Source organism: Ornithodoros turicata, chromosome 7, assembly GCF_037126465.1.
Source record: "Ornithodoros turicata isolate Travis chromosome 7, ASM3712646v1, whole genome shotgun sequence".
In the NCBI taxonomy this organism is placed as follows: Eukaryota; Metazoa; Arthropoda; class Arachnida; order Ixodida; family Argasidae; genus Ornithodoros; species Ornithodoros turicata.
In genome coordinates, this window is record NC_088207.1 from 7,044,194 (window position 1) to 7,116,282 (window position 72,089).

Sequence of the window (72,089 nt, forward strand, 5' to 3'; positions counted from 1 at the left end):
AGGCCTAGACACTGAGAGTGCCAGAGATCTTAGGGGGTTCCTCGCGGGAGGAGCTTCGCGGAGACTCCGCGCAATCCGTCAGACCTTCGCAGTGCTTGAGAACGGAGTCAGAGATGCGCAAAAGTGACGCCATCTTTGAATGAAAGGAAGCAGCCGAGGCAACAATGCAAAGTGTAGCCGTCGTGTAGCACATCTTTTTTTTTTACACCTTGAGTCACAAAAATGTACGGGGATGTCGTGAACCTTTTGAGGCTGTAGGAGGTGCATGGACTGACCACTTGTTGGTTTATCAATTTGCTATATCCGCTCTATGAATCCGGCAAGATTCCAGAGCGATGCAGGGAGGTGGCGGGCGGCAGTCGAGTAGGAAGGTATAGGCGCTTTTACCGTCTGCGAACCAGTTACCGCATCACATTTTTTCGGTTCAGTTCCAGTTCGTTCAAGGGGAGAGAAAAAGTGTTTACGGTTCGGTTCGGGTTCGGTTCGGCAAAAAAATAACGATTTTTTTGCGGTTTTCGGTTACGGTTCAGTTCCGGTTTCGACCCCTGGTATAAAGACGTTGAGCAAAGGACACGCAAAGTAACCATGAATTGGCTATTGTTTGGCAGCAGCAGTAGAACTTGTACGAGGCAGTACGTTTACAAATGCGTGACTTTAGTTATCCTCATCCACTATGATCCTTTCAAATAATGAATGTTTGAGTATGATATTCTAATAAGAAAATGTCAAAATCACTTCTAATGGATGCTACGGAGGTGCCTTAAGCGTAATGCACACGTCTTTGTGGATTTAAGAGTTTATTTTCATTATTCGCACAATTTAAACGCAGTGGCTTTAACCTCGAGAATTCAGTCGGAGTCTACAAATCATGTGATGAATTCTTACCTTGGTATTCGTTAAATATGAACCGTAGTGTTATCCTGTGTACAGCCATCTTGTTCCAATGTGTGTTGCTGGTGTATGTTTGCCTTATAACTTCTGATATGCAGGGTGGCGTTTTTTTTTTATTCGTTACAGCATTTTTATTAAAAAAAGCTATGAGAGCAGTATAGATATAGTTTGGGCGAAGCGAACTACTCCGCAGCACTACTCCACTACTATCAGCGAGTGACGCATTTTCGGCCGCCACATTTTGTAGAAATACTTGGTGGATATGTTTATTCAAAAATGAAAGGGTGGAAAGGTAAGTCAGGTATAGGCCGACTTGATATTCGTTAAAAAAGTGAAGAGAAACGGGAAACAAACGGACACACACGCATATATTGTGGGGAGGGGGGGGGGTATGTTTATGAAGAAAACAGAAAATCCAAATAAGTAATCGTCCTCGTAAAACATCGTTTTCGAATTTATTCTTCCCGCGATCAGCATTGGAATGGAATAAGGTACCATCCAACATTGCGACACACACACACACACAAATAGAGATACGATGATGAGATGGGGCTGATGCCGGCCAGCAGGCTGGGCGCTGCCCCAGTGCCACTTGTACGTGATGAGAGATGATGATGATTATGATAAGGGGTCCGGTAATCAAAGCAGGGTGGAGAGGCCTGTTGATGACAAGAAGTCCCAGAGGTGACGCAGACCTTGGCGTGTATGAGCTGGACTGGACCATGGGCCCAGCACCTTGCCTACGGTAAAGGGGCGATGATCGATCGCATGCAGTTCGTGCTGCAATATCGCACGCTCCCGCTGGTAGTCCGGGCAGTCCATAAGTAGGTGGTGCAGGTCTGCACGCACACTGCATGCTGCACAAAGGTCCGAGGGCGCACGGCCAAGACGCTGCCTCATAACTGGTGTAAATGCAACATTCAGCCGCATGCGGTGAAGCAGGGATGCGTAGTGTCGCGGAAGGCGGTGAGGAAGCGACAGTGAAAGAGAAGGATCCACTGCGTGGAGCATGTAGAGCGTGTAGCATGTGGAGGGTGTAATGTCATGCAGCCACTGTGATCTTGTCTTGTCTGCAGAGAGAGCACGGACGAGGGCCTGACGATCACCTTTGGGCAAGATGATAGAGTGGGCTGAAGCTATATGATGACCCCGCAGGGCCGCCCGGTCGGCCTCTTCATTGCCGGGTACGCCGACATGACCAGGTACCCACTGTAATACTACGCAGTGGCCCAGGTCTAGCAGCTCCTTGTAAGTTTCAAGCACGTCAGCAACAATGGACGCGAGAGGACCTCGAATGCCCATTGTTGCGAGGCATTGGATAGCAGCTTTCGAGTCTGTGTAGAAGACCCATGGCCGAGATGAACACTGCAGGATCTTGCGCATGGCAAAGAGCAAAGCATGTAGCTCAGCACATGTTGACGACGTCAGATGCGAGAGACGGAAGATACCAGTTATGTCTTCGGACGGAATAATATAGGCGCATGCAGAGCTGGATTTTGTGGACGAGCCATCCGTAAAAACAGGAGTAAAGCCTGCATACAGCTCGCTCATCATATCCAGTGTGAGCGCCTTGGACACACCTGCAGCGACATCATCCTTTCTCTGCAGCCCGGGAACGGATAGTGAAGCAGATGGCAGAGGGAGGGTCCAAGGTGGTGTTGGACGCGCCTGGGGTTCAACTTGAAAACGTGGCAGGTGAGGCTTTAGCTGTTGAATGCAGGGCCTGAACTTGTTATTCCTGCGACGGGAAAGCTTCAGCAGTAAAGGGTGGTGCCGGTGATGAGCCAACAAACGGAGATAGTGACGGCTCGTCTCATTAAAGCGCTGGATAGCAAGCGGAGTCTCTCTCGCTTCTGCCATGACTAAACAAGTATCCGTTGTTCTTGGCACGCCCAGGCACACACGAAGGCTACGTGCCAAAAGACACTGAAGCTTGGACTCGGAGGATGGCGAAATCCCGTGTAATACTGGAAGGCTGTATAGGAGCGGACCACGCACCAAGGCTCGATGAATGGCCAAAAGAGATCGCGCATCGCAGCCCCACCTAAGGCCAGCAATGTGTCGCATTAGGGCGATCCCTTTGGAGAGTTTCGCCTCTAGGCCCGCTATATGTCTTCTCCACGAGAGTCGGGAGTCCAGCGTTACACCCAAGAACTTACATGAGGTGGAGTACTGGAGCTGCTGTCCAGCCACAGAAAGACGATATGGAAGCATGTTCCTTCGCGTGAAGGCGATGACGTCTGTCTTCTCCCACGAGATATCTAAGCCTGCCATACACCAACATTGCGACCATCACTGCATAAACATATAGTTCTCAACATTTACTACGCAATAGACGTGTGTTTTATTATATGTGTCATCTTGACTCTATGTAGTAGCTGTATCAATAACAATTTCGCAATAGAAGTGTGCTTTATTTATTTGTTTAATTTTGACCGTATGTCGTATCAGTGTTCGTATTTTTTTTCCTTCTTTTGTTCCGTGTGTTTGTTATGAGTGCCCCACTCCCTTTGTATGGCCTAAGAGCGCTCGAAGGTAAGCTAAATAAAAGGAAGAGTCAACCAGACGGAGGTCGGCTTGCTATTCCGAAAAAAAAGGGAAAAAGGACAAAAAGAAAAGGAAACGAAAAACAAGGAAAGAAAAAAAAAGAGGAAAAGGAAAAGAAGAAAACAAAAGGAAAGAAAAAGAAAGAGATGAAAAGGAAAAGAAAAACGAAGGACACAAAAAGTAAAACTGAAAAATCACGCACACGGCCAGAGAATCACAATGCGTTGACAAGGTTCGAAGCGTGGAGAAATCGGAGGAGCCGCCCAGTGGCGACGGCCTACTGGGTCGTCTGAAGAACCGGGTCCAATAACGTAGCCAATGTTATAGTGCCGTAGCCAAGTTGGGATAGACAACGACAGAGGGCGTCACGGTGCAGAAGGTGTTGCCGGCAGTATAGGATGCAGTGGGGGGGAATATCACCCACCACGCCACAGCTAGTGCAGAGGGGAGTGCTAGAGTAACCCATTTTGAACAGTTGCAGCGGTGTACCGGCGACGTTTAGACGGAGGCGGTGAAGGAGCGATTCCTCGTGACGAGTGCAGCGACGCGTAATAAAGAAGTCCACTGAGGGGTCGATTGATTGCAGGTGACTGTTGTACGAGGCAGCCTCAGCTCTGAGCGCTTGGGCACAAGCAGCACACCGGCGGAGGGGGGGGGGATATGTTTATTAAAGATAAAGAAAGAGGGAAAGGTCAGACAGGCCAAGGCCGACTTGCTGTTCCCAAAAGAGAAAAAAGAAAAAAAAGGTAAGAGAAAAAGAGAGAAAAGAAGCAGAAAAGGAAAAAAGAAAGTGGCAGGGGATGATGGGGTGGCTCAAAGGCTCTCAAGGTGGGGTGGCTCAAGGCTCAAAGGCTGAGCAGCCCAGTGTCCTTCAGGTAACACAGGAGGGCTTGGGTGACAGCCCACTGTCTGGAACCGGCGGCGTATAGACATACGGCAGGCACAAAGGGCAAGGGATAGTGTATTGTGCCCATAGGATACCGAATTCGTGAAGAAAAACTATACCTTCACTTGCCTAATTTTCCTGTTCAATTAGCAACGTTAGCTTAATTAATGCAGGGCATGTGTACCAACTAACTACCACAACGTGTGGCAATAACCTAGCAGGACTAAATACTTTGATACTAAACAAAACTAAATACTTACGCTGCATACTTTTTTAATTACAATTTTTTGACACGGTTATTGAAACACGTATATGAGCGAAACGAGTCACAGGACCCACGTTAGAACCCCGACGTTGACAGAATAGACCGAAAAGCCTTCTAGGCCTTGTACACTTTAAACACAGAACTTCACCGCATAGCACGCTTGCACCAACCATTGCCACAGAAAGACAGGGTTATCGCCCTGATAGATGGGGTCGTATGTCTTTTTATGTCAACTTTGATATGTGATAATTGAGATCTGGGCGTACAACTCTCTCTGTTCGAATCCGAAGTGATAGCTCCATTATTCGTGCTATGCTGTGAAGTTCCGTTTTAGAGCACAGCTGTTAGTCGCCCGTTCCTGGGTTGAGTTGAGTCGGCGTTGTAACCCCCAGAGCAAACGAGGAGCGAAGCGAAGGATGAAAGTATGGGAGAGCGTGAGGGGGAAAGCAGCGAGGGAGCCCACGCCGAGAGCCCAGTAATCCTAAGGAGTATGCTGGAAGGCGACCTCTGAAACGGGGACGTTCGCGCGAAGGGAACGCCATATTGAATTAGCCAGCGTTGCCGGGGCAGCGCTCTGCTCCGCCGCTAAGCTTAGCGGAATGCATGACGTATATACAGAGCACACTAATTATTGGAAAACAGGGCCAGTGCTCAAAGATGAAACGTGTAAACGGTACGCACACCAAGCGTCCATGCGCAACATTACGCGTAACGGTAGTATGAGGAGCTGAGAAGGTATACGTGTCGCATGCAAGAAAGAATACGGTAAGCATACCCCAAACATAACGCAGAAAAGGTTTTGGGAACAGTAACACACAGCCCATACCCATTACTGAATCCTTAAGACTGTGGAGAAACCACAGAACATAGACACGACACGGACGCCACGTAGGGACGTGGTCGCCACGTTCCCTCACACCAACCCACACCCCACACTGCGTCCACCAACCCCTCGACCAGCCTTGGCTACGAGTCTGGATAGGAGCGGACAGTTTTGCGGACAGCAACCGTAGCCAACACTTTTGGGAATCGCGCCTGTTTTCACGGGCTAAAAACAGCCGCCGGCTCTAAAGCGAAACGCACCGCCTCGAAAATATTGTCGCCACCGGCGTGCCAGCTCTGAAGATCTCTGATTGGCTGCGCATTATATGTATACATATTTGGATGCTCATTGGTGTCCAAGAACTGGCGTCAGTTTCCTTCGCGCTGATTGGGCGAGAGTAATTTGATTGACGCGCGCGTATCCAAACGGTCGGTCGAACGCAGGAGAAAGAAAAACGACAGAGGAGACATCGCGTCTGTCCGGCCACGCGTGTTCTCTCGGACTTCGAACTGCAACCGTTGTGCACGCAGACGCTAGGGGTAGTTTGAGGGTTTTGAATGCTTTAGATTTAGATTGTGGCGAACTGCTAATGTGAGAACGGAATGGCACATCCACCTGATCATCACAACAGCAGGAAGACGAACATGACATGGAATCCCTGCACCTCCAAAGGACGCAGAAATCGTCAGAGAGGAAGTCTGCACTCTTTCCGACGTAGTGCAGGTGAACGGTAAGACAAGTTTCATTACTTTTTTGTGACCGAAGGAAGTAATGCAGGTTTATCACGTTAAGTGTATTACGTACAACATTTACGAGTCACTCGGTACGTTAGCGGCGTTGCATTGTGCAGTGCATTGCCGTAACTTGTACGTTTCTGATATGCCGCTAATCAAATTATGTGTGGTTATGCTAGTTGCTCCTCATGCACGTCGTAGCCGTTCATTCACTGTGATCTACGAACATTCGTGACAAATGCGCTTTGATGTTCAAATACGAAATCAAGATCGATTGCCTATCATAGGAGTGATTTTCGTGCAGAGTTACGGATCATCAATAGATTTTTTTTGTTTTGTTTTAGTTCTCGCGCAGCCATCGGCAACGACGACGCACATAGCTCAGCATTGGCTTCTGAACTGCCCTTCGATGTCGAAGCACCTAAAACTCTAGTGAAGCCTGTTACAAGACGTAAAAAGATATGTACTGTAGCTTTTTCGAGGCAGTTCTCGAGGACAAATAAACTTGAATTGTCATACACCATCGCTTTTTGATTGTCTGCTTTGGGACAGCATGATCGTTGCTCTACAGCAATCCCCGAAGACAAACGGACGAGGCTGGGGGGTAGAGGGGATGAGAGGAGAGACGAAAAACCAGAGGAGAAAAGGGGGAGGAGGTTGAGAAAGGAGGTCGGTCTGCGCATGCGCACTGGGCCCCAGCTTTTTTCCCGCGCTGCCGCTCGGGGACGCTGTGAGTGGCTCCTGGAGATCACGTGGTTTGGGCGCCCGCCATTTTCCCTGGACCATTGCGTAAACGGGAGCTTCTGGCGGATGCTAAAAATACGCGACGTTCCCTCGGCTGATTCAATTTGGCTGCCTGCGGGCGCATACATTGAGAGAGGGAAAAGCCCCGTTCAAGTCCTTTGCTCACCTCCGATCCTCCTCCCCGCCTTTCGTTCTAGCCTCTCTCCGTAATATTTCTAAGGTCGACAGTGAAGTGGCCGCGATGAGAAAAGTGAAGAAGGAGGACACGGCGAAAGAGAAGAGGGGACGAGGAGGAAAGCGAAGGAGGGGGGTTCTTCGAAAGCAGCCGAATGAGCCACGCTCCGTCTGCGACAAGAGGGAGGGAAACTGAGGTGGGAGCACAGTTTTTTTTTTCCCGATTCCTAACCACGAAAGTGTAGTGAAAGTGACGACATATAGTGCACCTGATATGGATCAGGTGACCCGAGTCGACCAATCTGCGGTGAGTCGTCACCACAAGCGGGACAAACTATTCAGCTGCCAGCGTAGATCGCGTAGACCGTATTGGCAGATAGGCGTAGATGCGAGACACTGGCGTCGGACAAGTGATGTGATGAATTTCGTAGCAGTGTCGCTGAACGCTGTGAACATTGAGAAACAATTACGGTTCAATTAAGCTACGATTAGCCTACACAATCGACCCAGATTTCGAATCATTTGATTCGATATCTACGGTCATTTTACTTAAATTTGGCGATGAACTCTGCTTCACTTAGGGAATTATCGTTAGTGAAACGTTCATTACATCACCAACTTACGTTTTTGAAAAAAAAAGAAAGAAAATATGTGTCAAGTTTTAGCAACCCCTGATCTCGATTCGAAGTTGACCAGCGTTAGTGAAACGTGAAACTGAGCTGCGGAAAGCTGGGAGAGGAGAATTGTTTCTCCCAGTTGTTTCTCCTCACCCAAACTTCCGGAATCGCGTGCAATGACGTCATACTCGCTCCTTATATTCTTTCCTCCTTAGTCTGCGGCTTCTGCCTATATTCGCGTTTTTCATGACCTGTAGGTGGCGCATGTAAACGCCAACATTGCGGACGTATCGAGTTGTCGCTTGGTTTGGATTTTGAGATTTCTGAACTGCAATGTTGATTTTCGATGTGTTCAAAGCGAACGAGTATTAAAGGCTTCTCATGGCGTAACCGAGTTGTTCAAAGAGAAGGCTATAGTTCTCCCATTATTTGCAAAGTTCCGGCGTGTTTGATCAACCACACTTAGGGAAGGTGAACTTCACGTTTACCGGCTGCGAGGCCGAAATAGCAAGCAGGAAGTGTCCTGCGCTGCAGGAATCTCGCAGACATGCGAGCACACGACAGATGTGCTGCTGCATATGCGAACTGTTCACTTTATACAACCGTGGGAGAGACTGGGCACATTCTTGTGCGCTGTTCCAGGTATGCATCTCAAAGGGCCACTATATAGAGTCTGTTCCCGGCCGAGTGGAAAACCGAAACTTTCACCTTGTAAAAGTGCTGGGTCAACTGACGACAACGACAGCGACGGCACAGCGACAACAGCGAATTGGGACAACAGCGACGGCGGCATCAACCCCTTGGATTTCTGCGTGGGGGAAGCTTCGCATACTGTGTGCCAATACCTGTGTACCTCTGCACTCTTAGAAATGAACTTCACCAGAATGCACGCTCTTAGCGAACCATCACCCCGAATGACAACGTTCTCGCCTCTGATTTGTTGAAAACGGGAGGAGGAGCCTATTTTGTGCCATTATGCACGGCACAAAATTGGCTTCTCCTCCCGTTTTCAACAAATCTGGGGCGTGAACTTTGTCATTCGGGGTGATGGTTGGCTAGGAGCGTGCTATGTGGTGAAGTTCATTTTTAAGACTGTGTTTTTCAGGGATATTTGTAGTGTTCAGTCCTTTCAGTCCGGTGAGTGTAGAAGTGAAGAAATAACAAACTAACGTTCTTGCTTCGATTCAGACACTGGAACTGCGAATTCCTAGAACTGTGAACTACACTGTTAAAACAGAGCTTCACCACATAGCTCGCTCCTAGCCAATCGTCATACCGAACGATATCATTCAATGACATGATTTGTTCAAAACAGGGGTGGGGGGGGGGGCTATCTGGGACAAGATAATATGTCCCAGATACGCGCCTCCTCCGATTTTCAACAAATCAATGCACAGAATGATATCATTCGGCATGATGGTTGGCTAAGAGCGTGCTATGTGGTGAAGTTATGTTTGAACAGTGTAGGAGACTGTGTTGTTGATGAGTCTTGGGCGCTTCTTGCGCCATATAATCTTGAAAGAAATATATCTTTTGGCACATGTAAAAAAACAAGATAGGCAGGTAAAAAAAATTGCTGTTACCGTGATGTGTGACCGGTGACGTTTTGACAAGCAACTTTGAAAGTCCTCACGAAACTGTTACCAGAAAAACAGAGGAATGAAGGCTAGCGTAACATCCTAGAACTTGACTAGGTTATGCACGAAATAACACACCATAAGAGACACACGGTTGCACTAAGCCACATGAGCCCCTGTACTCACATGACGTAAGCTATGTGAACACCAGACATCAGATTACATGACATCACATGACAGAAACAGAACCATGACAGAACATTGACATCAGAAGGTCTACTAGATGTGCTAGTTTCAATTGGAATAGTCAGAAGCGCATACGAAGAGGGGAGTCAAGTCCTGTAGATCACATAAACAAAATACAGAAACCGACACTGAAGACACCGTTGAAGTTTAATTTGTACAAGCTTTCGCGTGGAGGTCCACGCTTCCTCAGGTACCTAAGTCAAGTCAAGTCAACTCTAGTCAACTAAGACTAAGCTTGAGCAACCTACATATTTATACCTTTATTGGACAGGTGCTAATCGGGAACTGAACCCGAATGGCAGAGCACCTGATGCGCGGAGCTCGTGCCTCACCTCCATCACAGGCACTACATCCCTGCCTCAATATGGCTGGGACGTACAGGGACGTACGTTTGCCCACACTTCGGGGGTACCATGGTACTTGCGGCAGATCTTGCTGTGCCACCTGCTGTTCTGACGAATCCGATGAGTCGGGTTCCAGCCAGTGCAATGGTTCGATTGTAGGAGAGTGTGGATGAGCTGACAGAGATGAATCCGCTGGTCTCCATGTGGTCGGCATTACCTCTGTGTCGACGACCGTCAGCTGACTAAACCGCAGAGATAGCCGTGCCAATCCTTCAGGTGACGCTCCTTTTTATCCAGTTGCGCCTGCCTCAACGATCGGCAGTTCATATGGCATCTGAACATTAAAAATCTGTTTCTGTGTGTTGCGGTCATAATTTCCCTACTGTCTACTCCCAGCTCCTTCCGCATGCTGTTCCAGGTTCGGTCTCAGGAGGTGAAGGACTGACCTGAACTGTTGCCCATAAGGAACATGCATTGTGAGCTCCCCGCGGTTAAGTGTGGCGTTGAAGGATGAAAGTCACTGAGAAGGTTAGCCAGCTGTAGGACTCGAATCGATATGTTCTGGATTACCGGTCCAGGGCTCTACCAATTGAGCTAAGCTAACACGCCTTCTCAGCGAACTTCCAGGATGCGTCATCTGAAAGGACAAACCAGTCACTCTTTCTCACTCATCCTCCTTTCACTCTTACGTTTTGTCTCACTCATACACACATTCATACGACAGTAATCGACGCAAGCGGCAACTGTTGAACATGAGAGAACTGATACGACGAGAGAACATGAGTTCTCTCATCGTTGTCACTGTTGCTGTCATCACTGTCCGGAATGAGCCCAGTCACTGGATGCAGAACATGAGTTCTCTCATGTTTAAGTGTGTCGTGATTCGATAATGCGGAAGAAAACTCTGAATATATAGCATCCTTCTTAGCGCCTCCTCTTCGGATTGCAGTCTTGAATGTCTGCAAAAAAGAATTTCAACTTGGCCGGTGGACTTTGGCTGACAGGGTGGAGTGAGGACATGCTGAATGCCATGCTGTTATGTGACTTAAAAGCATGACTGGTGAATCGGGGCCCATTGTCAGTTACTAGCTGCTCGGGACAGCCTTATCGGACGAAATCCTACAAAGTGGCTACAGTAGCGGAAGCTACTTTAGCGGAAGCGTCACAGCACGTACGCGACTTCAGGCCACTTGATGTGAGCGTTAATGACAAGAAAACGTTGAGTACGAAACTCTGCGAAATCACAGTGAATACGAGTCCATAGCGCATTTCGTGATTCCCACTCATGTAGCGCAACAAGGGGTTCTTGCTCACTGAAGTCTGCGCGAGTATCACAGGATTTGCAGAGGGTCTCGATGTCCTTGTCTATTTAGGCCACCAAAGGCTGGAATCTTCGGTGGCAGGCGGAAACTGTCCTTTGAAAGGGTTTGCCCCAAGTGCTCTAATTCTGTCTTGGCAACGGCACACACCTCTTTGTTCAGCATACAACCGACCCTCAACAAATGCATCTACCTTAAGAGTAATCTCTGAAACGAGTCTTCAAGTACAGCACAATGGGGTACCTGCTCACACTCAGTCACAGCACACATTGCGTCTATGCATCAACTTGCAGTAACATGTTTCTTGAGTGACCAGTCACTTTTCCTCAAGCGACGTCGCAAATGCTCTCAAAACATTCATAAAAGTACTTCACAAGAAAACACAAGGCTAACATTGTGATAATGGCCACTTACACATTAAAAAATAAATATTTGGGGCTAGAAACCCTAGCATGTTTAAAAACAAACAGCTGCAACAACACTTGACACTACAGCCCTCCACGGGCCTCAACTTACCGGCCCGTACCCGAAGCCACGGAGAACTCTTAACCGACCCTAAATAGCCCGACACGGCTGCCGAAAACCTGCAACGGTAGAGGCCCGGCCAGCAATTGTATAGACAGATTTGTAATGCGATTCGCCCAGCCGGTTCGGTCTATACGGAAGAGACTCATGATTAAAGCCCGGATTTATAGGCACGAAAAACATTGTTTTAGGCGCCTATAAAAGGTCCTAAAAACTCCGATTAGAGCATTAAAAAGGGCTTTATTGGCATTACAACTTGTCGATTTTTTTTTTTTTCATCTACGGTACTGAAAGTGCAAAAACATAGTGAATAAATCAGTTCCATGTGCAAGAACAATACCGCAAATGCGAGTTGTGACTGTTTGTCTAATCTTTTTGCTGCACGGAATGGAAAACTTGTCCATCCTACTACGGTCACAAGGTTCCCAGCCAATGCCTCCATTCCACGGCACTTCAGAAGGACTTGTCGCTGCCAGCATTCGGACGATATGCGAGATTGGCTTCGAGCATCGAAAGCTTTAGTCGCAAATTTCTTCATTCGAATTTTTTAAGCCCCGCCTTCTAGATTTCGTTTCCGGCATTACCACATGGCTCGCAACCACTAGCAAACATGGGTGATCAAGAGTCCTCACACATTTTTGCTCGTGTGCCTTGCTGGCACTGACTGCAGGAAAGGGGGCAATACCCCGAAAGGTTACCAAACTGCAGGGATTGCTCCTACATTCGCACGTTACATCCCCTCCCCAGCATTTTTCCTGTGCCAAATTAGTTGTAAACAAAAAAGGAAACATGGAAACCAGAAAGCTCTTGTAGATGTAGGTACGCAACAGCGCTGAGAGTTTTAGATTTCGAGAAAACCGTTAGGAAACGTGCCTACATTTTATAATAGCGACCCAAGGAACAAAAATGCAATTCTGGAAGAGAGAGCAAGAACGAGTAAGCGAGTGTACTGAGTAACCAATTTTCAATTCCCAGCTTATACATTCCAGTACCTTTGAGATATCGATGGTTCTAAAATCTCGTGCGAGGTGACCAATGTTAATTTTGCCTGCAGAAAGGAGTGTCGCCACTTCTTGAACGCCATTATAGGCATTTTTGGATGTTTAATCGGAGTTTTAGGCACCTGCAGCAAACTAGGCACCAACGTCGGCATAGGCATTTAGAGGCACTATCAAAACCCCATAGGACGTTCCCCAACACCGAATTCGTGCTCCTGTCTTGAAAAGGCACTATAAGGATCACAGGAAAAAAATAGGCCATTTGCCTACCCTATTGAAAATGAACATCAGAAAATTCTGATGTTTCTTGATGATTCTTGATGTCACATCAAGATTTTTTTATGTGACATCAAGAAGCATCGGAACTTTGTCGTGTGAGATCAAGATTCCCAGATCTGACATCAAGAAACTTCAGAACTTTCTCGTGTCACATCAAGATTTTTTCATGCTCAGAGGTGCTTTGATGCCAGCATCAGGCGAACACTATGTCACATCAGAAATATATGATGCCCTGACAGAATCAGCAGGTTTTAAATAGCTTCATGGCACATTTAGGAACCTGCAATGTACATGATCGCACACAGTTAAGAAAAAAAAAAGTAGCACTTAACCTTGCTTTTATTTAAAAAAAAGAAAAGAAAAACAACAGAGAACGGGTCTGCAACACAGTGAGTGCACTTTTTTTTATTCCATCGGTCTCTCGCTGCCAGATTGCACTGCCACTCTGTTGATGGACAATCTCAGGTTGCAATTTTGCTTCAAACACAACATTCAGTGGTTCTTATGAAAACAGCAGCATTTCCCGAAACATCCTGGAACGGCCACAATCTCAAGAGGTAGTACGATTGTACCGTCGTCATATTTCGTCCGCCAAGTCGTTGCGCGGAGATCTTGGCTCTATACCCATCTTAACACAAGCTCGCCCGGGCTCGCGCGTCCTTGCATGTTCTCCATGCCACCAGCAAGTGCTGTCTGTCGCGCATGCACGGTTTTGTTGGGTTCGCTTTGGCTGCTCTAACGGACGTTCCTCGTCGCCGAGTGTACCTTGGATAATTTCGAGCGTTCCAGTAAGACTAACGCGTTTTAGAGGCTTTGTATTGTTGTTCCCACTTGATGCTGTCGTCCTTGCAGCCCGTCTGACATTGCAACTGTCCGTAAGTGGAAACGTTTTTTTCTAACCGCGAGCAGATCAGTCAGTCTCGTTTGAAATGTCAGAGTGAAGACGCTGCCCTGGATGTGAAGCCGAATCGTTCTTCGCCTTCAGGATTCTTGCCGTTTCAGGTGTGTAATTAATATAACTGTGAAGTAATACGTTCGACTGCGCCATGCATTCTTATTATCCGTATTACGGCATCCGTTTTATTCTATTTGCAGGCGGTCTGTTCAACAATAGGGAGATAGAACGCCAGGTGAAATAGTTAATGACTGTATGATTTGTGCAGACGATATGCCTCTACACTACTCTTCATAGGTATCCTGCCATCGTATTTTCTGGAACGATATTTCTTGCAGATGAGAGAATCCAGCAGATGTGGGTTCGAGTCCTCCAGCTGACTCAAACCTTTTCAGTGACTTCGAACTTTCATCGTTAATTTCTTGCAGGTTGAGCGTGTATGACGCAGCGGCCTCCAGCAACAGAGCCGCAAGCACCGTGTTCACCGTTCACCGTTGTGGGGAGTCTTGCTTGACATGACAATGCTTAGAAGTGCTTTTTCGGAAGAAGGAAGGTTGGACGTACTCCGGACTGGTGAATAAAGTTATTTGTTGCTGCTATCTACTGTTTCGTGAGGGTTCTTGTCGGTACTCATCTACCGCAGACATGAGGGGGTTTCTTTGCAGAACTTTTCAGAAACAAAGACTGCAGAATTTTCAACATTGCCATAACCAGCATCAATGCAGCTCTCATGTCAACATCAGCATCAAGACAGCTCTGATGTTAGCATCAGCCAGTGCAGCTCTAATGTTAAAGGGACCGAAAAGTGAATATAAACCTATCGAAATTTTATGTTCAGCGAAAAGCTTGAACCTTCAAAAGTTCAAATATCAAAGAACTCCGCTGAAATCGCTCTAGTTTTTCTGTAATCGAATTTTCCATATTTGCATGTCTAGGGACCTACTAGGAAACCGAGCAGTCTGTCAACAATTGCATGACCCCGCGGCATCTGTCGAGGACGCATGTAATACGCGCGCTTCCGGTCGCTAATCTGGTGAAAACGAAAATGGTAGTGGGCATTTGTGACCGCCGAGATGTGTTGGGCCTCTTGAACATGAGTGCGCTGGAATTCCGCATTCGAGAACTGTCGCTACACAGAACTCCTGTTCGTGCGTTAGCGTGCTGGAAAGTGCGTGACACTGGTGTGTGCTTCGCAGTAGAAGATTCCTCGTCCAGAGATTAACCGGAGTCACATTCGTCTTCACCAGTAGCTCATCGTGCCGTGAACATCGACTGCTTTGTGAAATTTCCATGTATCAGGGAGAAGCACTTGTGTAAGCCGAAACAAGCGCTGTTTTTTTTCGTCGTGCAGGTGTTCATGTGAAATGCAAACCGACGGATACTACGGTTTTTGCTGCCAAGAGGTGGAGAATGCGTGGGGAAAGCTGACAGACAATTGCATCGCAACTGACGAATATTTCGAAATACTGTGCCTTGGCACCGAAGTATATATATACTGCAAATGTCTTTTACACACATCCGAGAAACTGAAGAGCACTGCTACATACCCGGCAGCGCCGTGTGGTCTTTGCGCGCTACTTGAACGGCAAACTGGACGGAAAACCCTTATTTCTGCAGGAAATTCCTTTATATCACTTGTCGGCCATTTACAAGAAGGATATGGGGTGCTCCGAGAAAATACAATAGAAGGTACTCCACTGGATCTCGATCTGTGTCGCATGCTATTTGGGATGGCTTCCCATCAGTGCGCAGACTTGTAGAAATGTTGATGTCAGCAAATTTTCATTTCTTGCTTGCTGCAAGTTTTTCTCCTTGCTTTTTCTTTGCTGTCACAGCATAATCATTAGTTTGTTCCTGGAGGGTTAAGTAACCTGTGGGCTAAGTGAAACTGAGGGTTAAGTAATCTGTATTTGTAGTTTATACTAATGTCTTGTATAATGAGTAGTAAATAGGATAATTTTCATCAGTGTCATTCAGCTGAACTGTGTTCATAGACTTTTTAATATACTTCTTATTGACCACGTTTCCAAATGCCAATTAATATATGAACCAAGATTGGGATTTAACACTTGATTAACTCTGTTTTACTAAAAGGAGTAATTGTAACTGATTCATTATCACGTCACCAACTAACATTTGTAAAGGAGGACTTCAGGGCTGACTTCAAGTATTATCAACCCTTCGGATCTGGGTACAAAGTCAACCATGCAGCATTGATGTGCATAATAGTCAAAAATGGTGAAATAATTTAGTGCATAAATTCTCTGTTACTGTAATTGAGATGTACTTTTGTAAAGTACTTTTGACAGTCCCGTAAACTGCTTCTGGCTTCAGTGTACACAACAAATGCATCGTAACATTTAATTGAAGTATAATATAAGAGCAGAAGCAACATTTTGGCACACTTCAAACTATATATTTCTTTTTTATTGTCCAGAAATTTAGGAAACAGAGTAGGACTTCTTGCCCTCTGATGTTTTGACGTACTTTATAGAGTTGTAACATCTGCAACAAAATAAACAAGAGAAGTATAAACAGTTTTGTCTTCCCCGTTTGAATTTAACAATCAAGTTATGTTTCACCATGTGTGCACTTTTGTATTCTCTTGTTGATGAGAAAATTACAGGAACAATAATGCTGCAGATAGATCCGACAATGACCTGTCATCTTCATGAAGATGAGAACTTTTCTTCACGCATGCTAAGCAAGACAAAACAAATGTATAATGAAGGCTGTACAAAAACAGAACATCTCCGTCGACTAAAATTTTATATATGTGGATGCTACGACATCGTGTAGTTTCCGTCCAAAAGTAGGACAAGTCAATATTGGATTGGATTGGAAAAGAAAGAAAATTATGGAGAGGTTAGTCCCGACCCAGTCAGAACTGGCTACTCCAAAACGCGTTTGTTGGTAAACAAAAAGAAAGAAAAAGGTCAGCTACGAAAAATAGGACAAACAAACAATATTGTTTGGTTGTTGTTGGTAAGTTGTCGGCATGTTGATGTGCTATACCGTTATAGCACATCAATATAGATGAGGGGCAAACACAGTAGACAGCGTGATGGCTGCAAACTCTCAATTCTGATCTGATGATCTGATGTTTTTATTTACTCATGCAAAAAATACATGAATACTGAGGGCCTGGCAAAAAGCAGCAAAGCTGCTTGACAGAGGCCAAGGACCCCAGTGACAATGCGGCAGTTGCAATGAAGAGTTGCGGATGCACAGAAACAAGGAAAGCATAGAGGAGCACTACGTACAGAGAAAAGAAAAAAACAATGAAGAAATACAATGCAATAAAACAATACGATGCGCACAGCACAAACTACCTAACAGATATTCGACTAGAATGCACTATGAAAAAAGAAAAATACATTGCAAGGACAACGATGCCACACCCAGATATAAGGATCATAATATTTGCGACATTATACATGAGTTAATATGTTCAATCTATTGTTTGGCCAGGAATGAAGTTTTTAATTGATTGAGCGACACGGGGTTAGCCTCCAGGACCATGTTGGCTTGTTGTATAGTTCATTGAGGATAGTAGGAAGTGTTACTGTTAATGATTGTGTGCCGTAGGACGTGCGATAAGAGGGTATTATCCATTTGTTGGCTTCACGAGTGGGATGAATATGGGCGCATTTAATTAGGTTCGCCAGGGAAAGAAAATATTCATTGTTATATTTTAATGCTGTTTGGTAAAATTTACAGACCATGAACGGGTAAAGTTGTGACATTTTTAGTATGTTGAATTTGGAAAAGAGGTTGTCTGTGTGGGCATCATACGGAACATTTGCAACTGCGCGAGTAGCTCTTTTTTGCAGCAGAAGTAGCATCTGTGTATTTGTCCACGTTGTGTTACCCCAAACTAGGCGACAATAATTAATATGTGACATAACTAGAGAATTATATATCAATAGCTTTACTGATGTAGGGAGGTAGGAGCGATTCTTCGTCAAGACACCGATCGCCTTTGATATTTTATTTCTCACTTCCATTACGTGATCATTCCATGTTAATGTGTCGGAAAACGTTACACCAAGAATTTTTACAGACCTGGATAAATTGATAACATTGTTATTCATACTGATTGTTAAGGCGGCATGGCAAGTTTTGTTTTTGGGCCTGAATAACACTGCTTTGGTTTTACTGGGGTTGATGATCATACTGTTATTTCTTGACCATGTACAAAATGCAGTTATGGACTCGTTAGCAAGTATATTTAACTCAGAGATGTCACGATGCGAAATAAAAAGACTTGTGTCGTCTGCATATATTACATATTGAGTGTTAGTGCCAGTGGTCACAATGTCATTTATGTATATATTAAATAGCATTGGCCCGAGAATGCTGCCTTGTGGGACCCCTGTGCTTAGCTTACGTGTTGTGGACCGGTTTTCCTTTATTTGAACGAACTGTCGACGGTGGCTTAGGTAAGTTTCAAACAGACGGAGAGCTGGCCAACGAATACCGTAGTGCGGCATCTTGTACAGGAGCAAGGAGTGGTCTACCAAGTCGAAGGCTTTAGAAAAGTCCACAAGGATGCCTAATGTGTATAATTTGGATTCAAAATTTCTTAAGAGGTTTTCCTTTATTGTTAATAGAGCTGTTTCAGTGGATCGGTGTTTACGAAATCCGTGTTGTGAACTTGTAATACATGCGTGTTTATCCATGAACGACGTCACCCTAGTGAAAATTATGCGTTCTAATGGCTTAGACAAGACGGGGAGTATCGAGATAGGTCTATAATTGGACAAAACATTCATGTCACCTTTTTTTATGAATAACGGTAACCTTGGCAATTTGCATATTTTTCGGAAACGTTCCAGTGCTTAAAGCCAAGTTATATATGTGCGTCAAGGCGTGAGTAATGATATCAATGACAAATTTAATAGGTTTAAGCTGCACGTTGTCACAATCGCGTGCGTTACTATTTTTCAAATTCAAAACAGTTGACAACACTTCGCTTTCGCACGTTGGTGAGACAAATAAAGACTCGGTGACGTTATTTTCTAATGGATATTGAGAACGTAGTGGCGTCAAATTCATAGATTGTGTCAAGTTGCAAAAAAGAATTGTTGAATTCTTCTGGAATTTTTTCTTCACAGAACCCATTAATAACAATATCACTCACCCTGTCACCAGGATTCATAACGTTACGCAGTTCTTTCCAGACCATAGCTGAGTTCGCATTAGAGAATCGATGACGGTAATATTTTGTCTTGGCCTGTTTAACAGCACGGGTGACGCTATTACGATATATTTTGTAGGAACGAAACAATTCAAGATCGCTTGTTTTTACAAACTTTTTGTATATAAACTTTTTGTAACCTGTTCTTCCTACGTATCATGTGAAGCAGTGCTGGCGTAATCCAAGGTTTCTGCGCACGCGAGGAAAGCTTTATGCGCTGTGTAGGAAAGTTACTATGATAAATCGGCAAAAGTACTGACATAAAGTTGCCGTATGCTTCGTCAGCAGAAGTGGAAGCAAACACAGAGTTCCAGCAAACGGTTAGCAGTTGTGCTCGAAAACTACACAGTTCAATATCGCCGATCTTTTGTGTGATGTAGTAATGCGTTATCTTTTGTTTTTGATTTATCCGTTTGGCAAGCATGAAAGTTGGCATGCGATCACTTATGTCACTACATATGACTCCAGCGGTGATGTCATCAGGAATTTGGTTTGTGATGAGGAGGTCAAGGAGACTGGCAGAGTTGGCTGTTACCCCTGTTGGGTGTGTGACTAGATTGCAACAATTGTAGGATTGTAGTAATGTAACAAAGTCACAAGTTTGTTTCTTTTTATCCATGAAATCAATATTGAAGTCACCACCCATATATAGATTATACATATTATCAGTACACAATTGAAGATTTGAAACTGAAAGCATAAGTAGAAAAAGCATAAGCAGTGCCCATGCAACGCAGGAGCACCTTAATCTAGGAGAAGGTACGATTGAGAGAGCAATAAAGAGAAATTGTTGTGTCAGAGATAGGGGGACTCTGCAAATTTAAGACCAATATGATGTAGCCTTGTGTGGCTCATTGCAGCTGTGGCACGCTTTGAACAATTCCAGTACGGGGGCTTCGAATACAATGAACTTTCGCTGTTTCAGTGGGCATTCAAGTGTAGAGGATGCATCTCTAGAAAATTAGTTAACATTCCCTGTGGGAACCGCGGCCCACAAACCCGGGGTGGTTCCGTAATCGACCCGCCGCATCCCCGAAGAACACTAACACCGCAATTGAACAAGAGAAACAGTGTTTATTCCCTTACATGTTCAAGCGCAGAGCAGCGTCGGTCGTGTCGCCGCAAGACCCAGTCCAGGCAAAAACTCCTCCCGCTGCCTTCCACCGTCGCTTAAGTAACATGTCGGAGACAGGGGCGTCTCCCCCTATCGCACAAACCTTATCTCTAGGTGTACACGTGTCTGAACCGGAAGCGGCAGCCCACAAGTCATAACTGTACCTCAACGGGAAGTAGTCCTCTACCCTTCAAAGAAGCTAGTAGTTCTCATCGGTATCTTCTCCTGCTGTTGGTGTCATACTAATGTCCTGCACCTGCCCAAAGACGCCAAAAATGTCACGAAGTCTAAAACACGTAACAGATCTAGTGATTCTGTCTGTGGACTTTGCATACCTGCTTTCAGCTATTTCTGTCAGGTCAACTTGTGTGCCTGGATCACAGACACACGAAGCAGTCTGGCGCCACTTCAACACTGAAAGGCCCCTAAAATCAAATTTGTTATGTTGACAATGCTCAGTACGGGACAAGTAGGATAACATAAGTTAAATGGAATTGCTATATTATAATTTATACATGTGTGACACCTGCACATACGTAAGAGGTTGTGTTGAACTCGTCACCTCGATGAAGCAAAATCACTGGTTACTGAATGGCAGCTTGCTTCGGACGTCTTCGCAATTCGCTTTCTACGTCATCTTCGTAGTCATCGGCAGCAAAATGAGCTCAGCACACACGACACGACGCTGTATCTAATAGCAGAGTGCTTGGAACCACATTTGTTTTCGCGAACTCTCCTGTGGAATCTTGTGGTATAGGAAACGCCCGTCGTCGGAGATGAACGAAGATGATTTTTGCATCCCCGAACACCAAAACTACGCCAGGCGGTCTCTCGAATACATGACACAGCAGCCACAGACATATCATTCACTTCAATTTTTTGCTTCGCGCGACCAGCATGACCAGCATGACCACCCACGACGTAGAAAATAAACCACAATAATCGCCTAGCAGATGGCGTTGCGGATCGTAGCTCGTAGTGGCGGGAGCGGCGGAGTAGCTTAATGCTTTATTATCGCTTTATTAATGTAGAAACTATGGAAGTGAGCGTCATTTTTAAAATGGCGTTTTGCTGTAAGATAGTGTGCGTCAACTTTGTTCTCTACAAAATTAACTCTCACGTGGTAAGGGTTGACCAATCTCTGGGACCCCTGGACCCGAAACCCAAGTTGCTCTTTTTCGCCGTTCGTTGGCAGCACTGTCCATGTTCCGGCAATCTTCAAAATATTTATACGTAAAAAATATGCCGAATTGAGAAGTAATGCTTTGTGTGTGTTACCAAACAATGATGTTGTGCACGATAGTGGGCGAAAATATTGAGGTTATTTTTCACTTTTCAGTTCCTTTAACATCAGCCTGGACAGCTCTCATGTTAACATCATCATCAGAGCAGCTGTGATGTTAACATCAGATCTGACGTTATATGGGACACTGTCTTGATGATAACATCACCTGATGTTAGCATCAGCATCAGAGCGGCTCTGATTTGCAGTGCTCTACTTGCCACAATTCAACTGTTACCCGTCTGCCTGGTTTAAAATCCTTCTTGAAGTCAACATGTGTCCCCACACATGTTGACATGTGTGTCCCCACACATGTCCCCACACATTTGGTGTTGCTTCTCTTCCTTTTGCCTTTGTACTGTACAAGAGGGTCTATGCTGAAGACGCACGAGGAGCACACCAAATCGCCCAGGTACAGAGATATAAAGCGTAGAAGTCAAGTAAAATAACCATGTGTTTTTGTTCCATAATCTTCCGACAAGCTTCAGAACATAATGCCGATCTCTGTTGAAAAAGGATAATTCTAGTGGGATCAAATTTTCTACAGATGTCACCGTCCATGCGGACAGTCTACAGGAATTAAATGTTGTAAGAAAGAAAGAAAAGGCTGACTGGCTGTCAGCACAGCCTTTGTCTAGCTTAGCTCTGAAGGAACTCCGGTCTACACTGTAGTCATAGAGTGCACTCTATGTTGAACACGAAGTGTACAGCAAAGGGGGAGGGGGGTGCGGAACATACATTTATTAAAAGGAAAGGTCAGCAAATGGGTAGCAAGCGAATAACAGTAAATAAAGTCGTATAACATGGGCCTTAGCATCGCTTGTAGTTTTTTCTGAAGCAGTGCTTTTTTTTTTCTCTGGACGTGGGGTACGGGTTTCTGCGAACAATGGTGGTATTGGTCAATTTGAAAGGCACCGCGTACCCAGCCATAGGAGGTGGGACTTCGCCAGACATTCTAGTTCCGGGTACAGGACCTTGACGTCGCCCGTATCCTTCGGTACTCGCAATGGCTGCCTAATGCCACACGTGAAACAGGTGTTGCTATGACGGAAACTTCATCATTCCAGAAGATGTTTAATGGCATGGCTTTCATGTGCGGCCGCGATAGTAGAAAATCGTAGTCCACCTCGTCCATATCCAACGCTTTTGTGGAGAGCTTCTGGTTCTGGTATCTGCGTTCACTACTGTCCAGTCTTGCAGCTCGCGACGAAACTGTCGAAGCCTTGGACGCGTATCGGTCGTCCGTGAAAAATATCCCCGGCGTCGACTAACTTCTTGTTCACAATACTAACAGCTGCCCCGCTGTCCACCAGCGTGCTCGTGGCTTTCCCGTTTGCATTCAAGGTGGCGTACAATAGGTTTTGGCTTACAAGGTGGACCGTCTCATGTGTTGTCATTGGGCAAGACTGGATATAATGATGCACTGCAGTTGAGCCATAGTTACTGTCGTCCAGGTGGTTTACGGCTTGACTAAGATCTCGGTCTTGTCTTTGACTCCACATGCAACTGTGCTGTTTCCATGTGGCGGTATCCTTGCAGTATTGGATTTGTGCCGACCCGTGATCACTTCCTTGGGACCACGTGGGCACGGCTGACCTTTCCACACAGAGATCTTTACACGTGTGTAGCCGCTCCTCCGCAGTTCGCTGTGCCTTCATCTGCACCTGTCGTTGGAGATCTTTAGATAATCCGTGGATCACCAATGGCATAACGGATGTGTCTGGCAGATTTGAGTCAGCCATTTGCAGTAGTCTGCGCTTCTCGTAAAAATATTCTAGCGGGCTGCCAACACAGTACCTGAAGAAAATTGCGCGGTCCCATCTGTCGACGGTGTTCTCTGGAAGAATGATGTCAAGAAGCATACCTGTCTTACACCTGTCTGTGACGAACTGGATGGTCCTGGGGTACTGACGTTTTCCGGTAAAGGGTCCGGCTCATACCCGTCCACCTGGTAATCTTCCAGTACGAAGGAGTCGCCGGATGGCCGGACATGGAACTGTACCCACATATTCCACGATAATCCTGTCGACCGCGCCAAAATATACTGTACAACTGGTATGGTACAGAAGCAGCCGAAATCCGCAACGGTTCTGCTGGAGAACGTACCCCAAGATTGTTTATTTCCTTCTCCTCTTTTGCTGTTCAACCTCTACAAAGCTTTACTCACTTCTACGCGTATCTGATCTGGCACATCTATCATGTATGTACTGAACTGAAAGTCAGCTCACTAACGGGCTTGCAGCGGTCACGTTTTAGTGTCGAGATCCTGTGCTTACATTCCAAAAACATCTCTGCTACCCTGGTAATAGAAAAAGCTGGCTGTCCATCAGGGCCGGTGCTAGGGGTGTGCGGGGCCTGAGGTAAACTCACATCGCTAGGCATGTTTCACATCAGCAGTAATGAAAAGATAAGAAATGATCAGATTCTCGCAATGTGAGATTTTAGCAGTACGGGAAGTGGCAGGAGAGAAGGGTGCGAAATCCTCGGTGTAGCTTGCAGGGTTGGCGGATTTTTCTTAAAACTTTGACTTTTTCTCGTCACATGACGGAATGGCACGTAACACATTCTTCTCTCATTTCTGTTTTAGTCGAAGATCGCGCGTGCGATTAAGTGCATACTTGATATTAAAAAAAAGTAATCCCTGGTTGAGGACTTCGTGCGCGGGGCCTAATGCGGTCGCCTTACTCGCCCCAACCCCCCTATCGCCGGTAAATGATCGCTCCAGTGAAAATAGCCTCTCCACGCCTCCTCAATCTCATTCTCGAATTTTTTTCTCATTTCACCTTACCTCAACCTCCCTCTCGAAACATTTTCCTCACTTCACCTCACTCTCTCTTTTAAGAAATTTTCCTCAACTCAACTCACCTGACGCACATGTGATACACACCCACAGGTTCAAATTGGTGCAGAAGAAGTTTCATAATTTCTGGTGAGGGAATTTGCTCTTAATCATCGAATAAAATCAGTTGATTAGATTAGAGGGAGCTTTTTTCCAAAATAGAAAGTGCTTCAAATTCAGTGGGGTTTCATATATCTCGCAGAGCATATACAGGGTGTTCCACGAAAATCCCCCGGCTGAATAATTCGTGAACAGGTGGCGCTATCGAAGAAATTTCTTTTTCGTAAACATCCTTGGGACATCGACCATGAATTGAGTAGTGAACGGCTCATTTGCATACGCTCACTAATTAAATAAACATCCTTGGGACATCGACCATGAATTGAGTAGTGAACGGCTCATTTGCATACGCTCACTAATTAAATAAACATCCTTGGGACATCGACCATGAATTGAGTAGTGAACGGCTCATTTGCATACGCTCACTAATTAAATAAACATCCTTGGGACATCGACCATGAATTGAGTAGTGAACGGCTCATTTGCATACGCTCACTAATTAAATAAACATCCTTGGGACATCGACCATGAATTGAGTAGTGAACGGCTCATTTGCATACGCTCACTAATTAAATAAACATCCTTGGGACATCGACCATGAATTGAGTAGTGAACGGCTCATTTGCATACGCTCACTAATTAAATAAACATCCTAACTCTTAAGTTTTACTTCGCACGCGGAACCTCTGTTTTTCGCATCGGGACCGCCAGCGAAAAAAAGATTGCAAGAAAAGAAGCGCATCGACACTTAGTAATTTTTTCGAGTAACTAATCGGTTTCGGTTTACATATTTCTTGCGCGGAGGAGTGCACCAATGCGCTCTTTTCAACCGCTCACTAGTCAATTCATAGTCGATGTCCCAAGGATCTTTACCAAAAAGAAACTTCTTCGATAGCGCCACCTGTTCACGAATTATTCAGCCGGGGGATTTTCGTGAAACACCCTGTACATTACCTATTTAGCATGAAATATTTCTTGTTCAGAGCAATATTGGATTATCAGTGCCTTAACTAAAAGAGTAGACTACACAAGGCAACATATCCACTGCACAATGTGACGTCATCCAAATAGCATTCTAGCGTCATTTTATCATGAATTGATGCGACATTGCGATATCCAGTCACACTCTTCAGGAACCCAACCTGGCATTGTAGGTACTCAGACCCACTTGCTGATGCCAAGTAGGGCAAGCCTACCACTTTCTAGTACTCGCCCTCTAACATAGTCTCGGTCGTCCTTCGTGTGTGCAGAAACGAGCAAAGCCCGCCCACCCTTAGGCCTAATTTTGTGCAGAACATCAAAATCAAGAGTAGTACAAGCAGAGCAGCTAATCAGAGCGCGCTGAAGAATAATTCTAAAACGGATGCGAAGCTCTATTGGCAACGTCCCACCTCGAAACATTTTCATGCGACTCAATGGTGACGTCAGAGTTTTTGTACGCCACAATTCATTCGCGAGTCATTTACTTTTTGTAGGCAATGCTGTTCCGTTTGTCGTGATACCGGGAGTTTCTCGTTTCACATATAGAATCAACTGTAGGAGCCACAACCGCTACGAAGGTCCACAATAAAAACTGCCATAGCGAAATGACAAGTCATTTCCATGTCTGATACAACAATTTACTCATTCAATGGTCTCTTTTGTACTTTCGCCAGCACTACCTAGCACAGGTGAAGCAGAAAGTCCTGACTTTGTTATGTCAGCAAGTGGATGTGGTATGCGGTTCACAGTATTGACGTCGACGGAAGCAGGCCTGTGGGACTGCGTGCCTTGTTCGTTGGTATGCACCTGCGCCCTGAATCCGTTCTCATCGGCAACATAGTGAACAATTCGATTCCTGCCGTCGGAGTCCTGAATAGTGTAAAAGCCGAAGACTCTTCCTTCGGCGTCTGATTCTTCTTTTCTGGTCACTTCAGCTCCGTTCCCGCTGACGACGTGGTATGAGAAGGAATACGGTCTACCCTCGTTGCTTCCTTGCTGTTGCTCACCCTGGAGTAGAATGCGTCATTACAAGTACATAATAGATTCTATAATTGTCCACAATAACAGCGGCAACAATGGTTACAGTGCGGAGGGGGGGGGGGTAGGATGTGTAGGGGACATCAGGGGGCACTGTGGCGACCTTTGTCTCGAAAGTCTACCGGAAAGCCCAGGGAAAACCAGAGACAGCACAATAGGTGTCGGGATTCGAACCCGTGTCACCTCCGAGTTTCGGCGTGGGATCTTAACCACTGTAAGTAACCTGTTGACCACTATGTCACGAGATCTAGTACTTTTGTTTCGTTGCCCTCGACTGGAGCGAACCTTAGATTATCCCTTCAAACATTATTGATTATGAGCAACAGTTGATCGTGTATATACAGGGTGTTTAAGTTAAATCCCCGGACTAAATAGTTCGCGAACGGGTGCACCAATCGACTTTCTTTGTTAAAAGTATCTGTCCGACACCACCTACAAGCTGCACACCGTGTGAACGAGTGAGAGGCGCTCATTGTTTAAATAACAATTCAAATTAGTTTCGTGAACAAGATTACTTCTAGAGCAGGTGCTGCCGGCATTAGAATGGGTACTACCGCTTTTGTGACCTTCAGTGGACACCTTTAAGAGAAAAATCTGCAACCGAAGAGTGTCATTCATTGCATTAATTAGTAACTCGTGTTCTTGAGCTTACATCCCAACGGGGAGTGCCGAAGAAAAACAACTTTGTGGCAGTGCTGTGCTAGTATACACCGTTTTCCCGTGGACGTCGCCATATTTGAACCGCAGCGCTATCTAGCTGGTGAAGCACGTTGAAGGCTGTTTACCGCACATGCCAGAAAGAAGGAAAACACACGGGACGTATGCTTCCTCCGTGGTATCGCTTTCCTCCTTGCTGGAATGTGCTGGGTGCGAGGCTGGCTGGAAAACGGTCTATAGAAACCGTCTGATATCAAAGTACAACGTGACTAACTGTATTTTTTGTCCGTGCTATCATAACAGAGAAAGGGCGCATATCAGTCAGATAAGCCAGGTGGGGAACTGGCGAAGCCTCTCTTACGCTGTTACTAGGCAGTTTTAGCGCACCGTTGGTAAGGTTATCGTGCCTATGGGAGCCAATCGCAGTCGTGTGTGGCTCAGAATATTACCCACTGATTGGTTCCGGTTGATACGGTTCCACGCAAGCCAAGTTATCAACGGTTTGCTCAAACTCTCCACTTTTTCTTCAGCAATCCTGTTGCGGAGCAAGCTCAAGAAGACGTAATTCGTTGGTGGATAAGAGAGCAGAAGGGCGTACTTTTGAGCTTCACTGCGCGCAGGCGCAAGAAATATATGTAAACCGAAAGAAATTAATTACTGCGACAAATGACCCGCTTCGGTGGCAGATTTTTCTCTAAAAGGTGTCCACTGAAGGTCCCAAAAGGGGTAGTACCCATTTTAATGCCGACAGCGCCCTGCTTTTGAAGATTGTTTTTTTTTCACGCAACTCCTTTGAATTTTTATTTCAATAACGAGCACCTCCCACTCATTCACACGGTGCGCAGCTTGTTGGTGGTTACGGAGAGATACTTGTAAAAAAGAAAGTTCTTCTATTGGTGCAATCGTTCGCGAATTATTCATCCCAGGGTTTTGATTGAAACACCATGTACAAGGGTGGTTCCATAAGTTTCCGGCCCGACCAACTTTTAAGAGTCATAGAGACGAAACAAGTGTATCACTTTTCGACATAGTCACCCTTAACTTCGATGCACTTTTGACACCTTTCAACCAGCATTCTTATACCCTTGAAAAAATAGTCCGAAGTTTTGTCCGCAAAATGCTGGAAAACTGCCTCTTGCACCTCACTATCGTTTTGAAATCTCCGTCCTCTGAGATCCCTCTTCAAGTTTGAGAACAGGAAGTAGTCACCCGGTACCAAGTCTGGACTGTAGGGTAGGTGGTGGATTTCTTCGAAGCGACACTCCTTCAGTGCAGCCTTGGCAACAGAAGCCGTGTGCACAGGGGCATTGTCCTGGAGCAACCGGATACCTCGACTCAAAGTGCATCGCCTCTTTTCCTTGATGGCGTCTCGCAGTCGGTGCAGGAGTGAAGCATAATAAGTCGCATTCACTGTGGTGTTCCTCTCTTTGAAGTCGATGAGGAGGATCCCGTGACAATCTCAAAATATTGTTGCCATGATCTTCTTTGTGGATTGTGTGACCTTGGCTTTTCTTGGGGGTGCTTCTCCTGGTTTGCGCAATTCCATCGACTCCTTTTTTGAAAGGGGATCACAGTAGAGCACCATAGTCTCATCCCCTGTGACAATTGACTTCAATATTTCTTCTTCGTTCTCTTGACAGAGCTCCAAAAACTCTGGCACAGACGACGCGCTGCTTTTGAACTGACGAGAGAAGTCGTAGCACCCATCTCGCACTGACCTTTTTCATGTGAAGGCCCTCGCCGATGATGCAAAAAACGGTTGTTTTGGAAAGCCCCAGCCTTTCTGAGATTTCCTTCACCTTCAGACGCCTGTCGCTCAGCACTTCCTCCTCGATAAGAGAAATTTTCTTGTGTCACCACTTCCACTGGACGACCATCGCGTGGATCATCTTCAATGGACTCTCGCCCCAGTCGAAACTGCTTAGCCCAGTCTTTTACCGTTGTGTACGACGGAGAGGCTTCCCTGTACACGTTGTCCAGTCGCGCTTTAATTTCTTTAGGCGAAAGTCCCTCTTTTGTCAAGAATTTTATCACAGCGAGGTACTCGATTTTTCCATTTTAACTGAAGAGTGCACCTTGGTTGTTTGAAATGCCGCTCTCCAACCGACAAAAGCATGGAGAGGGTTGAGTGTGGTGCTCTGGTCCTCCAACAGATGGCGCCACGCGTCCTTAATCGCATTTTCAAATTCGCGCGCATTTTCTACCTCGAGCCCGAAACTTATGGAACCACCCGCGTATATCATAACTGTGTTGCTTCTTTTCTTTTCTTAGCAGTATTCAACTTTTTACGCCCTGCTATCATACATGTATTGATGCTGCACGAATGTGTCTACGTAGTTGGTGTGCGGACTGCTTCATGGCCATAATGGTAACGCCACCCCCACGTAATCTCCACAACCACCCTTGAGGTATTGTGAAATAAATGGACAAGACATATGGCGCATACTGCAACATGTTGCAAGAACAAATTTTGCTGCAGATGAATATAAGTATCAACATTTAAGCAAACTCTAGGCGACTAGAGAACGTTGTTTGTTCCACAGACATCTTTTAGGTGTGCGCTTTTGTACCAGAATGCTGTTAAGGGATAACAGGAGGGAAATATGTTTAATGGTCCGAAACAAAATGAAAAGGAGAAAACGGACAAGAGGGCAAGGAGACATAGTACGCGAAATACTCATTATGAACTGCATGATCGGCGAAGTATTTGTTAGCTGCACATTGTACGAAACTCGCAACGATTCAACGCTTTTTACCGGGCATCCATTGCTGGCTTTTCGGTCCGGACATGGTCCGAGTCCGGCAATGATAAGAATGCAAGCGAAAAACCTGACACTGAACAAGATGAAACTGAATTATGTTCCCCTTGCGGCAGCCGCACCACATATTTTTTTTTCTCTTTCCCGTTAACATCCGGCATGCTTGTGCGATCTTAGGCTGCGTACTTTTAACTATAGCGCACAATAACAACTGGTTACATTCTTACTGTATTTTAGAGTATCAAACACGAACCGGGCAACATACAATCTGTCGGAGCTTTTCTTCATGACACCTGGAAATGTCCTAAACATAACCAAGCGAAATTCTTAAGTATAGTGAGTTGAGTGTGCGTAGCTCATCGCTATGTGCGCTATTGCTAACTGCCCTCCGATACTCAACGTGAAGTACTGTATTGAAACACCAAAACGTTGTATAAGTTGTCGTATTACCATACGCAAACAACCGTGAGCTCTTACCTGAATGTCATTCGCCCGCGGATTAACATAACTTGACTCATGCGGGATCCCGTTGCTACTGGTGTATTCTGGCTGGGCAAAGTGCACATCTCCGTTCTTCTGCCTCCTTTCGTCCAGTGTACTATCTACGTTTGTCGTTAATGTGTTCTCTGACGTCCCACCAATGTCATGGTTTGCAGCCCCTGGACGATGCTGCCCTCCATAATCTTCTGTAGTCGTGGCATCACTCTTATTTACGTAGAGAGTGGGCCGTCCTGCTGAGACATTGTATACACTTGATAAAGGGACTCCTGATGGAAGCGGTGCAGTGGTTGCACCAAATCCTTGTTTCACATTTTCTACGACGTTATCAGCTGCAGGTGGATCTGCTGGGTACACTGATGGTAGATAAGGTGTTGTGGCCTCATCTGAGTAAGCCGGACCAGCTCCACGATTTTGTATGTTACCGTCTCTTGCTTCTCTAAACGGATAATCAGTCGGCTGTGGTGGATTACTGCCGCTATCGTACTCACGTGACGCTGTTGTTTGAACCAGAGGTTTGCCGATAGGAGGATTAGGCCTATTTCTTTCAAAAGTATCGAACGTGCTCCCTCCTCCTCGATGGATTCGATTTGTAAGATCACCTCGCAGTTGTTCCGTGTTAGCTCTACGATGGAACTCTATCAGCAGTGGTCTTGATGGACGATTGACAACAATGGCGGTGTTCTCCTTTCCATATTTCCCCCCCTCTGAATCGTGACTCTCAGAATACCTGCTTTGATTGTCCGACGAACTATGCCCAATAGCACGTGTATCAACGGATGCAACATTATATGGAAAGTCCGAGTAAGAGTTCATTCCCTGCTGATTCACAGTGTTTGAATTTGCCGTGCTCGTGGATACTGGAGGCACACGGATAGCTGTGTGCCTTAGCCCACTCAGTCTTTGTCCGAAACGTATATTTGTGACGCGTGCTGCTCCGTCTCCTTTGGAATTGGCATTCCCAGATACATATACTCCAGGAGTATTGACTACATCGCGGTTGCCGGCAGTGTTCACGAAACTGGGACGATGTACTGCGTTGTCTCGACCGACGTCAATATGTAACCCTCCTCTAGCATGCGGAACAGACTTTCCAACCTGTCCAACATTTTCTATTGGAGCACCTTGGTTGCGAGTGAAATATTCATGATTGTTCCTCGCAACTACGCTACCGTGGTATCTGGGGAGAATACTACTAATGGCTCCATTTTCCACCCACACAGATTCCGGGGTCTTTCTTCCCGCTCCTTGGTTGTGCGTTTCTATAGTATCTCTCCCTGTATCTTCTTGCGAATTTGTCCCATCTGCCTTTGATACAATGGGTAGCTGCCGAAACAGTTTCCTAGATTTGAGGTCTGGTTCTGGAGCCTCATAGTCGAATGCTGGGATAATGCCAGCAAACGAGTCCTCGTCATTGGGAAAACGTACGTGCTCTCCTGTTATGCCGTGCACTACGCCCTCTGGCTTTCGGTCATTTTGAGTTAAATCCACTGGCTCATTTTTTTCTCCATCCAAGTGCTGGCCGCTCCTGGAACATCCGGGACGGAGGTCATGCCCATGAACACCGTAGTCACACAGAGGTATGCTCACTGATGGCGTTATAAGTGGTTCAATGGGAGCAATTTTCGTACTTCCAGATTGGGAAGCGCCTGCGTAATGTGTCCTGATTTGGTTTGACACCATAACCGGTGCTGGTGAAGCACCTGCGAAGTCGTTACTGCGTGAGTTTGGTATGTGGGACAAGACTGTATCTCCTTCGGATCCGGACTCATTGTCGTGTCCCTGACTTCTCGCCGTATTTATCACGAAGCCCTTCTGTTCTTTCAGTGACTTGTCCCCGGGCGCATTTATATTATGCGACGAATATGAAAGCGCTTCTCCTGTGTGATGCGTTCCTTCGCCTGTAGAGTTTTGAAGAAGTTCTGTGGACACATCAAAGTGACCTCCTGGTCGATTGTCGAGGTTGACTTCAACTGCACTTTGTGGTTCTTTCAGTTTTGGTTGCCGTCTCGTAACATCTGCTGATGAGCCGATTTGAATGCCAGGAGGTAGAAGGTTACCGGTATTGCTGTATGGCACTGGCACATTTCCCTGTTGAGGTAGTATATACGTCACTGCTGGATTGTTTCTTACTACTTGCGCCCGCCTACTGTGGTCGTGGTGAGGGTGCTTCTGTAAATCATGTGATGCTACTGGGAAAGTAGAGTGGCTTCCTCCATCGTGCCGGTGTACTTTTAGAGGCAACGGCTGTACTTCTACTGGATTTCCTATGACATCCGGTAAACTTTCATGTCGACGACTGAGTAGATCTGCACGATGGAACGTCTGTGGAGATGTTTGCTTTCCGAGAAATTCGTGGGAATTGCCTCCGCTTGGGTGCCTGAACGGACGTGTGACGTGGTCGAGCCCCTTGACTGCACTACCTTCCCGATGATTCACAGATGGCGATGTGCCAAACTGGCTGTTGGCCGCCACGGGACCGTCTCGTGCAACATGCTTCGAAATTGGTGACGATAAAAATGATGTGACGTCATAAGCGTCTGTCCGTTTGTGAGAGCTCCTTGGAGGCACGGGTGGGATGAAAACGGGTCTGGATGAACCACCCTAAAACAGAAACAAAGAAAGTTGTTATTCGTTCCTATACACGCTCTAGAAGCTAAGAGGAGGCAAGAACTCCTATCTGCGGCTACGTATTTAGTTACGCGTGTAATAGGTGTAATATTGTCTTCTACACTTCGTACTTCTATATACAAGTCTTTGTTCAATACTTCTCCTTCATAGCGTGTGCAGCGTTATTACAAAAAAAAGCACATTTTTCGGAAACGGGCGACTAGACGTACCGCCATCCAGACACCTCTATGAATTGTTACGTCATTGAAGAATTGTAGCCCACGATCAGGCGCCAACGCGGAGGTACACGTAACACCGTCTGCGCTAGATCGGAGAGCATCTAGAAGCAGCCACAAAAAAATTACGAACTTACGCGAGTTGGTAATATGGTCTCAAATGGTGGACAGAAAATGTGGGACCGTGAAATATAGTTCTGCGCGTCATTCGTTTGACGCGGCTTGTTTTCTACGATGTGGTGCAATTCACTTTCTTTCTGCCTCTGACGACGACGACGACGACTGCACACAGCGTAGGCATTTTGTCCACAGAGCACGCGGGCACCTTTCTTTCTGCACATGCTTTCTGCAATGAAGCCTAAAATATCCAGATAAGAAGAAATGCGTGCTCACGTTGAAAAACAGTGGCGCACCGGCCGACCGCGGAACCGAGCCGATGCAACCGTGATCGCCTTGGTTGAATACGGACCTATCGGACCATATTCAAAGTCGCCGTTTGGTGCCGCCACAGTCGGCGAGATAGTTCGGTGGAGTTCATGACCCCTTTAAACACGAAGAGCAGGTACACACAATGTAGCTTTGTGTAGGTGATACTAGAGCCACTAAATAAGCATCGCTTCAGAGTATCGACACTGAGTTCCAAGAGCGAGCATGCGCCATATTGGTTCCGCGCACTTTAGCGTTACATCTATCGTGCGTGGGTGAAATGTTCCTTGCTCCTGCTAGAAGCTCATCAAGGTTGACGACCTTGAGCTCACCTTGGCATCCTGCGGACGCTCTGGTGGACAATACATGGATTATCGCACAACAATCGCACACACTTCTCTATCCCATGCACAGCGAGCATTATGTTAGCTGTCTTTGATCCCCAACAGGGAATGGTAGCGGCGTGGTGCAGAAACAAGATGGCGCTCCTGCTCTCCTTTGGACCTTATTGTCGATACTCTGAAGCGAAGCTTATTTAGTTACTCTAGGTGATACAACTTTAAATCATTCTTACTGCACTAACGAGAGCAAGCAACACAAGTAACACAATTGGTCCGAGGAAGCAACAGCACTGTTATTTTATTTCAAGTTATTCTTATAGGGCTTTGACTGTACTTATCGCAATGTATCACTGGACCAGAGGGTGTTACGCAACAATAAGGGTATATCAGGGTACATGTACATATAAGCGATCTAATACGTATACGAGACTATTGCTCCACTAAACCGACGATATTTCTCAGTTGTCACGCGACGTAGACCCCCAATTATAATATATAAACCGCCGATATCATTTACAAAGCTTTGTGGTGAAACAGCAGTTGAGATAAGCAGCTATACCAACCCAAGCAGCACAATGTACTGGAAGTCGAGTGCAAGAGGGGTGGACGGGTAGGTGGAAGGCCTTGAACAGACTCGTGACGCTAAAGAACATTGATAAGACACGTACAGTCCACCCCGATTGCACTCGACTTTCAGTACATTGTGCTGCTTGGGAATATTAGAAGGGGAAAAAAAAGGCTATCGCATCTAGTCGCTCCTTTTGGTGATCATCATCGAGTACAGTAGAATGATCAACCGAGAAGCAAGATAATTCCACTTTCCACAAAGATCAAAAGCAAGCACACGAAGCGCACAGGGGACTTTTCGCAGGATACCTGTAACTGAACAATTTGAAATGCAGCTCCATGTAAGGAGTAAATATGTTTATTGTTTGCCAATATTTTGTGTCCGTGATTTTTGCATACCTCGTCTGTTGTAGATCGGTAATTTTTGTTGCTGCTTGTTGACTCCTTTTGCTTTGTTATTTGTGGTAGTGTTCGGCGCAAATGTTTCTACTTGCTGTTGTCTTTTCTGTTTGTCTTGAGTTCCGCCCGATGCACAACCGTCCCCGGGCACTCCCCTACGATATTTTCTATCTACAGAGGCGCCAAATCCGTCGAAGACATCCTTTCGGTCGTCAACTTCAATGTTGAACTTGCAAAGAGCAAGAGCTATCCGTTTGGTAGGCCGAAATTTCGATTGAGCCACGTGGGAAAGCTAATGGCGAATCACGGGAGAAGTGACACGTTTAACGCGCGTTGCGGAATAACGGCAAATTGAAGATCTGGGCCCTGGAGGCTTGTCAAACAGCTGGTGTAGCAACTAACAAAGCCGTCCTGCGCCGGATACTTTCCTCTCCTCTGGTAATCTCAGCTGCTTTAAGGCGTAGGTCCCAACCCCCACTTTTGTCTATGATAGAATTGAGGCCGCTGTTTCGTGAGGAATTTTTACCACCAGACTACGCAATGCGTATCGTGAGGAGCTTGCAGCACGAACGGAGCGGACCGAGCACCGGTAGAGGTCCCGGTGCTACAGCTCCGCTGACCTGTTGGGCCGAGCACTAGTGGAACATCCTCTGATTCTTTGCATTGTGCCTTGAACCCTTATACGTACAAGCAAAGAAACCACCGAGGCTTTACAGCGAACCTACAACGCGCGACAGCGCCGTCATGGGCGTCGCTAGCGATTTTCTGCACGAATCAACTCCGCCGGAGCCCCATGGAAGCAACGTCGTGCTACCACGCCTTGCAATGGGTGAGGGAGGGGGAGGGGCGACACGGGCAGCTCCATCATTACTGCCCGCACCCAATTGGACAACTTCCAGACAGCCCCGTAGGGAACCCAGGGACGGCAGGAACAGTAATTGGGGATGCCGTAATTCCGTCGTCGGTTGCTCAGAGCATCGACAACAGGTAAGTAGAGGTGTGCGAATAGTGGTTTTCAGGACCGAATCGAATAGGAATCGCATACTGCCACTATCGAATCGAGTCGAATCGAATTCAAATATTTTGTCGAATAATTAACGAATAATTATTTTGCCCACATCAACAAGCCCACAAGTGCAGTGCCACAGCATCCTAATCAGGCTTCTTAAATTTGAATCTTAAATGAGGTGCAGCAAGAACTGGTTAGGCATAGGCTGTATTACTTCAGGTTCTCATGCAGGAACGCCAACTGTCCAATGTGTTCAGGCAACAAATATTGCCATCTTGTGGACACAAAATTTTCATTGCGAATCGAAACCAAATAACTTCTTCTGAAGGCGAACCGAATTCTTATAACCAGAAAAGGCCCAATTCGGATACCTCATCATGAAATATTTTGTGCTGTTGTGCTCATTTGATGATGATCTGCTCCAAACTTGTGAGCCTTTTCATGCAGCGTAACATACTGTAAGAGAAAGGTCTCTTTGTGTTGTGTATGGTAGACTGCATTGGTGGGATGAACTGCACTGAAAGTTAGCAAGATCCATTCAGCCTGCTTTGTGTGCATCTCCTCATTTCTATGTTTACATCGGGAATTTCCTGTACCTTTTTTAATAACTGCACATATTTCCATCGGTTACTGGACATAGCTCTGCATATTGGGGGTACATTTACTGGAACATGCAGTGCCCAGAGTACAGTGTTGACCATGAGATCACAGAAGCTGTAAACGTTAGTGGCAGAATACTGTAAGTAATGTAAAGCGTCTTTCACCTAACACTCCAGTGTAATAATGTGAAGCCGCCTTGCAGAACGGAGCCAAAAAACAATGGCAATAACATAAAGCGGGCTTCACCTAATTCGTGAACGCAATGAGTCGAAGCCCACTCGCAGGATGGCGCAGGATAAACCTTGGTGCTACTCGAAAAATTGAACCTCTGTATGCAATAAGGGGACAAATCGAAAGAGCCCAAACTGAAAAAATTGGCCTGATCTGATTGTCCGTCGCGTTGCCACACATGCATTTCCCGCCTCTTGCCCTCCTGTAGCAGGCCAATAAGTTGCAATACGGTCAGAAATTGCCAGGTACTGGTATGTATAGATGGCATTGCAGCAAAAATAGTAAAAAGGGGGATATGTCGACTTATCCCCTTATCGCATACAGAGGTTAAATTATTCGAACTGTCGAATACTTTCCGAATATGACTATTCTATTCGAAACGCACTACGAATCATGTATTCCAGCTAGTCTGGACACGCTCCGCACTGTCTCATCCGCCAAGACAAGCCTGCTGGGCCACGCTTTCTCTTGGAGGATGATGACGGACCATACGCACGGGATCCTTACAGACGGTGACCAGGTAAATGGACGCGTATACGTAGCCATGAAACATGGAACATAGATTTTGTTGGGTCTGCGGCTATCCGTGGAGGGCTTCATATTTTTGTGAAAATAAGTGGGGTTGGTTTGGGAATTTTCAAAGTCCGGTTAAAAAATAAATTTCCCCTAATTAAAAATTGTCCAACGCCTTCCTAAATCACGGCAAAAGTATACAGTAGGTAATTGCTGAAAGTCCCACAATCCTCCGGCGAACACATCCCAGTTAGTATTTTGTAGCTGTTTAGGTGAAACACCCTCTATATTGTGACGACAACGACGACTCGTGTCACGCGCATTCGCATTCTCTCATTAAACCGATTGCGCTAGAGACTGTTTTAATGCTCAGAGCAGCCAGCGAGAGCGAGACGAACAACCGGTGCGCGCGCTGAACCTGTGATTTCGGTGAAGGTGCAGGCTTGCTGTTTCTCAAACATCATCTACAAGAACATCTACGGAACATAACCGGTGACTCCCTTTCTGTACTTTTGCTGCGTCTCTGACCCCAACGCTGCTGGGATGGTCATCGATGCCCAAGCCCGCCCAAACGACGAGATGAACCAGACGACCACGACGGACCTGACCAGACGATCCCCAGCCCCGTAGATAAACGACGCCCAGGACAGCAGCGTACAGTGACGGTCAGGCATGGCAAGCGGACCGGAGGCACCGGACTATACTGCGGGCAGCACAGCGTCATCTCATCTTTCGTCCACTGACATCGACGTCCACGGCCTGACATCCTCGCTCATCTACATTGACCATCGTGACCCAGGAGGTCACGACTTGGGAAGGGGAGGGGGGGGGGGGTATTGTGACTACAACGACGACTCATGTCACGCACATTCACATTCTCTCAGTAAACCACTGCCATCATCACGCTGTTCTGTCCGTAACATTTTGTACGTGTTATCCTGCTACCCAAAACTGTTTTGCTGGCACAGGGCATGCGCCTCGACTCCTATTTTTTTTTTGTTCTTTCTTTCGTAAGACGAAAGCAGTTACAAGACCTTCACAGACTGCGAATGCGTAGGCGTCTGATACGTGCCATACACAATAACTTCCCATACGACTCAGCCAGCACATTCGGAGCCGGGAAGTTGTTGGAGAAATGGCATACAAAAACTGCCTAATGTGCCGATTGCCTATACTTCAACGAGGCTAGTGTTGTCAGAAGTGTGCCACAAAATCGGCCATGGCGAGGATGACCCGCATCTTAGTGGGCAACACTGGCCCTCATGTATCATGAGTTTATTTTTCCTTTGCGGGCGCTCGTGCGTGTGTGTGTGCCTGTGTTAGACCCGGTGTTACGTGCATGCAATTTAGTTTTGCCGCCTACGTGACGGCGGGTGACTTTGGTGTCTGTTATGGCATGGTGTTGCCCGCAATTTTCAGTTTTGATTTTCTCAAAAAGTAAGCGCGTTACTGCGATGAAAATTATGACGGTAGACTCATACGCTATTTAATAAAATCATTGAGTGACATTACGCACTAACTGCATTGCGATGCCTGTAAGTGTTACAGCCGTTTACAATGGTTGTGGCTACGCGAAGTCTGTACTGTAACGTGTACTGCCAGACCGCAACAACCGAGGCCAATTATGGTTATGGTATTGCTTGCTGGATTTCCCTACAATTACAACATGTCTTACCTACACATTTCGGTCAAGTGTTCAATCTTCTGGCGCTTGCTTCTTCATGTTCTCAATTCCGACGTTTGAACACTCCCAGAATCCCTTGGTAAAGCGCACCATTGAATGCGAATTTAGCGGCCGCGATTTCTAATACATCCCTTCCAACCTGGACGCTCGCTGACCTATCGAAATTGCTTGATCCCTGGCCCAATCCAGCCCAGCAACAATCTGCGCTCAAAGCTCTTTTGAGATTTCTGGACACCATCGGACTTCGATCGTTATTGTGAAGGGGCTCGTTATTTTATTCCTCACATCCCCACCAGCAATGGGGTAGAGTATCGCCTCTGGCGATGAACGTCCCCACTCTCCAAGGTCAAAGTAAAGTTGTTGTTGTTTTGGACGCTCTGAACGCGCTTCTGTGGAAGCAGCCTTCGCTTCCAGTTTGTGAAAATTTGGAGTATACGCTTTAAATAGCATGGAGCGAAATTCAGTTTCCTCGGCAAGCCAACAAGCGCGCATTGGCGATACTGTCTGCAGTCCAGGGTATCCTAGTTCGTTCTATGTAGAAGTGTACGTAATTTGGAGGTTACGAACCTTTGGGAACTCATTTCCTTTGTATATCCCCGTTTCTCCCCGAAAGCTTTATCGCTCTCCTCTAGCATCACCTCAATCTTACTGTGTCCTTTTATAGCCTGAGCATTTTAAAGGAGAATGGAGGTGCAAAACAAATGTACCGGAATTAGTAGAATTCAGGACTAGATGCCCTGGGATATATATTCTCACAGAAAGTGTGACGGCACGCTATTAAAACAGAGCTTCACCACATAGCACGCTAATAGCCAACCATCATTCCGTATATTGATTTGTTGAAAATGGGAGGAGGTGCCTATCTGGGACAGATTATCTTGTCCCAGATAGGCACCTCCTCCCTGTTTTGAACAAATCAGGACACAGAATGATATTATTCGCAATGATGGTTGGCTAGGAGCGTGCTATGTGGTGAAGTTCTGTTTTAACAGTTCAGCGCGCTTTTTTTCTTTCCTTGCACTTCGCGCAGCCCTATCCGCATCTTGACTGGTCGCTTTCACTAGCAGACGGTTCTGGGCGGCCAATAAGAAGTGCTAACGGACTTGATGTCACCATTCGTCGCCGCTGCAAGCTCTCTGGTAAATTAATTTCTCAGGAAATGCGCGCTCCCCAAAGGAAATGTTTTGCGTGATGGCCCCGGAAGGTAGCACGTTGATATCACGAAATAAAGGAATGTATGCTCCTTGAAGGCCTCAAGTGTGCAAGTCTGGAAGGGCATTGCTTGCATTCCTCGATGTATTAGGAAACGTTAGATTCTGTCGATGGAACGGGATCAGAACACGATGCTTCTTATTGAAAAAGACGTTGGAAAGCTTGAACGCGACATTAACTTTGGGAATGATGAATATGAACTCACTTCAATAGGTTTTGGCTTGAAGGGCTCGTAATCAGCTGAACCGTCGTCATTGGTACCAACTCCGGGATTGTTCCGATCTTTCAGGTCATGCTCGAGTACATCTTGTGGGTGGAGTGTTACCTCCACCGCCTGGACGCTGTTGGGTGATCTTGATGCATGTTTGCCAAACTCTGATGCGGTAACCCGGTCCAACGGTTGTCGCAGTGGCCCTCCTGAATCACTGGAGACATCAGGGCCACTTGTCACCTGTAAGACAGCGAAGAATGGCATTTTAATAGGACCACCTAGTGATCCAAGAATGAGGGCGATAATAATTTCATTATTTTCATTATGCAAAGTGTTTACACGACTTGCACAATCTAAATACATATTTTTTGCTGTAACATCGGCGGCGGTGCAGCTGAACCCTTATGAAAACCTAGGTTGAGGATATTTATCCTGAGAACCTAATATATCTCGATGATTTTGAATCACTCTCGATATGTTGTGCCTGCGCGGCTGCCTACGAGAACGGCCTCGTGGTGCAGTTGTAGACAGTACAGAGCAAGTTATGTTACAGGGGTAACGAAGCAAGAGCAACGCAGGGTCAAGTGTGCAATCAGAAGTGTGGCAAACAGTGAATGCCCGTTGTACCTTAAAGGAGCAGTCTAGGGGCACACAACTTTGTTTCTGTTTTTGGTCGGTATGGAATGTTAGGCGGTCGAAAACACTTTTCCCACAGTTAGTCCAACCGTAGCGAAATTGGGACGCCTGCAATAGCCCCCCGAATCTCCCGTGCGCCTTCCAGCGCCTTCCTTCGCCTTCAGGATAGCCACGTGATGAGCGTCGCCACGCGCATCCCTGAGCGACGCGCGTCCCTAAGTGACGCGCGTGGTAGGGACGCTCCTCATTTGAGGATTTGGGATCACGTGATCGAGGTGAGCAACACCGCGCAGGCCGGAGCGTCTGCTACCGCTTCGGAGACGCCAGGCGTTCTCCGGCTGCGTGATGTCAGAAAAGGAGGATTTGAAGGCTGTCAACGACACGACCTCGATTTTTTGGGACAGCTGACACCACGGGAAGAACGAGTGGTGCGGCAAGAAATTAACTGTGTGTCGTACAGCGATAACCCAGTGCTCCCCGACAGTGTGCAGCCTCTCTCACAGTTTTCACCATACAGTTGGTTCAGTGGCTAATAGGTGACGCCACAAAACCGACGCCATCGCTTGCTTTCTGCTACTGTGAGTTCTGAGATTGCACAGAAGCCACGGATATATTACTCTTATGATTCCAACCTTATTTTGTCAGGGTGCATATATGCTTTGTTTTTTTGTTTTTTAAGAAGACGTGATATAAATCATATAGAGAATAGAAGTCAACAAGAAACAGCTCGCAATGTTCGTAGCAGACAGTTTTTTCTACCAACGAATTAGGGGGCTCTCTACCACAAACGTCACATTAGAACTTGCGGAAGGGTATAACGGCACTGTTTACCTGCTCCATTGCGGCGCTATCTTTCGGTCGACAATATACTCTATTGCCACGTATCATCTTTGAAGCGACCACACGGAACAGCGGCAGCGGGCGGGAAGGCGTCGAGCGACGGGCTGAGATCCACGACACGCCGCGCTGATTAGCGAGCGATGCTTCCAGAAGCATCTGCCCCTTCGCTCACATCAATCTCATGGACGGATCGACAACCTTGGAGAAGCTTCTCTACTTCCTCTTCTTCACCGACGCGCGCTTTCTACAATGTTCGCCGATGTGTATAAAAGCTTGTGAGCTCCAAGCAGGAGCATTCTTTACCTTAGTTCTGTCTAAGAGCTATTGCTCTTGTGTTAGCCAGCTAGGCAGCTAGAATAAAGCGTTCGCCGATTATTCGCCGTCTCGCTCGTCTGTTTTCATGCGCGACATTTCTGGTGAGGGTGCGGGGCATCCCTGCTCAACGGCCTGGAATAACAGCAACGACTGAGTCGAAGACAGCGTGGTCTACCTGCGGAACGCGGCCCATTGGGACCCCCAACCCGCAAGAAGATGACTACGGACGCCCGTTCAAAGTAGTGATAGACCACCACGCTCTATGCTGCCTCGCCGGCCTGAGAGACCCGTCGGGTCGATTAGCACGGTAGAGTCTTCGGCTACAGGAGTACGACGTCACCATCACCTACAACTTGGGAAGAAAGCACAACGACGCAGACTGCTTGTCGCGGGCACCACTCCAGAGAACAGACAGCGGCGACGAGATCGACGACGGTTTCCTGGGCCTCGTCAATGCGACCACTATGGGTTCAGAACAGCAGAGCGACCCAGAACTGAGGCCTCTCATCGACTACCTGCAAACTCGGGCTGGCAACGTCCCTGCCGTCTTCAGACGATCGCTCCCGAGCTTCTCAATACGTAACGGTGTCCTCTACAATCAGAATCACGAGCCACAAGGCGCTACATGGCTTCTAGTTGTACCTTCAGGGACGAGCACGGAAATCCTCGCATCCTGTCACGACGAGCCGTCTTCGGGTACAGCAGAACACTGGCCCGCATACGGGAAAAATACTACTGGCCAAAGCTAGCTGTCCACCAGCACGTGAGAACGTGTAGGGAATGTCAACGCCACTCAGGGGTTAGCGTGCTGGCCATGTCACGTCGAGACTGGGAGGTACCCGGGTTTGAATCCCGGTGCCGGCTGTGCTGTCTGAGGTTTTTCCTGTGTTTTCCTCAGACGCTTTCGACATATGTCGGCACAGTTCCCTTAGAAGTCGGCCCAGGACGCCCATTCCCCCAGGGCGTGAGTCGTGACGTTGCCCACATACGTGAGGCCGACAACGGCAAGCCCTATCACCACCACCACCACCACCACCACCACCACCACCACCACCGAAAGACGCCACCAGTGCGTCCGTCTGGATACCTTCAGCCGATTCCGCCTCCGTCGGCACCGTTTGAGCAGATGGGGATAGACCTACTCGGACCCTTCCCGCGATCGTCTTCTGGAAATCGTTGGATAATCGTGGCGACGGACTACCTAACACGCTACGCCGAAACAAAAGCCCTCCTGACCAAGTAGGATATCACTGAGCAACGCGAAAGCATCGCGTCTTTCCAACGTTCATCGAAATTGTTTTAGCGAATGAAATGCCATTTAGCGACGGTTAGGCTTAGCAGGGCCAAGGCGCTGGTGCAACGCAAAACGAAGCTACGTTAGTTATTTGATGGTCACTAGAGACCTATATAGCGCTGTAGTGGGACAAATATGTTATAGTTCAAGTTCGTTGACTACAGTTCCCCCGCGTGTTGTAGGCGCTGCCAGCATTTAGGACTTTGAAAGTCTGAGTGTTTGAACATGCGGATTTTTAATTGTTAGATATCGATGTAGCCCCTTTTACGTAACGGTGAAACTGAATTAGTACCTGAACATGTATTTTTTCTTCTTGTTTACCCTAAAAGCGTGGACGTCCTGCTGGATGACATGGCATCACGTAAGTTACAGTCAGTTACAACTCTAACAACAAAATCAATCGATGGCTCCGGGTCGCCCCCTTAAGGCAGCGCCCAAGCAGGTGCCTGAAAGATGAAAGGTGCCTAACCTGTAGCCAATCACACTCTAAGAAAAAAAAGGAGTCATTTTACTCCTTTTGGGGAGTAACTGCTTTGCCACAAAAATAGTCCCTTTCGGGAGTAAATGAACGTCACAGACTGGAGTCTGCATTTCACACTCTGTTCTAAGAGCCCCAGGAAGAAAATTCGTGCGTATGCATGAAAATACCTCGAATCAAACAGTCAACAGTGATATGTCGAGTGATATAAAATGTTAGGATATACATAGGGCACAATTTGCGAAGAAAGAAGCGCTAACCGTTTCTTATTCTGTGGGGTGGAAAATTGCTAAGTTGGCTGAGTAGTAAAGCCTTATGCCACCAAATTGACGAAGAGCACATATTCACGTAGACTGTTTCATTCGGAAGACCATCCGTGAAGTTGACTGACAATTTGCAGTCCTGGGGTGTAAATGTCAGGGTTAGGGGACGAAAATGGGGAGTAAATGCAATCTAGGGGACTAGAAGCTACAATTACTCCCCAGTTCACTCCTTTTTTTTAGTGCACCGTACCTGCGAGGGAGCTCCTTATCCACATTGGACTAAATGCCCCGTTTTTAAGTGATAATTCATAGGGAATCCGGCAGGAAGAATTGAATTGAAAAAGCAGCACTTACCGGCTGTGCCGCCACTGGCCTCTTGAAGCTTATGCCAATGCCCTGTGCTGAGCCTCCGGATGCAACACCTTCTGACAATACAGAAATATAATGTGTACATTCTGCGGGACACCATCCATTCCACCAGTTGCTTACACAGAAATCTCTAGTCCAACCATCACAGGAATCTGTTAAACAGTGCATTCTACGAAAAAAGGTTGTGAAAAGATACGAAAAAGGGTGGTAAAAGCAATCATCATATATCCAAATTGCTACAAAAAGGCGTACGCCCCTTCGCTCACTGAATCGGAAGTGGTAACCCTATGATTCGTGGCAGAGAGTGAGGTAGCAGGTAGACTTTGCAACCTTCTAGGCACCATATGCGACAAATATTACCTCCTGAAGGTATAACTGCTATAACTGCTCCACCCTTTTTTCTGAGAGTGTGTGTAGTAAAATAATGTGCTTAGACTAATTAAAAAAACACAGTTATTCCATTGTTTACTCAACTACGCCAAAGAAGAGACCCACCTCGCCATTCAATAAACGCTTGAGCACCACCAGTCCAAGTTATCTAATAACCAGTTATGAGTTACAGCTTTTTTTTAAATTGTCAGTACTATTTCATACCACTGTGTGCTCCCCAGCTAACCTTCTGCCTCGAAGCCGACGTGTATTTTGACGTGAGAATCGGAAGCGAACCCACAAGGAGGAGTAATGAGTCATGATCTCGAGTGACGTCAGTAGCGTTCTACGTGTGATCGTACCTCTCCCAAACTTCCTCCTCGAGTAGTCTCCGCAGCTGGAGACCTAGAGTTCCCCAGGAGGTGACAATCTCCATCTTTTTCATTTTCAATCAACCAATCAATCAGCAAATATAGTTCGCATACGTGAGGTCACATGAAAGTGGCGCCAATGGTAATGTCTGCATAGCAACGTCCTCGCGTCTGCACTGCCGTGGGGCATACGTTTCTCCGCCCGCCAATTTATCACTATGTAAATTATGACGATTCGTGATGCGAATATACATATTTTTTCCGCTAAAGCGGACGAAAACTGAAGCGGGGATTCGGTTGATTTAAACGCAGTACTCATTGCAAAAAATATCTAAGCAATTCATACGTGGAGAGCGAACTCTTCCGTTGGGACACTTGCACTGCCTGCGTCGCGATGCTGTACTCTGTGCGGTGTATGAAGGCACGTGGTAATGCAATTCTAACGAAATCGTAACCACCCCCAGATAAAATGGCTAGGAAGCAAGCGAGCTGGTGAATATGATGCATAATGTAAAACACCGAGACTAGGGAAAACGAAGGGACAGACACTAACATGAAGTGACCCGAACTGGCCCCTTTTTTGTCCTCATCTGGTTGTTTCTCTTCTCCATGCTGTGTATATACATTTCTTGTATGTGAAATAAAATTTTCAGCTGTGTTTAAGACTTCGTGTTTGCGTGTGTCCCTCCGTGTTCCCTAGTCTCGGGGTTTTACATCATGCACCCTCAGAAGTCCGAGTTTGTCACAGCCCGTAAGATTAAATAAAGCAATATTCATTTAATAGCCTCTCAGTAGGATATTGTAGAAATACCTCGTCCTCTTATGACGTTTTCCGGATGACGCTCAGCATCTTCCTGACCCGCGCTGTGGAAGTGACGCGCAGTGTCGTCATCTTGGCTGGGTAGGCGCCCCTCGTGGTGTTCTTCATTGCCACTGTTCGGTTCCCTCGGAAATGGCCCTTGTGACACGACTGGGTCCCCGCTGGGTACCAGACTTATGTCTGGAGTTTGTGATATTGTGTAGCCATGTTGGAAATCCACAGGAGAGGATGACACATCGTTCCGGAGAGCGCCTTGATCAGTTTCGGGAGCTATGTCTGTGAAATGTGATGGAGGAGGACGAGCACTGGGTGGCCTGACGAACTCCCGCGGACGTGATACCTTCCGCTGCGGGAGAGTTTTTGTGCTGTATTCTTGAGTGCTGGGGGGATGATGCCCGGATCTGCCCTGAGAGGCGGTCCCACTGATCGCTTTCGCCACTAGAATGGGTCCCACAGGAGCAACACTGACACCTTGTCCTCGAATATGCAACAGAACACTGCACGTAGCACAGTCTAATGCAGTCCGGTTTTCGCTGGCGGGTGTATGCTGATGATGGGATACGTTTGTCCCTTCTTGTGTTCGTTCCTCTAAAGGACCCGGTGTTGTCGCTTGCGCCGTTGGCCGATAGCGTGGTGGTAAGATAACTTTCTCTCCTGGATGCGCCGAAGAATCTATAGCGTTCTGCAAGAGGAAACAAAAAAGGACGTATCTTAGTACATACTCTTTTGTGGGTTCTCCCATGAAAGTTAGATTTTCGCCAGGAAATAATCGAACATATTTGTGACCATTACATACGGGAGTAAGTGTTCATATTTAACGCAATACAAATTAATGACAAAAATGGTAGAATGAACAAAGGAAACATAGGTATACGGGCAATAAAGTAGTAGCATAGAGTTTCATGGATTCATAACATTAGTTATTGTCACAACAGTTAAGTCGAGGACGGTTTTTGTCGATCATCGATCAAGGAAGATAATTCTGATGTACGATCAATAGACGATTGAAAGCAAGTTTTAGTTTGACATAACACACTGCAAGCCTTGTGCTGATGATCAAGGCGAGACACAGGGCGCGTATAGTAGTTCCGGCTCATATAGACTTGGACTGTGATAGTCGATTTGTAAAATAAAAAAAAACGTTAAAGTTTACGGCGAAAGGCAAGCGGAACTACAGGGTCTTACCCTATAAAAGTCTACCCGCGCCGGCAAGCCGTGCTCGCCAATTACTCGATGCAGGTTTCACATTGTGTTGCCTAGGTATAAACCTCATGGAGACATTCAATCATGGTAAATATCGAAGTGATCGAGCACCGCAACACAAAGTTATAGCCAAATTGTGTGATTCCCATAGTCAAAACAGCCAAGATGACGGCGTTGCGAAGCGCAGTTGTGACCACCGTGGTTGTGACGCAGCTCCCCAGACGGCGACGTGTCGCTTTGTCATGCAGAGGCTTTGCGGAGTAATGTTATTTCACTACCTTTCAGTACAAGCAGACGACATCCCTTTTTGGTTGTCGTCTGCTAATTACGTTGGCAATTTCGTTCCTCACGTTGCTCACCTCAGACGCAAAATACGTACGACAGATACGCGAAAGCCAAATGAAAACCGCAGTTCCATCCGGCTGGCACGATATGCGATACATCTCCATCTGGTGAGCAGCATGTCAACTCCTCTTCGCAACACCGCCATCTTGATTGTTTTGACTACAGGAATTGCACGTTTTGCGTTATAACTTCGCGCAGCGTTGCTTAATCACTCCGAAATTTACCAGGACCGAAAGTCCTTATGAGATTTATATGAAGACCACACAATGTGCCCACTTCATTGAGTAATTACCGAGCACTGCATAGCGGCGCGGGTAGACTTTTACAGGGTAAGACGCTGTAGTTGTATTTTTTGCTTGATGTTGTACTTGCCACGTGGTATTAGTTTAGGAGAATAAAACGCGACGTGTTATTTTAAATAAGTATAGTTTAATTGATTATAATAATATAGCTAAGTTGCCACATAGTTGCTGCAGAATAGATCGGACTGGAGTTTTATAAAGTAACAACTTCAAGGAGTCAGGGACAGCTCGCAAATTGCATCGAAGGAACCCTAACATGCGGTTAGCGTCGTTCATTATGCTGTTAATACGAAGTGATCAAGTAAGAGGAGAAGTTATATGGACTCCAAGGTGGGCCGGTAAGATTAAACTGGTTCAACAGGAGTGTTATTGGGGGAATAGGAAGGTGGAGAGCGTGTAGCCCGTGATACACGTAAGGCGAGTATATTCTAAAAGCCGGGAATCATAATGCAAGACGGAAAAACTAACACCGACTTAACATAACAAAATAACCAATTTAATCATTCGTTTCGTCTCCCATTATTATTATGTATATCCTAATTGGTTATTTTGTTATGTTAAGTCGGTGTTAGTTTTTCCATCTTGCACATGTAAAGCTTTGCACAGGGTAATATTTGGTTTCATATATCCATAACAACATCACTATCGCCGTTAATTTCAAGGAAAGTAACACAGTCGTCGGCAGAAACACCGGCTGCTCTCACTCTATGATTCATTGACTGCTTCTACCAGGGTCCGCTTGGTGGCGCACAGGCATTTAAGGGCAACTTGGATTTGAATCACGTTTTTGTAACTATGCTATGGTAAGCGATTGAAGTGCATAATTTGACACTTCGCTATACAACTGAACCTCTGTATGCAATAAGGGGGTAAGTCGACTTATCGCCTTTTTAACGTTTTTGTTGCAATGATGTCTACACACCAGAATGTACTTGCCAAAGAAAGTTTAGGACCGTGTTGCAATTTATTGGCCCACTACAGGAGGGTATGAAACGGGAAATGCATGCGTGTCAATGGAACGGACAGTCAGATCAGGACCCTTTTTTCGGCTTGGGATTTTTCGACTTATCCTCTTATCGCATACGGAGGTTCCATTAAAGTCATGCCCCATTTGGTGCACCATGCATCAAGAGCATCGAAATCAATTTGGAGTTTCACGCCATGCACGGATCCAATTTTACAGCACAACGCGGTCGTCCACGAACAGCAAGATATATTCAACTTGGTATTACGTGCTTGTAAATATCATTCACGTAAATTAGAAAGAGAGGTGACCATAAGCCTAAAACATCCATTCGCGCTTGTTGGTACATTTCCTTAGCAATGAAAGCGCTACACGAGACAAACACAGACGACACAATATAGAGCACGTGTTCATTGAACATAGACCTCTGTGTTGTGTCGTCTGTGTTTGTCCCTTTTAACACTTTTGTCGTCAGGGACCCTAGGCCTAGGCGGCTACCCAGATGGCGAGTCAGACAACCACGTCACCGAGTATTGAGGGACTGCGGTCACACGAAGACGACATCCTGTAAGCACGAATCCCCAGCTTACCCTGTTGTCAGAGTCTGTGTATCCTTCCTTTACGACTGGCCCGTCTGGAACGTCCACTGAGTTGGGATTGGTAATAACAGACTGGTCGAACAATCGAGCTCCTGGAACGCCTGCTTCCACCCTTGCTCGAAAGCCATCGCCATCCGCTTCATAATGGACCAATCTTTCCATGCCATCTCTCGTGAAGATGGTATAGGATCCGTTTACCCGACCGTTCCCATCCGAAGACTCTTGGTGAGTGTGTCCACCGCCATCCTTTCCGACTACGTCGTATCGGAAAGCGTATGACTTGTAAGAATGCTCATCTCTTGTAGATTCCTGCACAATAGGTAGGAATACGCGTGAGCAACCGCACCAGACAATGGTGAAGCACTGAATCACAAAAAGATAACAACAACAACTTTATTTTGAAATGGAGGGTGGGGAGGTTCATCGCCTGAGGCGATCCTCTACCCCATTGCTGGTGGGGATGTGGGGAATAAAATAATGAGCCCCTTCACAATAACGATCGAAGTCCGATGGTGTCTAGAAATGTCAAAATATAAAGATATGTTGTAATACTGGGTGGTATAACTTTAAAGCTTGAACGCTATAACCCCATAATATACAAGCCCGAGCATGGGCAAATGCGAAGAAACAAATCACGAAGAAATAATACCGCATTATCTGGTGCTTCAACACTTGAAGAATGACATTCCCCACATCTTGTTCATCAATAGGATAGTGTGTGCTGAACTATCGTGTAATGCAAATTAGGAGCCCTGAGTGGCATTACCTACGAAGGTCGTTCCATGCGTCTGTTTGTCGTGGCATTAAACACCATGATGCCGTCTCTTTGCCGGTCGTATCTGTTCTGTTTCATTTGTCGGTGAAATCGATCTACTGCTTTTTGGCGAATGAAAGTTTCTCCAACTTTCATGAGAGTCCACACAACAAAATCTCTTCTATGGGCCCGTCCGCCCGTGATATTCGGGCCAAAATGATGTCATTCCCTAGAGTAGCCGTCTGGGAATTGATTGCAATCAATGTATTCGACAAGCTTACTGCAGTTTTCCAGATCCGCTCGAATGAAAATAACGGTTCTGTCGTTTGCTCGCATTTTCTGCACGTTCGCACCGATTACATTTCTTCCTTAGAGCGCGCGAGAAAAGCAAAACGAATACCAACCATGTGATCATTAGTGATTATCTTATCAGATTAATTAATATGAGATTTTTATCAGAGTAGATTCTTATCTATTAATTATGAGTCAGTTTGGTGCCAAAGTGCAGCAGTGGTGTTAGCATAGCAGCTTGGGTTAGAGAATTGCAATTGATAACATTATAAAGAGACGCATTGAGAGTCACTTCTCGTTATGCCATGATTCTGCCATGGACGCAAGTTCTTTGGTCCTGGGAATCCACAGTAAAACGAAGAACCAGTCAATGAAACGGACAAACTCGCAAGGAAGCACCACGTTGCTTATGCCAAGGACAAAGAAGAGGCGACTCTTCAGTAATTCGACAAGCAAATAGAGATTTTATTGGGCAAACGTTTATACAAGGTTTTACTGAACCGCAGCCTTGGGTAGGTACTGCTCTTCTCGGAGGTAAATATTTATTAGAAAGTATAACGAGTATTCATTCATTCATTATTCCTCATTCAGTATCCGAACATGAAAAGAGAGGAAAGGAAGGAAGGCGGGAGGGAGGGAGAGAGGAAGGATAAGGAAAGATGAAAGGAACTAAAGTAAAGTAAATAAGTGGCCTACATACTACGGCATGTCATCTATGTGAGGCAACTTAAAGACTGCACCGTTTCGACAACGAGAACCTTCCATTTTTCTGTAACCGGTCTGTAGCCTAGATGTTCACATAATCCCCTCCACACTGTAACAAAGCAGCCATTCACTCCGGCCGTAGAAGCCCGTACGGAACCTTTCTTCCCTCCGGTCTGCTGACCCACAATTCGCATGAACCTTTAAACACTACACACACCTAACCCTTTAAATACCATGCCAATGATGAGGACGGTGCCCAGAAGAAGAACAGTATATGTTCGAAATATCGGCGGCTTCTGTCTTGAGGCAACTCCCTTCCTACATCTCTACCGGTTCGCTGGATTTCTACCCATCTGCATAAAGAACGGTACGATAGTGGACGAGTAGCTGGCATAGCATTTGCGTTACGTTTATTTGGTAGCTATGGCGGTATGCCGTCACTTTTCCAAATATGTAGCGACGCCAGTTTTGCGTAACTTTTCTGTTGGGTAGCGGGTAGCGGTGTTTCATTACTTAGTTGTGGTAGCGGGTGCAGCACTGATCTATACAAAAGGTGTCACAGTGAAGATGTTAAAATCGCCGTTTGGTGCCGACTCAGTCGGCGGGCTGGTTTGGTAGAGTTCATAGCCCCTTTAGTAGCGGGACCGAAGTTCACAACAAATGGCTCCACGCGAGCATTGCTGCATCATATTGTTCGCTTTAATAAGTTATCTCTCAAAAGCACCTACACGCCTTAGACTGTTTTACTGGTAATAAGAATGTTTATCAAGTCAATGTGGAGTTGCTTTCCACGAGAGATTACTGTAACGCTCACAGTATCCATCCACCCGCCGTTGTGGTGATCCAGTGACCTTTGTCCCTTTTTCGATAGCGCCGCTTGCCACTGAGAAAACCTCAGTGCTCGGACGCTCGAAAAACGCCTCATGCGATGGTGCACCTCCAAATGTGGTGCCCCAAGAAGCATGTTGCAACGTACGTCGGCTAACTCAGCGTTTGCCTATTTTTGCCAGAGCTCCTCCGTGTATTGATACACAGGACAACGAGATTCCTTGCAATAAAAACGAAAAAGGTGAAGGCGAATAAATTTTCTAGATGAGGAGGGAAATCTTTCGAAAAAAGACTGATGTAACTACGATGAAGAAGATCCTCAGAAAGCTACCAGAGGTGACGTGGAGAGCAACCGCACTTTGCAAAAATTTAGGTGAGGGAAAGATGGTGAGAGCTTTGCCCACCTCTGGATTGTGTTTTCCTCCTCCTAATTCATACCAACAAAGACACAGGCCACTCCACGCTGCTGTCTTCAAGGTCAGGCCATTGAATTTCTGGGTCACGTCTGCGCTGACACGATTCCTTCGGGAATATAAACTCCTGGGCATTCTCTGATACGTCCTATGCGCAACGATTAGTGAAGGAGCTGTTTCTTCTGTATTTTTTCATAATTTTCTGTATCTCAGCTGCTTGCATTTTCTTTTGTTTGCTTGAAAGCTGTAGGGAATAGCAAGTCCACATCGTGGCTAACCTTTCCCTTCTACCTTTTGCCTTTTTTTATCTTTGCATTAAACATATCCCCCCTTGAATTTCTCTTCAATAAAATGAATTCGCAACTTTGTGTGCTCCTATTGTTTTGCATGACACAGACGACTGGATATCTTTTGCACCTCAACGGCATCTTATCAAGAGCGAGCAGGGAATGTTAAAAGTAACACGGCTATGGTGCGGAGGATATATTTATTAGAAAAAGAGAAAGAATGAGGAAATAAGGGATAAAGTAACAACGGCTTATGGAGGGCTTTATGCATGCAAGCAATAGGTATAATACCCCGGTCACACGGGCAGCTTCGAATGATCATCGAAACCAACGGCCATTGAACATGCGCGTAGCGCCACCTACCGTGTAACGTGTCGACTTCTCAAACAGTGTTGGATTCAATGCTCTCAGACAGGTTGACGCATTACACTCTAGATGGCGCTACGCGCATTTTCAGTGGCCGTTGGTTTCGATGATCATTGAAGACTGCCCGTGTGATAGGGACATTAGTCGGGGCGCGCAGCATTGACCTAGCAGTGCTTAGAAGCCCTTTGGGAAACTTTCGAGCCGGGGCGCCATCCGCGTAAGATACACCTGCTGGGTCGTGAGTAACAAATCAAGGCGGAGTCATCTAAGCGGAGCAGTCAGTTGAAAACGCATTAGCTAGAATTTGGTGGATACCAGTCGTTTATCCAGAATCGCAAACGTGGAGCCGGGTCACTATTACTGTACCAAGTGTATATGTATCATTGCTGACATTTATCTCAAACTGAAATAACACTGCCCCCCTTGTAGGGGGTGCACAAGGATACATGTAGGGGGGTGCCGCAAAACATTTGAGTGGGAGTTGGGGGATGTAGCGGGGATCTGGATAAGTCACTGGTGGATACAGTCGCAAAATAAGAGAACGGTGCACGAGAAAGTACCAAACGCGATCTCAACTTTAACCGCGAGCATGCTTTATGCAACCAGCTCAGACCATATAAGCACGAACTGCAGATCGAAGCCGAGTAGAGACCGATCACAGACAACTTGGAGCGAACTGACCCAGTTTTCCCAGGAAATTTTGGCGTACCTGAGCAGTTGCCTCGGTAGAACAGCCTTTGCTCAGCAATAGGAAGATGACCAGGACAGATAATGTCACCTGCAATTGGCAATGAATTGGATTAGCTGCTGTTTTCTTTGTTTCTTCAATAAAGAGCTCCAAAGGCATAGTGGAATGTATGCACGTCATCCCAATTATATTTCTACGGAAATGAGTTGCGTGGTTCCCCGTGAGATGATCCAATAGCCCTACAGGAAGTGCTGCAGTTCGGCATCCAAAAGTTATCATGCGCACCCACACCGAGGAACCGCTCTGGCTGTTTCCTTAGGATGCGAGTATCCATACGCAAATGTAAGCATCTAGACGACGTCCCCTGGACGCGCTTCTGAGGATATCCTTGTGGGTACTGCATGGGATATCCCACATACGTCCGCTTCTCAACAGAGTGCACACCTCACGTGCCCAGGGGTCAGCGCCGCGCAGTCGGTGAAAGGGGGATTTGAAACAGTTTGACTTTTCATCTCCAACATCTCCGTCATGGCGTCGATGCAGAACGCGGCAGAACTGCTTCGCCGATGTTTCGAATTACTTGTGTAGGTATTTCTAGGATGAGCAGTACAAGTAGAACTGCGAGCTTGTGACACTTTTAAGAATGTGTCGAACCGAACCCGAACCCGAACCGAAATTTTCATGACACTGTTAACACGTTGCGGAGCAGAACCGAAAAAAAAAACAATAGCGGTAACCGGTTCGCAACAAAAGGTTTCGGACACCAACAACAGCTTTATTTAAAGATGATGAATGGGGTGTTTCACTGCAAGAGGCGATACTCTACCCCATTGCGGTGCATAAAAGAGCTCAGCAAAAGAGTTCAAGTGCCTCTCAATCCCCGAACAAGGACACCTTGGTCTCCATATCATGAATTTCGCAAATTTTCACCTAGCAGTCAAACGAGGACGTATAGTAAGTATGCTTTCCGCGTCCTTTTTAACAGATTGAAGCGCAGTTGTCCATGCGAGCGCCGCGGCTAGCGCCCACGCACGCGCTGCGGCGTCTGCTCTTCAGAGAGGAGACCCCACGCGGACAGATGAAGCAGGAATGGAGTAGACCAGTTTTGTAGCTCTATAGGACGAATATGTGATTAAGCAATCGCCCAACATTTCTCTTTACACGTGAGCAGTACAAATTAAAGAAGTCAGGAACATGAGAAGCGGAGAAGGAGCGTACGGAGGACGGTGCCTATTTGATTGGCTGTGGTTTGAAAGTGGGGTTGAAGTGGGGTAAGTGCGGTTTCAGATCGATTCAGGCTGCGAATGCAGTGTGCCGGCAAGTATACGGTCATCTCTGTAAAATGCTGTCCATCTTATTAGGCTTCCTTTAAGCGTATCTTGCTATCACTGTACCTGTGAAAAAAAAAAGGATTTTGGTAACAGAAAGTAGCAGGACCACACCACTTCGTCAGCCCGGGCGCTATTTGTAAGTGTTCATCCATTGCTCCTTTCTCTCGCTAAAGGGAGTACCTGACCAGTAAAAACCTCAATGCAGACAACAGCAGTAAGCTATTAGCCACGCATTTCCTGATAAAATCAGTTTAATGGGACCGGCCTCTGTGGCTCAGTCGGTAGCGTGTTCGCCTTCTGATCGCGGGTTCGAACCCGGCCGAGGACGCCAGCAACTTGGTGGCTGGGTACAAGTTGCTTAGACACGCCACCTTCCGCGAGGGACGTTAAACACGGGGTGCCGTGTGATGAGCTACAGCGGTAAACAACAGCGGGGCAAAGTGTCTTCGCTTTATATTATTTTGCCTGTCGTTTGTGCTAAACCGCCTCACTGTCACCTTTGCGTTCTTTCAGGTCTCCCGCTTTCAACGTCCTCTACGGAAGTGTCAGGAGCTTTGCAATTATTTGCCGCGTAATGCGTTATCAGTTTGAAAGTAACGGGTGGGTAAAGTTTATGTCTGAACTTTATGCGCAAGTTTATCGTAGACACCGTGGCCTGTTCTGCCGTCTTTTGACTGAATTTCTGTATTGCGTTCGCGTGTACCAGAACTGTAACGTGTCAGACAAAAACAAACACATGAGGGAACATTGGCTGTCCTTTCACATGGTGAAAATGGACGTTAATCTCAGCTACATTTGTACCGAATCCATTCCGAGCGTGGACTGATACAACGTTCAAGTAACATCGTGATGTTGTCATATCTACAGACATGGTTCTGTGGACAGTAGTTTTACGGACTTTTTTTTTTCTATCTGCAGAACGCGACATGACGAGTAATTCTTCAGAGCAATGTTTGAGGAATATCTGTGGAACGGAGATCATAGATAACACTCGAATAACATGTCTTGGTAAGGTACAATGACATCCGTGTGCAGTGTCACTCTGCAAGGGATCGTTAGAGAGTTCAAACCGCGGACTCTGTGCTTACATCACTCATTTTTAGTTCAACTTAACTTTGCGCTAGATATAAACAATTGCAGTAGAAACTGTGGGGGTTCTATCGCCGCATTGTAAGCATTTTGTGTTTTGTCGAACCAAAAGGTGATTTTAGGGACGGTGTAAAGCTGCAAAGTTTTTTATGCCATTTTCTACCATTTCGATGTTCACTATAATCTCATTATGTGCGTTCTTGCATTTCTGGAGATAAACACATTTTTTTGGGGGGTGGCGTATACCCACTTGTTTACAATGTGTGTACTTTTGTCATGAATTTTTAAATATTCGTACGTTTTGTGATATAGCCGTGTGAGCGACCACCCAGCTCATACAAGACAAGTCATTCCAAACTCAACTCATACCAGGAGAACTGATACCGGAACAGCTCATACCCAGACAATTCACACAGTGTTAACTCGTACCAGGCGTACCAGGGGAGCAGCTTTTCAAAGTCGAAACTCCTCCGGTATAGTCAATCACGCCGGAAAAGGCCATATCAGGAAAAAAGAGTAACAGAATTTCAGTTGTGTTGAAGGAAACGTAGGGATTCCACAAATGATGTTCACGCACATGCTACACCTTACAGCCCCGGGAATTTGGGAACTTCACAGGGGAACCTATTCGTTGGTGAGGTTCACAAGATTTGTTTTTGATCATAATTCAATTGTTGGCATTAAATTGGCAACGCTAGCTAACCTTTACACCAAACCACAACGCCGAAACACGAAATTTTATAAGTGTCATCCACATAAACCATCGCGAAGGCATAAATACATTATATTCGGCTATAAATTAAAGCTCTGCTAACACAAAGCGCAAACGAGTTGTACACGAATACAAACGCTAACACAATGAAAGACCTGCTAAAAGCAAGCGAGTTGGTGGTCATAATAACTATTAATAAAGAACGAGAGTAGCGAACTGCGAAAACAGACTGACACCGTCCGCGTGTGTCCGTTTTCGTGGCTTCTTATGCCCCTGTCACACGGCAAGCCGAATGGCATTCCCAACGAATGACACTCGCGCGCCGAATGTCATTCGTTTGTCTTACATCGAGCTACACGAAGAAACAGAACGTCATTCGTAAATGACGTCACTGTCGATAATTAAGACACCAGGGCCGAACGTATCAAGCATTATACAGGTACATTAGCTATAGTTTCGTTTATTTGGCTCAAAAGTGGCGAAACATTAGATTATTTCACAAAATGTTTGCCTTTCCAAAGACAATCAGTTGTGTAGGCAACCGAAGCAAACACAACTAAGAAGCCTATCTGCACCGCACTTGGTACCGTCGCGACTGGGAACGAGGGTAGTTATCCGAAAAACAGTGTTTATAGCCTTCCTTCCTTCGTGTCAAAAGTTATGTCAAACTCGCGATAAAATGTACAACCTTCCATTCGTCTTTCAATTCTTCGAACGGTTTATTTTTGCTGTTTTTGCTATACCTTTCTACTACGAGGGTACGCTGTCGGTTCGAGAGGGAAAAGAGTTCCCCGAACTCGTTCGCTAGGCGCGAATATCATTCGCATTTAATGTCATATGATTTCACCGTGTGACACGAAACGAATGTCATTCAGCGCCAATATCATTCGGTGGGAATGACGTTCAATTTGCCGTGTGACAGGGGTATTAGTCTCGTAGGTGCCTAGTCGAAACACTGAATGACAAATTACAGTGTTTGAAAACGCGATGACAATAGATAGCCTTTGAAAACAAAGTGGAGCTACGGGCACTCTGTGTTGTTCGTGTCGTGAGGTCTACTGTGAAGAAAACTCAGGCCGTGAGGTAACCCCAGAACCACAGGCTCTGAGGCAACCTCCAGACCTCAGATGTCCCATAATACCTCCAGAACTCAGACTCTGAGGGAACCTCAGGAATTATTTTCAATACGAGATTGGAGTGTTTCTGCACCTGGACTATAGGAATCGTTCGATAGACCTCTGTTAAATTTTCGGACTGCTATTTCGGAGCGCTATTTTATGGTTCCTAGACTGCTGGTTACATATATATTCCAAGGAAGACCTATTGGTTGATAATATAAATACTTGAGTGTCATGATTAGAAATGATCCAAAATGGGATAGCCGTATTAACACGTGCGTTGTAAAGCTATTCAACGAATGTGGATGTCAAAAAGGAAATTTCGCATTGTGTAGCAACGAAATAAATTGCATATAAATTGGTATGCAATTTATTTCGTTGCTACAAATTGTCCTTTTCACATCCAAATTCGTTGAGTAGCTTTACAACACATGTGTTAATATGGTTATCCAATTTTAGCTCACTTCGGATCAGGGCCCAAGTATTCATAATATTCAACGTTCTTCAATAGCTTACAGCGTATAGCCTTCAGTCTATTTTCAAAATAGCGGTGTATTTTTTGTGGTCTTGGAATAGACACTCCAGAGCGGTCTAGCAACACTGGGCTTCACCTATCCGGTATTGTTCGCGTGCGTCTTTCTGTATAGGATCAGATTCTGTGCCGTTCTGGGCAACGCCACCCAGATAGAGAAAGCCTGCTTATTGCCTCCTCTCCCACCTTCACTGCGTGGACATATAAAGTCAGAATTCGTCCGCTGGTGCAATTCACCCTTCTGCGAATTCAAGAAGCCGCAAATGATTGCAGCTCACCTGGAACCTGCAGGACATAAATATTTAGACAAAAAGTGCAAGTGCAATCAGTTTTGACAAAGTTTGAGGCCGTCTTGCGTTTTACGCGTATTTCCAAGTTTTCCCATTTAGTACGCGGAGACGTTGAATCACAACTCGCAGACGACAGTGCTTCTCCGTAGTCACAACCACTGAAAGCACGTCCGTGATTGGCTACGGCCGTTGAAAACACGATCCTGATTGGCTGACTCTTAATTGTTACGTCAAGTCGACGAGCACGCAGGCTTTCTGTATCTAGGTGGTGTTGGTCCTCGGGCCTGCTCTTTGCAACTGCCAATTGCAAGTGGTGCACTGCCCACTTGCAAAGCACTGTGAATTGCAAGTGGTGTTGCTATTATTCGAAATTACAGCGTCGCCACGCCACGGAGCCTCACCCAAACGTAAGTAAGCATGCCTCCGGAAAGCGCCTTGCACTTTTTGTCTAAACATTTAGGTCTGCAGGTTCCAGGTGAGCTGCAATCATTTGCTAGTTCTTTGTTTCGCAGAAGAGTGAATCGCAGTAGCAGATGAATTCTGACTTTTAATGTCCACGTAGCGAAGGAGGGACAGGAGCCAATGCGCAGGCCGTCTCTATCTAGGTGGTGTTGGCACCCGTCCGCTCATAGGGCTGTCCTATTGGCTGCCGTCGAGCGGCCGCTTCCGCTCTTCGCTGGAGTTTTCCGTCCATCGCTGTTGTCGAGAAGTCGGTGACGTTCCTATTGCTCCCGTCGGGTCACCGCAAGAAACGGTGACGGTGGCCGGTTTTTCGTCGAGAGTTCGCCGTACGCGGTTACCGCTTCATGATTGATCGGCAGGCGCAGGTTCGTGTTATGCGGTAACGCAGATGGTTGATTTTGATAGTGCAGTTGGAGGTGATGTGGCTGTTGGAAGTCTAAGGCGATAGCGGGTATTTGATTTGATTTGATTTTTAAAAGAAAAAAAAAGGTAGCTGGTATTCCGCTCATCCGATGATGCCCTTGCGTGTGTGAGCGAACTTTTTCGACACATTTCGACTCCCTGGGGGCGCCGTATTTGCAATGTGCGATGAATATAGAGGCACCTTAAGTAAGAGAACTGCGGGGCGAACATCGTAAAGTCAAGGTGAGTTGACAGAACGTTTTACTCCAGCAGCGCAGCATATATCATCCTTATCATAATATATAAAACACTAAACGCACATACAAGCACATTTATATCTGTCACCGACATCGAGCTTCGTTGAAAACAACAATGTGAAGCAATAGCGATGCCCCTAGGAGCCTTTGGGATACTATAACATAAATAAACCCCGAGTGAACGGAGGAAAAAAAAATATTTGACGTCGTATCGTGTTGCCTCTTCCTAATTCTTTGTTAAGGGGACTGTCAGCCTAAATAAAAGGCTGTACACTCTCAGAAAAAAGGGTGAAGGAGGTACACCTTTCAGGTGGTAATAGTTGTCGCATATGTTGTGCCTAAAAGGTTGCAATGTTCTACCCGCTACACTCTTAGAAATGAACTTCACCACATAGCACGCTCCTAGCCAACCATCATCTCGAATGATATTGTTATCTGCCCTGATTTGTTGAAAACGGGGGCGTACGCCTTTTCTGTGACACTTATGCTGTTCATAACTGTCACAAAAAAGGCGTACGCCCCCCGTTTTCAACAAATCAGGGCAGATAACGATATCATTCGAGATGATGGTTGGCTAGCAGCGTGCTATGCGGTGAAGTTCATTTTTAAGAGTGTACCTACGAATGATAGGGTTACCGCTTCTCATTCGGTGAGCGAGGGGGGCGTACGCCTTTTTGTAGCAATTTGGATATATGATAATTACTTTTGCAACCCTTTTACACCCTTTATCAGACGCTATGCTGACCTAGGTCGTAACTATAGAAGTTACCACCTTTTCACACCCTTTTTTCTTAGAGTGTACTATCATCGCTTTTCAAGTCCTGATGGTGCCCAGACCTATACAGCAGTCAGCCACCAAAGAAGCTGTCCAACGCAAGAGGAGGATGAGTGCTGGGACAAGAACTCACTGTAGCCATCGCTTAATCTTCTGTTAATGGATGCATAAGGAGTATGAGGCAGGGATACTTCCAGGATTTTCGTCCCGGGGGGAGAGGGGGAGGGTTGTATAGACGAATGCAGACCATTGAATAAAACCAAAAGGGAACGTCTCAGAAATTTCATGCGTTTTCGAATTCACGTTCACGCCGCATTTCTTGCACGGACACACACACACCACATTTGGTAGATGCCACAAACATGATGTATATCGTGGCTAAAAAGCGTGCGTTCAGACCCTTCGTTACGACAGCTGTTCGCGCAACCGCATCTATCATCGGAGATCACCTGTAGGCCCCCATTGAGTGTCCGACACGTATTAATTCAATGTAGCAGACGCAGTGTACAAATGACAACGTAAAGTCATCACAGTATACGCCACGATGCGGCAAACTGCACACACTGCGGAGAGTAGCAGCGTTTCTGAGGTTACTGGGGGAAACTGTTCCGTGGACGTCTATAATCGCCTAATGAAAATAGCTATTGACTTTCTGTTTAAGCTCTAATGTGTTCCTAATGAGTAATCAGAAACTCAAAAGAAATTCAACGTGCAATGTGTTTGCACATTACGCTCTCAACAACAACTCGTTTGACAATCCACATAAAGATTGTTGCTGAGAAGATTCTATAGGTTTCTTGTTTCATTTGAAATGTGTAAATTCATGAAATCATTGTTATTTTAATGAATATTCTCACGAGGTAAAAAATCTAACATATTACTTTTTTAGCTCTATGAAACATGTATTACATTGCTTATTCCTTATTTTAAGAAGACCACGGTATGATAAACTCAAGAAACTCGACGTATGGTGTATGTCCACATTACACTCTCATCAACAACTCGACATTTGACATAGAATTTTCGGATGATAAAATTCCATGTCTTTCTTGTTTCATTTGAAATGTGTAAATGCATGAAATTATTGTTATTCTAATGACCATCATCTGTTCGAGCTGTGTGACTCTGAAGTTTGAAAAAATAATTTCAGTATGATATTTCATCATATGATATTCCAGAGTATAATAAACTCTGTGTTCACAGCAATGACGTGTGTTTGTTTTCTCTGTGCCTAAACATCACAAAGACCACACCGGCATTACCAAAACCATCAGCACTTTGCAGAGGTGCATGTCGTCACTGAAAAAAAAAAAAGCTAAGGAGACAGACCACAAAATCAGCTTTTGGTTCAGCACCAAAACACTAGTACATTTATCACATTGGAAATTACTCTCAAAATGACATATATAGGCACACTTATGTACAGTAATGTAGAATTATGCAAATTGGGTAGATGAACATTCAAGCCACTGACATGTGTACATATATTTACAAAGTGGCCGTGCTAATTACAACACCGTTCAAGCTACTTCATTTCATGGACCAACTCGAATGTTCGTTCTACAGCTGTTACATCAACAACGTCCTCTTTTAAAAGGTTGCATAAGCCAAATGTCTTGTCAGTACCATGTACAACATATGCACATATAACATACAACCACAAATAAGTAAAACAAAATAAAGGAATCACAAAATAAGACGTCAGTTGATCTGCAAAATACTCTTTTCATTTAGTGTACACAAATAAGTAAAACAAAAAAAATGCAGTGACAAAATATCACGTCAGTTGGTCTCCAAAATACTCGTTTCATTTAGTGTACACAAATATGTCGTACTGCTACAGACTAACGCAAGGCATTTATTTATTACTCTCATTCTAAAATTTCTTGTTTCTCCTGTGTTCTCAACCTCAACAAATCGACAGAATTTGTTGCTGCAGAAAGTATTAAGCATGCTACGGCATGCTTTGTATACCTCAACAGAGATAATGACATCTCTGAGACAGGTACATGTTGCATGTCCCAATGAACATTGTGCTGCAATGTCAAGTACTTGTCCAAACACACCATCCATTTCGATTAACGAGTTCACTCGGCGTGACTTCTCAAGTCTTGCGGTACATATGGTGAAAGATCCAAAGGTCATTTTGTTGTAGTGCATACCGTCAGGCCTGCTGACACCTTTCCCGTAGAATGCGACATTATCATTTTGCAAGCGTTTCATTCTCAACTTGTATGCTCTGCACAAAGCTCTAAATATTTCCTGAAGGTTTTTGTCCTTGTTCAATGAATGCTGCCAAAGCCTTGGGACAGCTTGGATGAGGCAAAATTTTTCAACAATTTGTCTTTCGGGGTACCTGGTCCCATTCACCATTTTTCCGAGCTTCCCGTTCATGTCTTCAAACGGAAAGTATGACCACAACGGACCCCACTCTCTCACTGTGTCGACGAGGTAAAGGAGGAGGTGAGAGTTGTATGTCACGTTTTTCTTACCATACAACTCTTGGGGCCTTTTCAGAAAGTTCAACATGTCGAGTTTAATGCTGTGCAAATTTTCCACACTGATGCACGGGCCCAACAAATAGTGCATTATGTTAACAAACGATAACCAGTGTTCGTAGTGTTCCCTGGGAATGTAGTCATGTAAAACTACTGGAGAATAAAAAAGCTACCAATTTCGCCATTCTGCAGATTTCCAATAGTGTATATCCTTCAGGGACCTCGCCAACCTTGACATTTCCCACACAGGGCGCGGACCTGTGAGTTTCCGGTTGACTTCGGCAATGCTCTGACGAAGTCGAAAGCCACGACACGTTTTCGATTTCAACCAAAGAAGTGTTGTGGCTTTCACAAAGCCAGAGCAGACCGCATGCATGTAATCTACCACAAAGCCAGAACAAAAAGTGAAGTAAGCTAGCAGTGTGAGAACACTTGTTCCTTTTACTCCACAGCTTATATCTTGTACTTTTGCTCTGGCTTTGTGGGCATGCTTGATGAACGACTCGTCTGTACGCTGTTTCTGCACAGACGTCCGTACACTCTGCAATGGCCATTGCCTTTTGCAATGACTTCCTCTGGGATCTCACACCAGCAGCAACCATGTTTCCCATTGAATTGGGTCATCCCCATCTCGTCTCTCTACACTATCCACCGTGCATGGCCCAGGAAAAACCTGTGTGTGTGTGTGTGTTTTTTTTCATGTCCAGAAGCGTCTTTCCAAACTACTCCAGTGGCAGAACGTGCGTTCACAGTCTGTACAAATGGCAGCAAAAAAGTGTTCATTACTGTTTTTTTTGTCCAAACCATAACCCAGCAAGGATTAGCTTTTGAATCCTCTCTTTGTACGGTAGCTCGTTAATCTGGACCAGAAGGGACCAGAACCCGTGATTGATGCTCTCTAAAAGTGGAACACCATCGGACGAATGTCGGCACAGTTCCCCCTGAAGTCGTCCCAGGACGCACACTAATCCCCCTGTCCCCCCACTCCTTCCTTCCAGTGTTAAAAGTCAGACTGATGTCATGTGGTCCTATAGGGAGCCTTCTATAGCAAACACTGTCAGTAATGTCAGTCATGTCGTAGGATACACCTGACTGTTTGGGCATGAGCTGTGTCGTTCTCAAAACTTCAGTTATCTGTGCAGCCAGGTCAAGAGTAAAGAAATAGAATGACGTCTTAAGGAGGTCATTTACATTGAGCTCAGTCTTGCAGTTGTTACATGTCACACTATTCGCTTGTTGCAAAGTTCCAATGTAAGAGTAACATCTGCTACAATAAAAATGCCGACTTCTTTTACATTCACTGTTTGCAAAGTACTTAAAAAATAAGTACTTGCATGTTGGAAAGTCTGTTCCTTCAGGCAGATGTGCATTAAGCACTTTTAGTAAGCTCTGGGTTGCCTCCTTTGAGTCGTCATGCCGTAGGCTGTGTCCCATGATGAGGAGAATGCTCTCGGCTTTAGTCAGCTTTCATCCAGGATAAAGTGCCTTCGCCTATTAATGCAGAGAAAGAAACATAATAACTAACTGCATGTGACCATTCTGTCTCCAACAACAGGTGTGACATTCCATGGTAATGAAGAACTCAATACAGTTGAACAGGTGTGGCTCATTTTGTGACTGCTGTTTTAATTCAGTATGATCATTACTACAACTTCGAAAAAAATGAGAATCAGAAGGCGTTGCAAAGTCAGCCGATGGCAACAAAACGTGCGTGTATTATATATTTATTCCTGTCGGAAATCGAGTAGAAATTCTTACCAGGTCACTGTCATCATCAGTCTGAGTAGCCATGTCATTCTCAGTGCTTGACTCATGTGATGAGCTATTTGCGCTCTTGTCAGAGCTGGCTCGGCTATCCGCAACACTGTTATATTGCTGCCAAACGCTTTCTTCCTCCGGATCGGAGCCGGAACTGCCGACGTCAGAATTAAAAGTGATTTCGTTCGACGCCGGTTCCACATTGATCGGTGATCCGACAATCGGTGTTCGACATTCCTCGACGTGATTTCCTGTAGCACAGTACACTGAGTTTGTTTAGACAATTTCCTCCACCATTGCACGGCATTCTTGACTCTGTACTGTAGAGGACAGGTGGTCGTCAGGTGAAGCATTCTTTTCTTTTAAACGGTGCTTCGAACGAATTGGCACGTCGCATGTGGAATCCCAAAGATACCTGTTGTACCTTCTCCTTCGCTCCATCCCTACTTGCGCAGCATTAGTAAAATAGCTCAGAGTCAGACTACGCTGCAACGGGACGGCAACTATCATGCTACCATGAACAAACAAACAGTGCCGCTGACGACGAAAAGTGAAAGTGAATTCGATGAAAAAAAAAAAGTTCTGACAATGCGACCAACAGATCAACAACTATTACTGGTTACAAAGTAAAATTATAAACATATATATGGCAAATCATGAAAAATATTGTGAAATAAATAAATTACATAACTAAAATTACGCTGCAGTTTTATTTTAACTGCAAGGGCTGCAACCCATGGAGGAAGGAGACACAAGGAGCGGCCCCTCCCACAGTTTTCCATCGAGGCGAGCGTAGCCAGCTTCGCATTGCATTCTGGAATGTTCCTGTCTACCATGTGACCGCTCACGTGACCCTCCAGACAGCACGGCGCCACCAGAGCGGACGACGCGAACTGTCGTTGTGTCACAGTTTAGATGGCAGTATTATGTTGAACGCTGGCTTGCACTTTATTTCTGTATGTTCGGATGTGTACACTTCTATTACAAGACCACTCACAGTGTGCAGAACGCAAAAAGAGTACGCGGGACGGGAAATATCTAGTGTGGCAACGGTGACTTCCAACGTATGTACGTTACTTGATTAAGTGATAAAGAATACCATACTCAGAACACCATTAATCAGATCTGTACAACAACAGAGGATATGAAATGAATCTGAGGCACAGTATCAGGTCCCAAACGAACAATTCAAGATGACTCGAACACACACAGGCGACTAAAACAACTGACCGTTTACTTACGAACAAAACGTGTTCCCGTGACAGAGCTGCTTTCCGTTCAACAAGAGCCGCAGCCGGGACAGGAACACATTACCATACGTCGTTTCTACGATGGTGCTCACATTTTTACAATAAATTACTTTAGAAGAGCAAAATCACACAGAGAGCAGCGCAAGAAACAAAGCCTTGCAAAACCGAAACTTTAGAGGGGATCACGTGGTGGACAGGTCGTAATGGCGATTTTGACTCGAGCGACCGCTAGAGGGTGGCTACGCGAGTCTGGTGGGACGAGCCGCTCCTTGTGTTTCCTTCCTCCATGCTGCAATGTGCTGTAACTGTTGCGGCGCTGTTATCGTTCTCGGGAGTCGAGCAAAAAGCCAAGCCCAGATCAGAGCCAGAACGATAGCCCCGCGGAAAGCACGTTTTCATTTACACGTGTGGAGCATGTTGGTTGGTGTTTGCTGCTGGAAAGTTGTTGATAAAGCATATAGCTTTGTTCGAAACGACGCACGTACTTGTGCGGTGGACTACCGAAAGGTTGTGGGACGTGTATCCCGTACGCGCTACAACTAACACCGAAATAAGGGTGCGTCTGCTTACGGATGATAATGCCATCAGAGAACTACGCAACACAGTTGTCCAGATCACCTGGAAAGCCGGCGAACCGCCTGCTTCAGCAAAGCTGTTGGATTGCGGTAAGTACCCGGCCACAGTAACGTATATCTACTTGAGTACGTGCTGAACCTTACTCAAAACACGTGGTATTGCCTTGCAACGACAATGCAGGAACAGAAAAAGCAATGGAGCAGCGTCGTACGAAAGTTGCCAAGACTGCTCCTGAGCAGAGCAGCGACGATGAAGCTGACACAGCTCCTGATCAGTCTCTTCCAGAAAAGCACACTGTCATCTGCCACGTTTACGCGTTCGTGTATACCTGTGTTGTTGCTGTCTGATTTCGAAGTTGCAGTATTTGAAATTGGAGTTTTTTGTCTCGGATGCGCGAGCAATAATGTAAGCTTCTTTTGCCCCTAGTAGGACAGTAGATACACTTTTGCTCCCAAAACACACAGGCAGCAAGACACAAGGTGTCAGGCATTGTGTGACAGATGACTGATCTGACTTGAGGTTCTTTATGTAGGGTGCATTTGGATGCAGCTATGGTGCCAGCATACGTGTAGAGGAACTGGGGTCGCAAGTCAAGATACTAGAGGAGCGCCTGGCAGCGGCTGAAAAACAACTACAGTAAGCGGTTGTTTTTCTTGAGAGATGTTTCTCTGATGTTTGTCAAGTAGTACAGCATCCAAATACTGGTTACAAGGGTTGATTTGATTTTCAAGGTTTTGCTGCACCTGACTGAGGCAGGACAATACTTGTGATTGTATGATGAACGGACAGGGCAACACATACAGTGCTGGACAAATGTTTACGGAATGTGTGAGCGGCGTACGTTCTCTGGGCTGAGACACCCTAGCGGCGACACCCTAGACACCCCAGAAGGGGGGCGACAAAGTATTAAGAGTATCGTATCCCCCTTTCTCTTTTTATTTCTGCTCACGGACACGCTCTTTTCTTCTGTTTTTGTCGAATAAGGAAGAGATGAAAAAAAAAAAACTAGGCCACTGCAGCCCGTTGTCGTCTCAATTAATCTTAGCGCCCCGTTATCTCTATGATAGCGGACACTCCCTTCCCACAATAGCAACTTGGTCTCGGTGCAGTAGAGCGCAAACGAAACCACCTCAAAAGCAAAGTTACCACTACTACCACGGTGGGTTGCCACAAGCGCACTCTTGCATCCCTCTGAACGAGTGAACTCGCAGCTAGGGTGTCTCTGCCCAGAGAACATACGCCGCTCGTACGTTCCATAAATTTTTGTCCAGCCCTGTACCACTATGTTGTTATCATTTACTTTTTTTTTCTTCCCAGATTCATCCGTAATGGTCAAGAGACTGAAAAAAAATAACTGCAAGACTCGAAAGGTCACAAGAAGTGGGGACAGAAAAGGTAATTTTTTTATATATATTTCTGACAAGTGACTCATAGTTACTAATGGGACTGTTGCCTGTTTATTCAATACAGTGGTATACAGTGGTCTTGTGCTCATCATGCTTCATAACTGTTGTGAAAGAACAGAATGAAGGTGACTTATGCGTAAGGCTCCATGTTGTGGATGCCAATAAATTTTACAGCAAACATAGTCTAGTTGTAGCAAACCGTAATTTACAATCAAGTTTGTGTACACTCTTAAAAATGAACTTCACCGCATAGCACGCTCCTAGCCAACCACCATTCCGACTGACAACGTTCTCGTCCCTGATTTGTTGAAAACGGGAGGAGGAGCCTATTTTGTGCCGTGCATAATGGCACAAAATAGGCTTCTCCTCCCGTTTTCAACAAATCTAGGGCGAGAACGTTGTCATTCGGGATGACGGTTGGCTAGGAGCGTGCTATGTGGTGAAGCTCATTTTTAAGAGTGTACATTAGCCTATGTATGATCTAGCATGTGTCGAAACGATATATATTGTGCGGATTGGCCACGAAAATTAAAGAAGGTGCTGTAACACCTGTAGCATTACATTACAGATTCTTGACAAATCCCCCTATTGCACCCATGTGTTCAGTTCGTGTATTTATACTGAACGAGTGAAAAAGAAATGCTTGCATGAAGCTCTAACCAATGAATGCATGATTCTTATTTATACAGTGAATATTGGAGACGGTGTCGTCATTGACAAGGCAGTCCTCGATCGCCTTCACTCACACTGCCGGGGGGCACCTGCAAAGTTCGCCAGGCATTTGCTTCGGAACGTTTTTAGCCCAGATGAACTTCAGGGCAAGTCCTTATTTGGGAAGGGCACCAATGCGAGGAAAGATTTACCAGTGAAGAAACCATTAGATCCTGTCCGTGTCAATGCTGTCATTGGTAAGGATCACTACGCAACAAGTGTTCTCTCACACTACTGTACAGCAGCAGGCATGCTCTTTTTATGTACACAGGGTGCTTCAGTTAAATCCCCGGGCTAAATAATTTGCGAACGGGTGCACCAATCTAAGAACTTTCTTTTTTACGAGTAGCTGTCCGATACCACCTACATGTTGCGCACCGTGTAAACGAGTAGGAGGCACTCATTATTTAAATAAAAATTGAAATGGGTCTCGTGAAAACCACAACTTCTAAAGCATGGCGCTGTCTGCATTCAAATGGCTACTACCCCTTTTGGGACCTTCAGTGGACACCTTTTAGAGAAAAATCTGCTGTTGAAGCGATGCATTTGGTACAGTAAACAATTGGTTTCTGGTTACATATTTTTGTCGTGGCTGGTCACGGTGAAGCACAAATGGACGCTCTTCCACTCCCTTATCCACCAATCCAATGAATTACGTGTTCTTGAGCTTGCTTCGCAACAGGGAGTGCAGACGAAAACATAACTGCGTCGGACAGGCTTCAACAATCCCCCACCATGCTTATCTGACTAATATGAGCCCTTTCTCTGTTATGATCGCACGGACGAAACACAGTTAATCTGGACGAGACGGTAACCATGCCAGAAAATTTTAATTGAAAAGTATGTTAGGTAGAGACGAGCAATAACCAGTACTTCATCTTACATTAAGTCACCTCTGAAATTTGCTAGCTAACGTTACTTTTTTATGCCTCCAGAAAGAATTATTCATGCATTTCAAATGTTTATCTGGCTAACTTATTATTTTGATTAACTTTTTATTTTAGTTAATTGTTTCAGTTACAGCCACAATATATTTATGTACCTCTCATGGCTTTTTATTATAAATATGTGCCAAATGAAAATGGCACACTGCATTGTCTTATGTTTTCTGGATGTGCCACTATTGTTTTGTTTGTGAATTCTTTTTACCATTTCCGGTGAGACAATTCCTAGAACGCTCTCATTTGAGCTCGTTTTGGAAAAAAACAGTTCAAGAAGTCTTGCCACGTATCCTCTAAGAGCTCTGAGAACATATACTGCTGGTACCAGAGTTCGCCCCGCATTATATTATTGCGATTTTATCTATGGCAAAAATGTATTAAGCATTCTCAGTTGCACATATCATAGCTTTTTAATAGCTCTGCCATTATACACAGCGTGTCTGCCTCTCTGACGGACACATCCAGAAGCATGTACCAAGTACCACAGTGTCTCCCATCGTTCAACATGCTCTGTGATGTCATGGGGCAGGCAGTAATAGATTGTAAACCTGATATGTCATGTTGAGGCCAAGATTATATACATATATGTACAGGGTGTCCCAGGCAATGTCATTATATTATGCTAAAATGAAATACGTTATCTACAATCACATGGTCAATGTATTTAGTTATAGGAGGTTTTTGCCATATCTTGTATTTGGTTTCATTCACTGTCACTTATATTATCATTATTTTTATTACTGAACTCCAAAGTTTGTCTAGGTTTAAGTCAGTTTTTGATCTAGCCGATAGACAGCGCATGCCGACTTTGGAGTCTAGTGCTTACGCATCTTTTTTTTTTTTTCTGTTGTTCAGGCTACACGTGTGGAAAGTTCGACACCGCGATCGTCCAGATTAAAAATAGCCTTTCGTCAATGCTATCACGGGAAATAAAGTGAATTGTTGTGTGTACGCCAAATGTTTCACCTGTTGAAGACTTATGCCAATATCACACTAAGCATCTAACGTTACAACACATCAGAAACACACAAGGAAATCTGCACGACATAAGTCATCGGGATTGTTGATGCCTGGTCTCATAGAAATGCTGATGTGAGGCCTCATCAGAAACACGGTGGCCAATTTTCAATTGCAAGTCATCAGAAAGTCATCAGTGAAATTCAACAGAATTTCTAATGACTGTGATGTGAAAGCACAACAACATTTAATCAGACACTTAAGGATTTTCGCAGCGGGTTTGGCACGCAACGTAAACAAACGCAGCGGCGGCAGCGATTCGTTCTACGGCATCACGCCGCAGCCAGCGCCATTCCTGCAAGCGGGAGGCGCCGCGTTACCGATGGCGCACGTTATGAAGGAATTTAGCGCAATGCCCGTTACGAGGAGCATATACACTGTTAAAACAGAACTTCACCATATAGCACGCTCCTATCCGACCAGCATTGCGAACCATATCATTCTGTGTCCTGATTTGTTCAAAATGGGAGGAGGCGCTTATGTTGGACACATTATTCACGTCTAGGATTGGCGCCTCCTCCCATTGTCAGCACAGGAGACAAAATGATATCATTCGGAATGCTGGTTGGCTAGTATGCGTGTTATGCGTTGAAGCTCTGTTTTAACAGTGTAACACATGCTCAATGTAGGCGGAGCTTTAGAATAGCGAAAAGTTGAAGATCGGGCTCCTGTTCTAGCTGTGACGAGTACTTTTACAACGAGATCCAGGAAGCAGATGACTGGTCATCCATGTCGCACGATGAAGTTACCAAGCGCGTGCTCGAAACTTTTGTAAACAGCCTACGTCTCTCATCTCTAGGGAATGTATCCAACTTGGAATAATTCGGTAAGAATGCGAAATTCTTAGAGTGACTGTGTAAATAATCATCTACAATGTCGCTATAAGACTTTCGAATTGACATGAAGTCTCCCTATAACGGTAGTGTAAACCAGTAAAGCCGCAATCTTTGAACATTTATCCATTCAGTAGCCTGAACCCTATATAGAAAATTAAAATTGAAAATTACGGACAACGTTGTGTACCAATTCGTCACCAATCAGATGGAAGAAAAATTATCCAGAATCATCGGCAATATGATGGAGGCTGCCATATTGTGGCCGAGAGTCCTCCTACCGGAATCGATATAGCCCGT

The 72,089-nt window shown here is 45.7% G+C and overlaps 1 protein-coding gene across 1 annotated transcript; it reads right to left on the reverse strand.

The window, feature by feature from the left end:
- Positions 1 to 25,964: 25,964 nt before the first annotated feature.
- LOC135400410 (uncharacterized) lies at positions 25,965 to 52,213 on the reverse strand. Its single transcript, XM_064632250.1, has 7 exons — positions 52,064 to 52,213; positions 49,491 to 49,808; positions 46,078 to 46,768; positions 44,512 to 44,582; positions 40,326 to 40,571; positions 30,272 to 32,896; positions 25,965 to 26,348 (listed from the first exon to the last, which is right to left on the reverse strand). Exons 1-7 carry the CDS (start codon positions 52,211 to 52,213, stop codon positions 25,983 to 25,985), a joined length of 4,467 nt encoding a protein of 1,488 aa, XP_064488320.1. The 3' UTR covers positions 25,965 to 25,982.
- Positions 52,214 to 72,089: the final 19,876 nt, after the last annotated feature.

What these genes read in the sequence shown, in the direction of transcription:
- LOC135400410 (XM_064632250.1), bottom strand. Translation starts at nt 52,213, where the DNA reads ATGCTTCTTGGGGCACCACATTTGGAGGTGCACCATCGCATGAGGCGT. An exon ending in AAACGTCATAAGAGGACGAG is followed by an intron (nt 44,583 to 46,077) that starts GTATTTCTACAA and finishes CTGTATTGTCAG; the next exon opens with AAGGTGTTGCATCCGGAGGC. An exon ending in TCAAGCCAAAACCTATTGAA is followed by an intron (nt 32,897 to 40,325) that starts GTGAGTTCATAT and finishes TTTCTGTTTTAG; the next exon opens with GGTGGTTCATCCAGACCCGT.